Source organism: Lactuca sativa, chromosome 4, assembly GCF_002870075.4.
Source record: "Lactuca sativa cultivar Salinas chromosome 4, Lsat_Salinas_v11, whole genome shotgun sequence".
Taxonomy (NCBI): Eukaryota; Viridiplantae; Streptophyta; class Magnoliopsida; order Asterales; family Asteraceae; genus Lactuca; species Lactuca sativa.
The window spans coordinates 270,792,484-270,864,572 of NC_056626.2; the positions used below are offsets into that span (position 1 = coordinate 270,792,484).

At 39.0% G+C, this 72,089-nt stretch overlaps 1 protein-coding gene across 2 annotated transcripts; it reads right to left on the reverse strand.

Moving 5' to 3' along the window:
* Positions 1 to 34,779: 34,779 nt before the first annotated feature.
* LOC111907753 (uncharacterized) lies at positions 34,780 to 39,902 on the reverse strand. 2 transcript variants are annotated; one of them, XM_023903565.2, is made up of 11 exons: positions 39,747 to 39,902; positions 38,627 to 38,857; positions 38,154 to 38,358; positions 37,918 to 38,008; positions 37,689 to 37,834; positions 37,328 to 37,571; positions 36,554 to 36,658; positions 36,272 to 36,454; positions 35,715 to 35,919; positions 35,144 to 35,627; positions 34,780 to 35,069 (listed from the first exon to the last, which is right to left on the reverse strand). In XM_023903565.2, exons 1-11 carry the CDS (start codon positions 39,748 to 39,750, stop codon positions 34,973 to 34,975), a joined length of 1,995 nt encoding a protein of 664 aa, XP_023759333.2. In that variant the 5' UTR covers positions 39,751 to 39,902; the 3' UTR covers positions 34,780 to 34,972. The 2 variants fall into 2 exon arrangements, with proteins under 2 accessions (XP_023759333.2, XP_023759334.2); XM_023903566.3 differs by lacking the exon at positions 39,747 to 39,902 and adding an exon at positions 39,319 to 39,434.
* Positions 39,903 to 72,089: the final 32,187 nt, after the last annotated feature.

A 72,089-nucleotide genomic window follows, 5' to 3' on the forward strand; every position in this document is an offset into this window, starting at 1 on the left:
CAATTGTTCAGTTAACATCTTCTCCTCGGCTAGATGTTTCCCTTGGAACTCTATCTATACATGTCCTTATCAATGATCTAATCGTGAATGCTTTAAAATTTTATCTATCTAACCTAATGGAGCTGCTAACTATTACTCCAGTACTGGGCAAACTATCAAGTAAATGATAACAATAACAATTACAAGACTACATCTTCTCAACCAATGTCAACACAGGCTTGGCTTGAGGTAATTAAGTTATGCTTATTCACAAGAAACATCACAAAGCTACCCTTTCACATTCATTGTCACAGCTAGCAAATTAGGGTTAAGAGGTTGCTCCTTGTACAAGATAATTTGCTCCATGTAACCTTTCAACATTACATTTAGTGAATTTTAAACTTCAATGCTATTAAGTTCCATGTTCATGCAATGTGATTCAAGCCGAAACAACCTTATGCAAATCCAAAACTCGATCCAAGAAGCCAAGCCAGATCAATTTTGGGCCTAAGCCTAAGGATTCTCGGCCCAAATCCCTTATTGGACCAAGACTTCTTTATTGGGCCCTATTAGGCCGATAACCTCTTCAATTGGTCTTTTTGGGCCGAAAAACCATATGTGAGCCCTAATGGGCCAAAAATTTCTATTGGGCCAAAAACCATTTACTAAGCATTAGTGGGCCCGAAACCCCTATTGGACCTCCCATTGGGTCGAAAGCTCTTAATTGGTTTTTCTTGTGGCCGAAAACTCATACTTGGGTCCAATTTTGGCCGAAGACCTCTTTATTGGACCAAGAACCCTTCATAGAATATTAGTGGGCCGAGAACTATTTTGGGCCAAGCCAAGATCGAAGCCCACTATCCTTTTTGGGCCACCTTTGGGGCCGAACCCCCCTTGCTCGGTTATGGCCATGAACAAAAAAGAAAAAGAAATAAGATGGACAATAGCTTGCCACCACATCATTGTCCAACATGTCTCTAAGCTCTTTAACCTCCATACACCAAGGCACTTCACATCACTTTAGAAGAAGTCAACTTCTACTCATTCCCCCTCCTCTCTCTTGAATCGGCCGACCCCCCTCTCTCCACACCCATTTCAAACTTCCCCTCAAATCATTTCCTCTCAAACACTCAAAATTCCTCTCATCTCCTTTCTTCCCAAAAATTTTGTGGGTGGGTGTGTATGTGTGTGTGTGTTAGCTTCAAGGAGTCTTCTTCAAAGGTTCATAAACTTGGTAAGTTCTAGGCTAAACTCAAGTGTTTTGGTTTCATATTTATACTAAGATCATTCCTCTTACACCTTCATTTTCGTGGATATAGCCCTTTGAACACCCATATTTCGAGAATCTCACCAAGAACACAAGCTAGGCTCAAGGTTTCTCCTTCATCTTCTTCTACATCTCGAAAATCCCCAAGGTGAGATTCATACCCCACTATTTTCGATTTTTCATCCTTTTTTTTGGTTTTTTTTTTTGGGGGGGGGGGGGATACAAGTCAATTCTTGTTTAAATCCTTGGATATTTGCATGCACTTGTATGTGACTATGTGTGTTGAAATGTTGATTGTCTCATGTTAACACCCCACAAAATCGAGATTTTTCCAACCTCATGTTGATAGAACAAAGTTATCTTTGTGTAGTTTTACATATTTTGGTATTATGTCGAAGATAGAACAAGTTACAAAGTAAAAATGTATTTTATTTAGGGTGTGTTAAAAATCACAAATAATGTACAAGAGAATATTATAACATCTTTGGTTATAAAATCTTGATGGATGGTGAAAACATGAGAGTTACACTAAAAAATGGTAACTTGTTAATCACATATATTTTTAACACTAACACTTGTACAAATATTGAAATATTATAAATTTCAAGTATTTTGGGTAATTTTGTGGAAATTGTGAGATGTTGTAGCCTCAACAAAAATAGAATATGTTTGTGTTACAAAACACTTAAATATATTTTGGTGTGTTAAAATCCACCATAAAATTTGTATATTTTACAAAAATAAAAATATAAATTTTATTAGTAAAATAATCGCAGTATGTTGTTACTATTTCAAGGGTTTAAAACCTAGAGTATTTCGTTATTTTTACAACACATATTACAATTTGACAAGCTCATTAGTAAATATTTATAAATATTGTTATAAATAATTTAATAAAATTGGTATGCAAAACAGAGTTTTACGACAGAAATATACATATGTCATAATCTCTCCATCATAAAACTTTTAAAATTACAAGTGTTAAGTTGTATGTCATAAAGCTGTAAAACGCGTGTCATAAAACTGCAGTCATAAATTTCACTAGAAACGTCATGTGCATTATTCGATAAATTCGCGCAAATTTTGTTTAAGGCTCTTGTGAGACTCTCCATCAGCGTACCTACCTAGCATACACCGTAAGTCTTGTAGTTATAAGCAGAGTCTCCTGGAGGGAGAACGGGGTAATTGTGTATAGATCTATACGGGGTTGACACCCCACACCTGAGATGTTCGCTGCAGCTAAACGGGCATGTCTAGAGTGACAAATTTCGTACTGAAACGGATGTCTGAAGAACGTCATGACAGGCATTCAGTCACACCAAGTATGATTATAACGACTCACATAACATTATTATTTTGAATTTACGAAGAATATACACTCTACTTGTTTTCATAAAAATACAAACTACGTTTCATTGATTTTGTACCCTAAATTCACCACTCTAGCCTTAGGGTTTTAAGACTACAACTATTCGTATAACAGAAAAATATAGGATTTTCTGGGGACACTCCCTTTACCATTACAAAAAAGGAACATGCACCATATTATACACGATTTTAAACGAGACTTACAAACTACATTTTATAGAAAATATTGGATTTTCTGGAGTTTTGGCAAATTATTACAAACAGAGATATCAAAAAGTTTTCTTACAAATTTTCTTATGAACTCACCAACATTCCATGTTGATGCTTTTCGAAACGACTTTTATTCTCAGGGACTCAGTGAGCAGGTACCCGGGCTATGAATTTTGGATATTCACTACATTTTTGGGAACATTATATTTATTGTCACTTTTGTGTAATGTTGTGAACCAATAAAATTTTGTAAACAATGTGTGTTGATATATTTAATGTATTATGTTAGTTGCTATATTTTCAATTATATTCAATTATTATGATATTACAAGATGAAGTGATCCGTCCCTGGACATTTCCGTCGTCCCGGTTCGGGGTGTGACATTCATGTTTCACAGCCAACAAATCAAGTGCACCTTGTTTATAGTAGAGGATATTCCATGCATTTTGGAAAATGCTCATATCAAATTATGGATAGTCTCCACACTGGCAAGGATGTATGCACATCCGTCACCATTAATAATTTTGGCACTCCAAGTGCTTGATGTCCCGATGCTTTCGATACTCTTGCGATATATATAAGGTATTCAAACCACCAAGTCGTATCTACAATTTATTTTATTAGATATTTACAGTGACTGCTAAAGTGCATGATCCGATTTGGGTAGAGGCGGATCTATTGACATAATATGCACACTTCCTTCCCATTCGGTAAGATTACTGAATGGAAAATCCTGCCAAGATTTACGTAGACGACATCGTAATAAATTATGGAGTACCTTATGACATCCCCATTTTCACGGCCAGAAAAGACCGATTTGTTTATGCTTTGTTTTATAAAATCAGAGTAATCTTTTAAAGAAAACGGTTGCGGAATTTGTTCCCGAAACAAGATATGATAATAACTTATCAAAACATTTCTCAACGAGAATGTATTTTCATTTAATAATAAAACCTCGGGATGTCATGTTCCGATACAAACATATAAGCATAAACAGAACTTACATTCAATTACACTAATGATTTATATCTCCTTTAAATCTCTCTGTGAAATATGTTTTCGTATCGATACCTGTGATACAAAGAAAACTGAGTGGGTCAGGCTTGGGAGCCTGGTGAGCATATAGGTTTTTCAACCCACAATAATATAGTTATTATATTTAATTATTAAACAATCAATCAAATTACCCACCTCCATTATCTCCATTTATTTCTTAAAGATTTATCCTAAGAAGCAATTACCCTTCTCCCATTCATTCCTAAGGATTGCCCTAAGGAACTGGCACAGTGTCTAGTGCTGCCAAGGTTCTTAGATTACCTCTGGTGAACACGTAATTCACAATAATTAATGAACACCTACTTCAAGAACACATAATGAACACTTAGTTCCAATATTACCCAATGAACACCTAGTTCACAAACACTTAATGAAAACTTAGTTCAAATATTCCTGATGACCACTAAGTTCAAATATCTAACGAACACTTAGTTCGAATATCCGTGGTGAACCCAATCACCTAAGGAACACAGAGTATGAAAGCTCTTAGTTCAAACAACGTGATAATAAACTATATCTCGATCCTGCAAAATCACTAATATTATAAACACATATAAATTATATTTCTAAAACAATATATCCCATCCCGTCGACCCCCACATACTGAACCTATACTATGATCTTACGAGATCTAGCCTAAGGAATCGATATGAACAACAAACTGATGAAGTTGCTTCGGAAATTCCCTGGCAACAAACGAGGATCAATAAAGACATCAAATGAGGGGAATAGAATAAGTTTGACCACGAACCTTCGTTCATAAAATAAAGAACCACAAGACATTTTAAGTCAGGGGTAGTTATCTAGATAACAATGCCTAGGTGTGGTCTGACTATCATGAGGTATTATACCCCCAGACTCTACCTATCCCAGCATCAAACTTTGCTTAGCAGTGGCCTGAATACATGAGGTATTTCACCTCAAGACGCACCCTATCCAGCAATATAACACCAGACATACCTAGCAGTGGTCTATTCCCGACACACTTTACTAGGCAGTCTACGAAGTTCCCTTAATTACTTCGTGAAAGAAAACGCTGACATATGAAACTCGGTCGATCACTTCATAAAAGAAACGCTGACTCCAAAGCTCTCTCAAAATAAAAGTATGGGAAAATACTACTAGAGTACTCCCGTATGCTCCTGTAGCCGACACACAAAATTGTCAAAAGACTTTGTACATGATAGTACTTCTGGCACCTTATAGTACTCTGGTATGCGAAAGAATCGTACCCGAGAACATAATAGTACTCTGGCACAAGCAGCACCCAAGACACAGAGATTTGAAAAATACTTCATACATAAAATGTACTTATGTACGTAGGACGTACTCCACCGATCATCAATCTCACCCCACACGTACTCTTAATAAGAGACTACCCAAATTCCAATCTTAATTGAACTAAACATCCCTATTTAAGCCTTAACCCATCACTAGGCAAGTCTACAATGCTTATAATCAATTTTTGATATTAACTCCGTTTAGGCAATGCTAACTAGTGTATACTTAACACAGAGTTTTAGATAATAATATCATATATTCACATCTGAACACATATTGAACCATAACTGATTCACACGTTGTATATCATCAAATATATCTAACTCGTATTTCGGACAATAACAAATACTTTACATACATATGTATAGTTCATACTTTAATCAATACACGTATAAAAATCACGTTCCTAAAAGGGACTATACGCATGATACCTTATCGTATGAACACATAATTCAAAAATACATAATCCGTACTCCCGGATCTAAAATTTACCTCCTTACCTAATCCATATTCCCAGATCTAAAACTAACCTCTTGACCTGATCCATACTCTCGGATCTAAAACTAACCTCCTGACCTGATCCATACATCCAGATCTAAAACAAGTTTATATCTTTATCCTTTTATCTCCTGGTCCAACCCACCTTTTATCACCTACTAAAAACTTCATCTACTCATGTTCTACCCAACATATTTTTAGATACAAAATACGTATATAGTTTAACTCATTAAAACTTATATAATTCATCCATTCCACCATCATCTCAAATAAACAACAAAATATTATACACGTAGCACGTATTTCATAGCAAATACTTAATATTTATGTGTTAGAAGAAAGTGACCACACACTCACTTGATTAGAAGATGATTGGACAGCACTACGACTTGTGGAAGTAGTATTCTTCGGTAGATCTGGAAGATCTTCACAAAACTTGGCTTCTCGCGGGCAGAGCTTCAGCTCGAGAATCGCACTTCTCGGGATCTTCGGGGCTTTGCGACTTGCTTCGAGGCTTGGGAATGATATCGGGGCTTCGGGGTATAAGTTGCACGCAAAACGAGGTAAAAACGCGAGAGGAAGGAAGAATGGAGCAATAGAACTCGGTTGCACTCGACTTCCTTTTATAGGGGGCTGGACCAACGAATTATGCTGGGCGTAATTCTATGTTACGCTGGGCGTAATGTAGATAAGGCCGGTGACTCCCCCCCTTCCGGATAATATCGAATTTATATTTAAATTAAATACTTTAATTATTTAATAAATTACAAAAATTCATATCTTCCTCATACGAGCTCCGTTTTCGACAATCTTTCTATGCCCGCGTAGGTGAGACTACGATCTACAACTTTCGTTTAGACTCTATCGGCTAATTTTGAATTTATTTTTATTATTTATTTTTAGTAGGCCGGGACAAGAAAACTCCGTTATAAATTCATAACTTCTTCATCCGATTTCCGTTTTCGCCTGTATTTTTATCGTTTTACTACAATTAATGAGATCTTCGATTCTCGTTTAGATTGTTTCGGCTAAAAACCACTCGGTCTCAAATCGAGTATATGGGCTGCATACCGCTAAGTCGAAACTTCGAAAATTCATAACTTCCTCATACGAAGTCAGATTTTGGCGTTCTTTTTATGCACGCTCACAGTTTGACGAACTCTACAAATTTCGTTTAGATCGCTAAGGCTAAATATCGCTCTAACATAAATTCACCTTTTTACGTCGCGCTATGCCGTGCCGGTTCTGTCGCGAAACTTCGACAGGTCATAACTTCTTCGTTATAACTCGGATTTCGGCGTTCTTTATATGTACGGAATCCTTGTAACATATAATACAACTTTGTTAAGATTATTCATCCTAAATAATCTTCTATCAAAAAGTTATTTTTTTGACGCTTATCGTCTGTAAATTGACTAGCCCTGATCTATGGGTGTTACAACCTAGTTCCATTATTTTTTATATTGAGTCTCTGTGTGTTGGTAGTCACTTTAGAAAGCCTCGGTACATGATTAAACATAAGTACTACCTACCATCCTCAGATATGTGGAATAGCGAATGAACTCTCCACACATTGGAAGACATACTCCGAGCCCATATGATCAGTTTAGGAGGTATTTGGAACACCCATTTACGTATAGTTAAGTTTTCCTATAACAACAACTATCACGCTAGAGTTAAATGTGTTTCCCTACGAAGCACTATACGGGCTTAAGTGTGTATCACCACTTTTTTGGTTGGAAATTGGCGACACCAATTAATGAGGTTTGATATAGTTCAAGAAACCACCAATAAAATCATGATAATACATGATAGACTGGAAGATGTTTGTGATCGTAAGAAGAGCTATGATGATAAGCATAGGAAACCCTTGGAATTTCAAGTAGGAGATAAAGTAATTTTAAAAGTATCGCCATGGAAAAGAATTGTACGCTTTGGGAAAAGATGAAAAATAACTCCTCGCTATGCAGGACCCTTCGATATTATTGAAATGATCGATCCAATGACATATAAGCTCAATATACCAGAAGAACCTAGTGCGATACACGGCATATTCCATGTATCGAGCCTCAAAAAGTGCTTGGCGGAGGAATCCTTGAACATACCTCTCAAGGACCTCCAAATTAATAATCGAATGAAATTTGTGTTAGGACATAAGAAAAGAAAGCTATAAACCAAGGGGGGATTATGAGGTCATAATTTATGGTTTACAATTTGCTTTTCTAGGCCTTTATGGGTTTCGGTTTAGGGCTGAATTTCCCATGAGTTCCTTTGTTATTGGACCAAAATCACATGTGATTTCGGTTAGACTTTTGGGTATTGGGCTTGGGCTTTGTATTTAGGTCTAGGTATATATATATATATATATATATATATATATATATATATATATATATATATATAGTGTTATTTAGGTGTGAAAAAGAGTTAGATGTGAGAATGGGACGTTTTGGTGGCTGCCATATTGAACTTGATTTTGGAGAGAAACAAAAGAGAACCAAGTGTAATCAAGAATCTTATGTACCCGACTATTCATCAAAATGGTGTGCACTGAAGATTAATCTTTGTGTTCTTATTCCATATTTGATCTTGCATCATTCACTTGATTGAGATTCTGCACCATCAAGTGAATCTGATTGATACATCAAAGCATTTTGGGTTTTATAACGTTCTAGTGCACTTAAAATTGAATAACTAAAGGTTTTCTGTAGATCTCACTGTTGAATTTAAGTTGACAACAATATCATTGGTCGTCGTTAGCTAATCGGTCTATTTAGGAATATAGGTGCAATGTCTTGTCACTTATAATCTGTCCAATTTACAAATATCCTTTGTGTTTTAGTGGACCACAACATTGGTGATTAACTAAAGTTAAACATGAAGGTGTGTGCTAATAAATGATATTGAATTGCTTGACAACTTTGATCCCAAAAAGTTTTAAATTTACTTATTACTTTTGTTTTTGTTAAATTTTTTTCGTATTTTTCCTCTATGCACAAATTTAGGGGGAGAATTAAAAAAATCAAAAGCAAAAAAAAATCATAAAATTTAAAAATTCAAAAATATGTTTATTTCTGTTTTTATTTCCTTTTTAGAAAAATCCAAAATCCGAAAGTATTTTATTTTTACTTTTGAGTGTATTTTAATTTTATTTTTATTTCTTAGTGATTTCTATTGTGTGTTAAGTTTATTTTTACTTTTATTTTTATTATCTCAAAGTTTTATTTGTTCTAAAAAGTGAATTAAAAAAGAAGAAGAGACTCATGGAGACTGTATCGGAATTTTCTGAGCAAGGAGAAGAAACTTGGAAAAGATTTTGATGGTTATTAATCTTCACTCTATTTTCACATGGAATTGGAGGATTAAAATTGTACAAATTTGTCAGTTAGGCATTATCTTTCTAAGAACTGTCGTATTTAAGGAATTAAAAGTCTGAAACTATATAGATGTCATAGCACCAGGGCGATGCATCTCGCAAGGCACGGTTATCGTTGAATGTCTCGCCAAGGGCCAAGTTAACTTGTTTAACTTGAAAATTTCCATTGAGATCTTTGATCTAGGATATATAGGGGCTGACATAAAAAAGGCCATGAGTAGTTCTCTGATACTCATCAAATCGTAGTGCGTTCCTCCGTGTTCACACAGATACTGCGAGTAGTCTCTTTCTAAGCCAAGGTTGGGTCCTTGAACAACTGTGGTGAGAAGGGTCTTTATGATTCTATGATCCACAGGGATTTTTTAGTCATGGTTACTTTTCAAGTCGCAACGATGATCATTAAAGAATTCTCATTTGAAGGAACAAGAAGTGAAGATTATTTTTCAACACTCAATCTTTCAACCCGAGAAGCAAGGTGAAGCTGTATTTGAAGATTATGTGATAAGTTGCATTGAAGCATCCTCAATCAATTTGCTGCTATATATGAACCTGCTGAAGTGATCCAAAAGAATCGGTCTCTCTGTTATTATCTCTAAAGTTTCTCAAATATGAAAGTGTTGATTTTCAAGAATCATTACAAGAAGCCTCGATACCCAATGTGCGTTCAAAGTCAAATTTTTAAAGGAAGTCCAACTACTAAAGATAAAGTTATTCATGAAAAAAAATTATCATTTGTTCATCTTCGAGTTGTGAAGAAATTGAAGATAAAAGTTGAAGCTAAGAACAAAGTGAAGATTGAAAAGAAAAGAAAGCTACAAACCCAAAGGAGATTGTTAGGACATAAGAAAAGAAAGCTATTAACCAAAGGTCAGATTGTTAGGTCATAATTTATGGTTTATACTTTGCTTTTATAGGCCTTTATGTTTTTCGGTTTAGGGCCGAAATCTCAATGAGTTCCTTTGTAATTGGACCGAAATCACATGTGATTTCGGTTAGGATTTTAGGTTTTGGGCTTGGGCTTTGTATCTAGGTTCAGGTATATATATATATATATATATATATATATATATATATATATATATATATATATATATATATATATATATATATAGTATTATTTAGGTGTGAAAAAGAGGTAGATGTGAGAGTGGGACATTTTGGGGGCTGCCATATTGCTTAGAACGTGATTTTGGAGAGAAACAAGAGAGAACCAAGTGTAATCAAGAATCCTATGTACCCGACTATTCATCAAAATAGTGTGCATTGAAGATTAATCTTTGTGTTCTTATTCCATATTTGATCTTGCATCATTCACTTGATTGGGATTCCTCACCATCAAGTGAATCCGAATGATACTTCAAAGCATTTTGGGTTTTACGATTTTTGGATGAACCCATAGAAATCATTAATTGGGAAGTTTAGCAGCTTTAAAAAAAAAGCAAAATCCCAATTGTGAAAGTTCGTTGGAATTCTAAGTACGAACCTGAGTTACATGGGAAAGGGAGGATTTCATAAAGAAGAAATATCCTCAACTATTTTCTACGTATGAACTAGTGGTACTGCCAGTTGAATTTAGGGAGGAAATTCCCATAACTGGGGGAGATTGTGACATCTGTCAAAACTCAGGATAGTACTCAACTCGAACATCACCATCTTTATGTGTGAACATAACATGGTTCTAGATGCCATAAAATAGGTCGTGACTTAATAGATCCCTCGGACGAATTAGTGTAACTTAACTTTTGAAAAGCAGTCACATTGATATGTGAATACACCAACTAGGTTATAAAGTTCCAAAGCTTAATGTTAAAACTAAACACAAAATCATGTTCAAAAGATCAAAGCTCTTGGGTAAGTAAAATACCCTAACTTCTTAATCAGAACTTATGAAGTGTTTAACTAGTTTAAGTACTTATCAAATCAAATTAATTAAATCATAATATGATTTAATTACAAGTGGGAAATAATATCCACATATCATAATTTGAATTATGAACCAAAAATATAATCCAAGGATTGTCTAATCATACATTCAATGTGAACCCTTGTTTCATTTATTTGAAATATAAAATTTGATTTTATAAAAATCAAACCATAAGTTATTATTTTTATAATTTAATTCAAGAGAATACAAGTTTATGAAATTATTTCTAAAAACCAAATACTTGAATAAAAAAATCCAAGAAATAAACTCTTGGAAGTTTATAAAAATACATGGAATATTTATAAAAACTAAACATGATTTTTATAAAATTGATTAAGAGGCCATATTTATTCAAAACTAGACTTTCAAAGCCTCTTTAATCCCTTCTCTTCTCCCACAATTCGTTCATAGGTTCTCTCTCTCACTCTTTATACCTTGCTCCCATGATGCAAAATCCCGAGTTCATACTTTGCATGTCCCTTTGAGAGAGTAAACCCGTTCTTAGAAGCTACTTATTTGGGAGAGCTTTTTACATTTCATTTTTCACATGTTAACTCACATATCTGAAGACTTGTGGCAGATTTTGGTGGAGTAGAGCCCCAAAGAGATGACGTGAGAGATGGTCTGTCCAGAGAGACAGAAATTCACTTTATCACTTACTTTTCTCTAAAAACACTATCTACTTCTCCCAACTCTTTTCACCAAAAATCATCCTTCAACACACGAAAATAATAAGATATTTGGGTGTTTTTTATGCCTCAAAATCGATGTCAAGGTAAGAGACTTCACTCTCTCCATCAATATCTTCATTTTGATGGAAGTTCTAACATGTTTTCTCATATTTTCAGATTATATGCCCCTCCCATGGCTAGAATCTTTTCTTCCCACTTAGTTTTTGTATATCTTCACCAATACAAATTGCATGTGTTAAATATGGTGAAAATTCAGGATCAAACCAAAGCTAAGATCAAAGGGAAGCATGCATGTTCTCAAAACTTCAAAAAAAATCAGATTCTACTCCTTCATCTTCTTTTACTTTGAGTTTTTCTTATTTCAAAACCATTTCTAGTGCCTCTTGGATGTGTTTTCACTCCATGCTTGTGATAGAAATCAGATTTGTGATGCAAATCCTAGTACAAAATTCGGTTCCAAGGAGTTCTTTAAAACAAGAACGAAACACCCATTTTTGGGGTCTTGGATAAACCTCAATCTATAGATTGAATTTTTGCACATAAAAGTCATTGTTTTTCTGTAAACTCTACTTTATGGTTATTCATTTTCGACCATAAAGGGTTATGCATGTTGTCCTTGTGAAAATATGACCCTAAGGGGCATTCTAATCAAACCAAAGGTAACATGCATTCTGCCAGAATTATTTATTCGACTTTGAACATACCTATCTGTAACATCCCGGAATATCAAGAGTAAAGTTGAAGGGAAAAAAGAGTTAATTGGGAAGGGGAACTCGGCGAGTCCATGGGTGGACTCGGCGAGTAGGTCGCGACTTTGGTCGCGTGTTAAGTGGCCGACTCGGCGAGTCAGCGGATGGACTCGGCGAGTAGGCGCTTAGCGGAGAAAAACCTAAACCCGGAGGATGAGCCCTATTTAAAGGACATTATACCCTCTCCCCAGCCTCTTTACCCCCTGTAGAAGTCCAGAAAGCCCTAAGACGTGATTGTGAGGGATTAGAGTGCAATTGGAGCTTGGAGAAGTGGTTGTTGAAGAAATCTTGAAGGAGAAGAGACTTGGATCAAAGGGCTTTGCAAGGATCCGGATTAATCTTCTCTTGGAGCTTCCTTTTGAGGTATTATTTCATTGTTTGAGCTGCTATTATCTAGATTCATCATTTTTGGAGGTGTTAGAGATCATATCCTTTGGTGTATTGGAGTTTAGAGGTTAGATCTGAGGTTGCTACCTCAGATCTGGAATGGAGAAGGGTTGGAATGCATAAAAGTCCCTGTTTTTGAGTGATTGAAGGAGCTATCTTGTCCCAAACCCAAACCCTAGAGTGAAAATGCCTAGATCTCCTTGGATTCACGTAAAGTTTGCCACTTTACGTGATAGATGGCCTTAGGAAGGGTAGATCTATAGTTTGGATCATCTGCATGGCTGGAAAGCCTCGGTATGGATTCAGACCCGGTGGTACTCGGCGAGTCACATGGGTAGACTTGGCGAGTTGTTTGAAGATAAGCTGGAACTCGACGAGTTGGAAGAACAACTCGGCGAGTTGGATGAAGATAGCCTGGAACTCGGCGAGTTGGAAGAACAACTCGGCGATTAAGTTGAAGATAGCCTTAGACTCGACGAGTCTGTTCTTGGACTCGACGAGTCTTGTCGAAGAGTCCCAATCTTTTCTGGCTAAGCCGAGAATCGGTGAGTCAAGGGATGACTCGGTGAGTTGTGTATGAGTGGACTCAGAGTTGTTGGACTCGGAGAGTTGAGTCGCGGATTGGGAAATTATGAGCATGGGGACTCGATGAGTCATCGGGTTGACTCGGCGAGTAGAGTCAGTCAGGGGTTGACTTTGACTTTGACCAAGGATTGACCAGTGATTTCCAGAGGCATTTTGGTAATTGTTGGATATTGTTTTGAGTTCAGTGCCTTGGTGGTTGTCCAGTGGTGGAGATTGTATCAGTGATCGGAGCAGCTTGGGTTATCTGTTCAGTCGGCAGTTTCGAGGTGAGTTATCCTCATTATATCAACAGGGTCTAAGGCACCAAGGCCGGCGCTTTATCGGATTGAGATCCGGGTACTGTTCTATGTTATTGCTTTGATATGTTACATCCTGGTAGCTAGGATGGTATATGTTAGAAACCTGGTTGAGATCGGCATCCTGAGATGTAGGGTGATGCTATGCTAGTGGCCGGTTAGGTCGGTATCCTGGTTAGGATGATGCTATGTTATGTGATCTGTTTGATCGGTTTGTTGACTGTGAATTGGTATATGATTGTATGTTTATGTGCACATGGTTGTTTGGACTGGAGTTGGGTTGAGGCGGGTCCTGCTTTGTGCTGTAGGCCAAGATACCCAGGGCGGACCGGTTGTTCCGAAGGCCCAACGAGCGGTCCGGATAGGTTGTAGGCCCCAATAGGGAAGACCAAATGTGCCAAGGCTCGGAGAGTGGACCAGGTCGACTGAAGGCCCGACACGGGCGGACCAGTCATACTGTAGACTCAGAGAGTGGACCGGGTGGATTGAAGGCCCGGTGCGGGCGGACCAATCACACTGTAGACTCGATGTATATGGCTAGACTCGGAGGGTGGACCAGGTGGACTGTGGGTTGGTGCGGCGGACCAGTCACACAGTAGACCCGAAGTGCATGGCTGTTCTGTGATCGGATATGTTATGGCATGTTATGCGTGTATGGTATATGTCGTTGGTATTTTGGGGATATTTCACTAAGCTTTCGGGCTTACAGTTGAGGTTTAATGTTTTTCAGGTTCTTCAGGAGACCGTGGCAAGGCGAAGGCGTGATCGTACCGCTCCTCATGTTTTTGTCGTGATGTGATTCTGGGAATACTTTAAATAAATTGTATTCAAAACCTTTTTGTAATAACTTTAATGGAATCGGGTTGTTTTTGAAAATTTTAAATTGGTTGGAATTTTTCGGTCGTTACAAGTTGGTATCAGAGCCTTGGTTTGAGTGAACTGGAGGAACACTCGTGTGACTCCAGTCTCAAATCGAGGAGAGTTTTCAAAAGAGAATTTAAAATGGTTTTCAAAATGAGTAAAGGAGGATGCGGAGGTACAATCAGCCGGAGCCAGTAAGTAACCCCAAAATACCATACATGATAATTGTTTTGAGCATTGTTAGAACAGCATGCTAGTGCTAGGCTAGGGATCTTCAGGATTTCATGATAATGCTGCCTGATTTGTGATGCCTGTAGCCTAGGGTTTCCTTGTAGGAGATTTCCAGTGTTCCTCTAGTGGTGAGGGTTGAGCGCTTGTTTGTATGTTTTCTCTAGGGTGTTGTGGTAGTACTTCATACAAATATGGGTAGGTGTGGAAGGTAGTATGGGCCCGTACTACTAAAAGCACATGACCCATACGCATATCAGGGAAACCATGACCTCTAGGGTTGGGTTGAGAGTTGGTTCCCGGGTTGGTGGGAAGTGTCTGAGATTTTGTGGTGTTTTCCAGTATGGAGATTCCGAGGCATGCTGGGAGTGGATCCGGGTCAGGATCGGGAGCAGGAGAGGGAGTTCCGGACGGGTCAGTGCCGCCCGAGGTTATTGGCCAGATGAGCACATGCGAGTTGGATGCGAGGATTCGTGAGATCCTGCGTGATGAGATTGTTGCATTGTTCCGGGCTGAGTTACTGGAACAGTTTGGGTCGATTAAGACCGATATGGTTGAGTATTTTTGATGAGCGCTATGCAGCTCTCACAAAGACGGCTGCCGCGGCGGCTATAGCGGCTGTAGCAGCGGCAGGGGGAGGAGCTGTTCGGGGGTTTTCAGTATCGGGACTTCGATAATACGAAGCCTCCCACCTTTGAAGGAGTTCAGGACCCGATTGTTGCTATGAGATGGTTATCGGACGTGGAGGGGTGTTTCTTCACGTGTTCATGCCCTGCTGATCAGAGGGTGAGGTGTGCTCTGAACCTGTTGAGGCTCGGGGCGAAGGATTGGTGGAGATTGACCACAGGGTCATATTCAGATGCGCAGAGGGTTGCGGTTTCATGGGATCAGTTCAGAGAGATGTTCAGCACTCGTTATGTTCCGCAGGTTGAGAGAGAAAGATTGGCTCAGGAGTTCCTTGAGCTGAAGCAGGGTTCGGAGTCGGTGACGGAGATCACCAGGATGTTCACCGAGAGGGCGATGTTTTGCCCTGAGTTCGCTTCGGAGCAGGCTCAGATGTCCCGATATCTGAGTATGCTCAAGAGAGATATCAGACAATTTGTGTCTACGCAGAGGTGCAAGACTTTGTTGGAGTTGCAGGAGGCCATCAGGCGGCGTGAGTTAGAGATTGAGTTGCAGATGCGAGAGTTGAGGCAGGCTCCGGTGCAGTCGCAGCCGGCGCCGAAACGGTCCAAGACTGTTGATTCTAGGATGGGAGATCTGAGTAGCCACACTTGTGGGAAGTGTAGGAGGAGTCACACCGGAGTTTGTAGGTCCGATGGCGCATGCCGCAAGTGCGGAAAGGAGGGGCACTATGCGAGGGATTGTCGGCAGTCAGCGCAGGTTTGGGATTTGAGGATTTGCTATCATTGTCATCAGGTTGGGCACTTAAGGGTCAACTGTCCACAGATTGTTGCAGGACCGGTGCAGGCTCCAGCACCGGCCACTTTGAGGATCACGGGTGGAGGTCAGGGTGGAGCGGAGCCCCCAAGGGCTCAGGGTCGTGCTTTTCAGCTTATAGCAGAGGAGGTCCGAGCAGTGCCAGATACAGCTGCGGGTATGTTTCTTTCTTGATGTCTTCATTATCTTGTGATTATTATGGAGTATTGTTTATCTGCTTGTCTCTTTGTGTGGCTTTCGGTGTGGTATTCGTTGTTCTTTGAGGGTTATGGTATGATTATGGGTTTAGTATTGGGAATTTCGTTGGTTATCATTCATGAGGGTTATTAGTGGAAATTGGCTTTTGGTCTGAATGTCGGGTGACATCTGCATTCTGAGGAGTGGTTAGCTGAAGATCGAATTTATGTAGAGATCGGGATGGTCAGTGTTGATATGAGTGTTGTGAAGGTTGCTCGTGCTAGTAAGAATCAGTTCGCGTGCAAGTATTGGTCTTGTACAGGGTTATTTTGGGAGGTCCTTGATAGCGACCGGTGGTTGTTAGTCAGTGCCCTAAGTAGGGGAGAATTGGAAAATTCTCCTGAAGATCGATGAGCATGGAAGGATGTTTGGCTGCTTGGGATTCAGCAGTGGTTCTGTCAGTCGAGAGTATAGGCCGGTATGAGTAAGTGACAGGCGTGCGGGGCGAGATGCAGACCAAGGGTATTTGATCGTGGAGGGACTAGGATCAGGCCGGGACCGAGTTTGTATGATGGAGATAGAGTTCGGAATCCCTAGAGGGCTAGAACAGTATGCATGGGAGGATTTCCCAGAGAGATAACTCGGAATGAGGAATGCTGGTTGAGCGGTCTGGATAGACTGAAGGCCGGTCGGCGTACCAGTCAGGCCGAAGGCTCAGAGAACGGTCCAGCCAGACTGAAGGCACTGGAGGGCGGTCCAGATTGGCTGAAGGTTCTGAGAGTGGTCCAGATTGGCTGAAGGCCTGGTGAGGCGGTCCAGTCATGCTGAAGACTCTGCAGGTATTGTTAGATCGGTTCGAGGATATGGATTGTGTATGTTGCGGTGTGATAGCATTAGAAGGTCTGGCCTCGGGTATTGATCTTGATTAGTGGAGATAGTGCATGGGCTTGAGAGTCCCTGCGAACAGAGTCAGAGCATGTGTGTTGGATGGATAGCGGTTATGCTATGAAGGAGTGGTGTAGCATTGGGCGAGCGTCGTGGCACTTGTGGTAGTGTCAAGGCAGCCAAGTGGTTTTCCTTGGTAAGGAAAGGGAATAATGTAGCTCCGAGAGGGAGTGTAAGTTCATGGAAGTGAAAGCAGTAGTGCAGAGTTATGATTGGAGTAATCCAAGTATGGTCATTGAGCAGCGTGTTTGCGGCAGTGGAATGGAATCACATCCGGATTGGATGTCTGCTGAGGTCACGGAAGGAATTCTGAGGGTGTAGAGCCAAGAGGCTTGGAAGGGATGCAGGGATGGAGTCTTGGATTCCCAGTTTGATTTTGATCAAGGAATGGAGTATGAAATGGTGGTTCACCGTGGGGGATGTTGAAGGTGTCGTCAGTGCGACGAGTTTTCCCTAACCCGAGAGTGCTAGAGCTGGTGCAGCTGGTGCATGCGATTGCGAGAAGAGGACTCATGGGAGTTGCTCTGAGACTGAAGAATGTGTCATTTTGTCGTCATGGGATGAATAGAGTCGGACTCGGATCGGGAATCCGGTGGTTCGTGGTTATTTCTAGCTCATATGGGTCGAGCAATTGTTGTAATTTGGAGCAGTGATGCATCATGGGTAGTACTTAGTTGTTAAGTGTGGTTATAAGAGAGTAAAGCCGGTGGCCGGCTTGAGGCGGTGGTCAGTACACCGCAAGAAAGGAGAAAGTGAGTTCGAGTTTTGATGGTGGTTCCTTGAGGAACCTGGTCTGGTTAATGCTAGGTGGTGCGTTGCGGGAGTGGCTCAAAAGTCGAGTTGCTGCAGGCTTCGAGGACGAAGCCTAATTTAAGTGGGGGAGAATTGTAACATCCCGGAATATCAAGAGTAAAGTTGAAGGGCAAAAAGAGTAAATTGGGAAGGGGAATTCGGCGAGTCCATGGGTGGACTCGACGAGTAGGTCGCGACTTTGGTCGCGTGTTAAGTGGCCGACTCGGCGAGTCAGCGGATGGACTCGGCGAGTAGGCGCTTAGCGGAGAAAAACCTAAACCTGGAGGATGAGCCCTATTTAAAGGACATTATACCCTCTCCCCAGCCTCTTTACCCCCTGTAGAAGTCCAGAAAGCCCTAAGACGTGATTGTGAGGGATTAGAGTGCAATTGGAGCTTGGAGAAGTGGTTGTTGAAGAAATCTTGAAGGAGAAGAGACTTGGATCAAAGGGCTTTGCAAGGATCCGGATTAATCTTCTCTTGGAGCTTCCTTTTGAGGTATTATTTCATTGTTTGAGCTGCTATTATCTAGATTCATCATTTTTGGAGGTGTTAGAGATCATATCCTTTGGTGTATTGGAGTTTAGAGGTTAGATCTGAGGTTGCTACCTCAGATCTGGAATGGAGAAGGGTTGGAATGCATAAAAGTCCCTGTTTTTGAGTGATTGAAGGAGCTATCTTGTCCCAAACCCAAACCCTAGAGTGAAAATGCCTAGATCTCCTTGGATTCACGTAAAGTTTGCCACTTTACGTGATGGATGGCCTTAGGAAGGGTAGATCTATGGTTTGGATCATCTGCATGGCTTGGAAAGCCTCGGTATGGATTCAGACCCGGTGGTACTCGGCGAGTCACATGGGTAGACTCGGCGAGTTGTTTGAATATAAGCTGGAACTCGGCGAGTTGGAAGAACAACTCTGCGAGTTGGATGAAGATGGCCTGGAACTTGGCGAGTTGGAAGAACAACTCGGCGAGTAAGTTGAAGATAGCCTTAGACTCGACGAGTCTGTTCTTGGACTCGGCGAGTCTTGTCGAAGAGTCCCAATCTTTTCTGGCTAAGCCGAGAATCGGTGAGTCAAGGGATGACTCGGTGAGTTGTGTGTGAGTGGACTCAGAGTTGTTGGACTCGGCGAGTCTCGGGGTGACTCGACGAGTTGAGTCGCAGATTAGGAAATTCTGAGCATGGGGACTCGGCGAGTCATTGGGTTGACTCGGCGAGTAGAGTCAGTCAGGGGTTGACTTTGACTTTGACCAAGCGTTGACCAGTGATTTCCAGGTGCATTTTGGTAATTGTTGGATATTGTTTTGAGTTCAGTGCCTTGGTGGTTGTCCAGTGGTGGAGATCGTATCAGTGATCGGAGCATCTTGGGTTATCTGTTCAGTCAGCAGTTTCGAGGTGAGTTATCCTCATTATATCAACAGGGTCTAAGGCACCAAGGCCGGCCCTTTATCGGATTGAGATCCGGGTATTGTTGTATGTTATTGCTTTGATATGTTGCATCCTGGTAGCTAGGATGGTATATGTTAGAGACCTGGTTGAGATCGGTATCCTGAGATGTAGGGTGATGCTATGCTAGTGGTCGGTTAGGTCGGTATCCTGGTTAGGATGATAATATGTTATGTGATCTGTTTGATCGGTTTGTTGACTGTGAACTGTTATATGATTGTATGTTTATGTGCACATGGTTGTTTGGACTGGAATTGGGTTGAGGCGGGTCCTGCTTTGTGCTATAGGCCAAGATACCCAGGGCGGACCGGTTGTCCCGAAGGCCCAGCGAGCGGTTCGGATAGGCTGTAGGCCCCATGAGGTCGGACCAGACGTGCCGAGGCTCAGAGAGTGGACCAGGCCGACTGAAGGCCCGGTGCGGGCGGACCAGTCATACTGTAGACTCAGAGAGTGGACCGGGTGGATTGAAGGCCCGTTGCGGGCGGACCAATCACACTGTAGACTCAATGTATATGGCTAGACTCAGAGGGTGGAGCAGGTGGACTGTGGGTCGGTTCGGCGGACCAGTCACACAGTAGACCCGAAGTGCATGGCTGTTATGTGATCGGATATGTTATGGCATGTTATGCGTGTATGGTATATGTGGTTGGTATTTTGGGGATATCTCACTAAGCTTTCGGGCTTACAGTTGTGGTTTAATGTTTTTCAGGTTCTTCAGGAGACCGTGGCAAGGCGAAGGCGTGATCGTACCGCTCCTCATGTTTTTGTCGTGATGTGATTCTGGGAATACTTTAAATAAATTGTATTGAAAACCTTTTTGTAATAACTTTAATGGAATCGGGTTGTTTTTGTAAAATTTAAATTGGTTGGAATTTTTCTGTTGTTACACTATCTCACTCATCAGACAACCAAATCATGATATTATTTCTCTAAGATAGGGATGTCAAAAAGTCCCGTGGGGGCCCCGTCCCGTTTGGGGGAAATTCTTAAAAAATATCGGGGGTGGGGACGGGGGCATGGGCAAGGTTAACCCCCATTTTAATTTCGGGGGCAGCGCGGGGGTAAACAATCCCGTCCCAAAACCCCCATGGGGACCTCGTTAATAAATTACACATATATTTACATATATTAATTATATAAATATAATAAGCAATAGTATGACTTCGAGCTTCCAAAATTAATCAAAAACATGTTTTTAAGTTGTTAGTATAATGTTTTTAAGATGTCATAACTTTTTTTATTTTTAACATATATATTTTTCTATAAATAATTATTTGTTACTTAAAAAATAGCTTCTTTTAGCCTAAATAACAACTTCTTTTAGCAAAAAAAAAAAGGCAACCCAAAATCAATCGGGGACGGGGGAACGGGGGCGGGGGTGGGGGTAATAAAGGGGATTCGGGGGCGGGGACGGGGGTAGGAAGGATGAACATTTCGGGGGCGGGGGCGGGGGATGCACTCCCCGTCCCGTTTGCTCCCGTTGACATCCCTACTCTAAGACGTATTTCTCTAAGTTAACTTTCGAACCAAGTGGTCTCATTGTAAAACATTAAGAATTCGATTTTTTGACGATTTTTACAAAACAGTTGCTCAAACAGCACTTTTCTATGACCACTAGTTTTGCATTACAATATCAAGGCCCTTAAACCACACAATAAATATGGAGAAAATTATTTTAGGAACTTGACACATCTATCTCATAAGGCCTAAAATTTCATGAACTAAAACGTTAAAGAGGTTTCTACACAACTTATTGAACTTTCAGCTGCATTTGGAACTCATGCATTTGCTACTGCTACATTTCATAACTTGTTGGGGTTAAATACCCTCATTTAGCTCCAAAATAATTTTGATCCATATTGTTTTATGTTAGCTCATGTTTTCATGGGATGTTCTATAAAACCCCAAGCGCTAAAGCATGAATTTTCAAACAATTTGGTCACTATTTGTTATTTCATTCAAAATTTTCATTGATTTAGAGCATGAGTTTACAAAATCAGGTCTTAGTACTCAAATGCACAAACTAATATTTTTCCCATCTTTGGGAACATTATTAGAACCTGTACAAATTAATTTGGGAATTTTTACAACTGCTTACTATTTATTTCTAACTTTTCATATTATTTAGGCTTAAATTACAAATAAATATCAAATGACCTTCAAAAATTACTATAAATTTTATGAACAATCATACCCACTGTTAGAACCAAAAAATATATTTTTGTAGTTTTTGGAGTTCATCTTCATGCCTTTGTGGATTTTTGAACACAAGGCACCGCGAATCCAATATTTACCGATAATGAACTAAACGAACTTTGTGCACTTTGTAACAACACTAGTTGGATAAGTAGTTACTAGATGGTGGTTGTCAAGGCCAATAAAATTAATAACCCTAAATATTTTACACTAAAATAGTGTATAGTGGTAGAGGGGTCGAATCCGTGGAGATTGGTTCAATTTAATAACTCTATGAAAAATCTCTTTGCAAAAGTATTTGTAAAATGACAATAAAAATAAAAATGGGGGTTTTGGTCTTTTTAAATACTTGAAATAAAACTAGGATTAAACTAAGATTTAAATGGAAAATTCAACAAAAATAAGAGTTTGATGTAAAATCAATAAGAGAAAGATGGTTGACTTAAGGTTTCCTCACTTTGACTTTTTGATGAACATATCATTATAATCCAATAGTGCAATACTTGTTTTAAATCCTTAATTTGGTTATAATAATCCAAGAAGCTTGAGATTACCTAGACTTTTCTTAGTTACTAAAATGGTTAGAGAAGCTTATAACAATTTCTTTAGTCAAAGTCACAATTTCCATTAAGCATGTAATTAGTAAAAATCAACTAGTATTAAGAACCAAAAAGTCACCAAATCCAAGAGGAGTCAAATGCTTTCACTACCATATTGGAGAAAATGTTTTTATGATTTTGTGAAGCAAAACTAACACAAAAATCATTTGTTGCTTGCTAATTTAAGTATCTTTTACTTAATCAAGAAATTAGCCAACTAATCACCACAAACACATTTAAACTCGTGAATAAAAACATATAAGTAGTGATAATATGTCAAAACACAAAATATTCCCATAAAAATTCAAGAACAAGTTTATGGAGTCTTCAACATTCAACAACTAGTAAAAGGATTTCACCAAAGTCAACCAAAGTTGGTTTAGCCTAACATGGCTAAACACAAGAAAACAAAGTTAGAAGAGATTGTACCAAACATTCAACAAGATTAAGAGTAAAAATGATGAAGTTCTTGAGGGTTCTTGGCCTTTGAAGTGCTCCAAAATCTCTGGAGGATTGTTGTATTTTCGGATGTGCAAGAGTGTGCAAAAGATTCACACCAACCTTCCCTGTATAGCCTTCTAACTGAAATTCCAAAACTATCCCTGTTGTGTCGTGCGCGGCCGCGGAGCCTTGCGTGGGTGGTACCAGATTGTGGCTTCTTTGAGTATTGGGCCTCCACAGCTTAGCCCAGTTCAAGTCCAATCAGCTCCTAGCTCATTTTTCTTCAAATTTTCTTTCTTTTAAGCCCAATTAGCCTTTTCTAAACGCTCCATAACTTCCGCAATCGCCCGATCATCAATCTCCGCACACTCGAAAATTCTCCCACATCTTGAAAATTAAAATTTAATTCTTCCAAGCCTTCAGGTAGTTGACAAGACCACTCCATGCATCATCTTCATAGCCATCAAGCCCAAAATACTCGTTGTCCTCCAAGTCCAATTGCATCCGAAATATCCCGCTCCACTAGTCTCCTTAAAATCTGCAATTATACTCACGAAACTAGAAAGTACCCGAAAGTGGTCATAAAATAACAAAAAGGAAAATATGCATGGAAATTAACAAAAATGTAAATGAAATGTGCTAAAATAAACTATAACAAAAAGTAAATAAAATTAAACTATCACTAGATTATGGCTGGTGATCAATGATACTAGAAATTATTGTTCCGGAGGATGCTAGTAGGGATCGAACCTGACGACCTCAACCCGCTACACACGAACCACGAACTTTCTCTTGTGAGTATTCATAGCCCCCTTTTACTGTTTTCATATTTTGGGGTGGAAAGCATGTTACTATTTTATGAGCTATCCATATTATTTTATGAACTTGTGGAACTTTGTTTTATGAACTTGCTAAACTCTATTTTGTGAACTTGATGAGCCTTGTTTTATGAACTTAATGAACTTGGCACGATATTGTTATATGAAATTGATGAATTTGGAATGATACGCTTTTATGAACTTGTGATATGAGCTTTATGCTATGAACTCTTGATATGAACTTTGTATGTTAAGTCCTTGAGAACCGAACTACAACCTATTAACTCGTATTCGAGCCGACACTTTTATGGATAGCCTTATTTGGGGTAGACAGCCCCTACTCACCCAGAACCGTGAGTGCATATTTTTGTGAACTGACATCATGGGAACCATGGACAAGATGGAATGGGGCAAGAATGGTCGTTAATCTTGGTTGTGAATGGAGTGCTTTGGCATTCAACACTCACTTGAGTTGGAACTTTTGTTGAACAAATCTATCTTTTCTTACTGAAATGATGTAGCTTTATAAACCTATAAACTCACCAACTATTTTATAGTTGACCCTCATTTTTGCATGTTTTTCAAAAAAACGGTTAGTGAGCCTATTTAAGATGCCATAATGATTTACGTTTATTGCTCTTGTTATGTACTAGAATATGTAGTATGGAACTAAATGTAATATTGTTTTGAATACGATGTAAATATAAAAATGCTCAATGATTATGGTTGGTATCCTATATACCTTGTGTTATGAGACCTTAGCATGTCACCCTTCGTGTTTTCGCTTTAATAAGGTGTGACAATTACTTTCCATTTCTTGTCATTACTTATCATGATGTACATATTTCATACATTAGTATTAAAGTACTCATTTGAAAGCATCTATGTAACATTCGATTCCAGGTATGTTCTTGGTTGGTCCTTTAAGTTTGAAAATCTTATGAAAATGGTCCTTTGTACCCTGGCATATGTTTGGTACGCTTAGCATACATGCACGTTTGGAGTTGGGAAACTTAACCACGTACGTTGAGCATACGTGGTGTACACGGGGCGTACGACAGCCAATACCAAACCCTAAATTTAGTACATGAGGTTAGGGCGTACGACGGCCAATACCAAACCCTAACCTCATGGCCTTTGGATACCTACCCTCATCATCCCCCATTGTTCATTTCGTCCCATTGAAACCCTAGTTCATCCTTTCAAGTGATTTTGTGGCATTTTTGTGTGTATTCAAGAAAAAGGAACTTAGAGACCAAGCATTTGTTGAGGTTGAGCGTATGGATCCAGAGTCTTCATCAACTTTGGAAGCTTTTGAAGGTATAAAGTTCTTACCTTAATGATTCAATTTGATAGTTAGAATTTAGGGCTAGTTTATGAGCTTTATTTGGTCCCATGGGTTTTCTTTGTGAGTTTGGGCAACTCCAGGAGTTAAAGGTGTTAGATCTCAGTCCCTTTGATGTTATATATGCATAAAATGTCATCTTGATGATTGTTATTGGCCCATGCAAGAGTTTGAGTCCTTATTATGAGTATTGTTGTACAAAAATGGATGTTGGGTTACATTAAGACACACTAAGGTATAAAAGTTGCCAAATTTATGTATTAGAACCCAAAAATAGACGAGATCTGAAAGTTGGACGTAATGGCTGAAAGAATTAAGCACTAAATGACTTAGGGTGGTAAGCATCCCAGTATGTTGGGCGTACCAAGGGGTACGTTGCATGTACTGGTGGGTGGTCGAGTACGCCAAGCGTACAATGCGTACACCGAGCGTAGGCCTCGTAGAGGCTTTCCTTGGGCTTTAGGTCTTCGGTTGGGCTTTAGACTTTTGGGCCTTAGTTAGGTTTTGGTCCTTGGACTGTTTGATGCATGAGTGGGACTTGGGAATTCGTTAGTGGGCCTTAAGTTGCATGAGTTGTCCTTTTTGGGCCTTGGGGTCCATTATTGTGTTATTGGGCCAAGTTTGGTTAGGCCCATTATGGAAAGGGCAAAATGGGCTTTTATCTTTGGGGTCTGTATTTGGGATTTAGACCCATAATTATGGTTTATAACCTATTTCTAATTAGGGTGATTTGTTTGTGTTCAGTGTGGGATCTTCCTGTTCGGTAGCTGAGAATTTAGTTATTTATCAGCGGACTGAGGTGAGTTTTATCACTATATCAATGGGTCGAAGGCACCAAGGTCGGCCCATTATCTGTGATATAGGTTGCTAGCTATATTTTTTATATGTGTATGAAAGACTAGGATATGGCCCATGGCATTTGTATGAAAGACCAGGATCTAGCCAGTGGCAGTTGTATGGAAGATCGAGATTTGGCCCTCAATAGGAAATTAATTGTAAGACTATGGTTTGGCCAATAGCACTAACTTATTTATGTTTGGTATATGGTACTTGTGGAAACTCACTAAGCTTTTGCTTACAGTTTATATTTGTGGTTTTAGGTACTTCATGTACTAAGGGAAAGGGTCCGGCGTGATGGCACAACATTCTCTTCTCACTAATTTCTGTACTTTTTAATATTGTACTCTGATGATTTGACCTTTTTAACATGTTTTGGTTTTGGAACAATGTGATTATTGTAACTCTTGGTTTAAAATGAAAAAATTGATCGTGGTTTTTGGGCTATTACAAGTTAGTATCAGAGTCTTGGTTTGATGGATTTGGGCACACTCTTGGGTGTGTCTGAACTCAAACTGAGGAAATGATAATCTTTTCAAAATAAAAAGAAATTAAATTTTTGAAAAATATTATTTTGAAGTAAAAAGGGGAGTGTAATATGTGCAATCAGTCGAGCTCAAGTAAGTGTTTCCCAAGTTACCCATACTTATGTATTGTGATTAGTATGCTTGATATGTGAACTGCATGATAGATTAGGGCTAAGGATACCTTCAGGAACCATATGATAGAATTGCCTAATTTGTGTGATGCCTTATAGCTCAATAGAACTTGATTTCATGTATTACTTAGAATTGATATAGGCTTAGTTATTTGATAAGTGTATGCTTTCAAAGTTGTATATGATTAGGATTGTATGGCCCTAGAAAGATTGATATAGCCTCATTTTATGTTCCTTGTTTGGTAGTGGGATTAGGGTAGAATCTTCATTCGACGGTCTATGTGATCCTATTTTGTGTACAACTTGCATGCATAAGGCAACCAGCAGGGTGGATTGAGGTTCTTGGTACTGTGAGGGGTGAGAGTTGATAGTTCTTGGAAGAGTCTAGGATATGTAAGTTGTGTATCATAAGTTTTGTTTATGATTATAGTATGGTAACTTAGAGGAATCAGGATTGTCCTTGGGGAAGGTATGGATAAGAGTGGAAGGTAGTATGGGGCTCGTACTTCTGGAATCACAGTACCTGTACCTGAGACAAGAACAAACCTAGGGACTCTAAGGGTACATGTGTGTTGAGATTTTCCCTCGAGTGTTTGCTGATTGTTTATATCTTGTGTTTCAGTTTGAGGATGGTGGTTACTCATTTGGGATCGGGAGGTACTGGTTCTGGCTCTGGATCGGGTTCAGTTCTGGCTCTGGCTCAGAACTGATTAATGAGAGGTTGCATGAGCTTATTTCAGTCGAGGTTACTCACGGTATTCTTGATGCTACCACCGTATTTTTGGTACTGTCAAGGAGGGGATTTTGGAGCTCATGGAGGAGCGGCTCAGGTCTTTTCGAGCCGAGATTGTTATGGGTCAGATTGGGGCTCGAGCTCCCTCATTCCGGTGTTTCAAGGTGTGTGGAGCGCATGAGTTCTTTGGGTATAAGGACCACATCACTAGTCGTTGTTGGATCACTGGCAAGGAGAATGCTCAGTGTACGAGCTTTTTCCCAGAGGGGGAAAATGTGGGATTCACGTCCTGCTTGTTGAGGGACAAAGCATGGGAATGGTGGAAGGAGGTTACCCAAGTGGTAAGGATGTCGGCAGTGACTGTGATGACATGGGAGGACTTTGTTTAAAGGTTTCAAAGGGAGTTTGCACCAGCTATAGAGGTGCAGTTGTTGGCAAGGGAGTTCCAGGACCTTCTCCAGACTATAGAGATTGTGGCGAAGATTACCGCCAAATTCAAGGATAGCGCATTGTTGGTCCCGTAGTACGTTGCGGATGAGGAGATGAGGAAGACGAGATATCATGATATGTTGAGAGATGATATTAGGGAGTTCGTAAGCTTCTCAGGGTGCAAGACCCTGAATGATATGGTCGAGAAGGCCCGCGAGCGGGAGATTGAGTTGGAGCTCCGGACGAAGTGAGAGTCAGAACATGTTCAGATAGTTGTGGGTCAGACTAAGAGACCAAAGACCTATAATACCCACTCTAGAAGCCAGCAGGGTTGGGGCCGTTGTGCCAAGTGCAGCAAGCCGCACAGTGGACCTTGATGATTAGCAGGTTCAAGATGTTTTAGTTGTTGCTAGTCGGGTCACGTGAGCAGGGATTGCCCCACGACGGCTCTGATTTGCTTTCATTGCAATCAGATCGACTGCATAAAGGCCGATTGTTCGAGATTGTCTGGGGCAGCAATGGTGGCACTTGTTCCGGCCACCTTGAGGATTACCGATGGCCTCTAGGGCAAGGAGTAGGCTCCTGTGGTGAAGAGCAAGGTTTTTCAGCAGACTATTGATGAGGTCCATGCAGCGTCGGATGTAGTTAATGGTATGTGTTCTAACCCTATCTTTTATTTCTTTCCTTGTTTATTCTTATGTTTATTATGATCTAGTATAGGGACCTTTTTGGTCAACGGTTTGTTTGCTCATGTTCTATTTGATTCGGGGGCTACCAGATCCTTCGTATCTCTTGCGCTCAACAAGAATTTTCGTGACGCTCTAGGGACTTTGGATTCCCCTCTAGAGTTGGAGATTGCAGATGATCGTACCGTGAGTGCTTCGAGGGTTTTCTGTGGTGTGTCCTGAACATTTTTAACAAGAGGTTCTCTATTTATTTGGTGTCGATTCCATTGAGAGGATCAAAGGTTATCATTAGGATGGATTGGTTGGGCCTCAATGGGGCCGTGATTGACTGTGAGTAGTATCTAGTGAGATTTCGAACCCTAATTGGGGGAGAACTGGTTATTACCAGTGAGAGAGATTCGTATGGGCCAGCTCTCTATTCAGCTGTGAGGGCCAGGAGATATCTGTTATAGGGTTGTTCTGGGTTTTTAGCTTATGTTTCTGATATGTGGGTTGAGGGCACGACGGAGTTGAGTGGGGTATCCATTATGCTGTATTTTCTTGATGTTTTTCCCTAGGAGTTGCTCGAAGTGCCTCCCGAGAGAGAGGTCGAGTTTCGGATTGATTTGGTACCTGGTGCGGCTCCAATAGCCAAGGTGTCGTATCCTATTTGTGAAGAAGAAGGACAGTTCGCACTTTTTCCACACTTTTTGATATTGTACTGATGATTTGACATTGTTATTATGTGATGGTTTTGGAACAATGTGATGATTGTACCTCTTGTTTTAAAACGAAAAATTTTATCGTGGTTTTTGGTCTGTTACTATCTATATTTCAAAACCTTTCAAATATGTGATCTAAACATTCGTTCTTCCAAAATATTATTTGCTTTCAAAAAAATTCTTGCCTTCAAGGCATTCTTACAAAAAATTCTTATAAAAAACATTTAACAGTTTCTTTCCAAAACATTTCATATATCAAAGCATTTTCATTATAATAAAAGTCATTTTCCATATACCCAAAGTGGGAAAATGCCATCACGTACTCACCTCAATCACACGAAGGTTATCTAGTCCTCTTTTAGTTCCTTTCTGGAACGACCCAAAATCCATGAGTAAAAATTCCATTTTTCAATTCATCAATTCAAACATTACATGTCTCAAAAAACATCCAAAATACAAACTATCACGAAATATCATAGTAACAAAGATCATAAAATGCGGAAATCGTGAGGGGGAGGATGATGTGTCATCACGTCGGGCCCTTCCCTTTTATATCGGAAGTATCTGAAACAAAAACATATATGCAAACACAAATCTTAGTGAGCTTCCCCGAAATACCATATACATCATACGCATAAATATAACAACACATGGTTGTTTCATGTTCGTAACAACCCTCAGGTTTGTATCAGCCATATGCAACAGCAAATGAATGTGTCGGTCCGTATCAACCCCCGGGTCCACATCAAGCCCGAGTACATAATGGCTCCAAGACAAAATTAGATCCATGCATATATCATACAACCACATAAGTAATAGTCACATGATCGAATACACCCTACACATACATATCAGTGGTCCGACCTTGGTGCCTTCGACCTACTAGTGTAGTAAGAAGACTCACCTCTAACTGAAGATAACTAAATCGTACACTCGAGCTATGGCTAACATGGATCCTCACACAAAATATAAACGAATAACAATCCTAATTAATAATCGATATTAATCCATAAACGAAGGTCTAATTCATCGTTTCTCAATCTAAGGGCAAAATATCATTTTGCCCTTCCCCTTCATGACCCGACTAGACAAGGCCCACAACCTCTAATGGCCAAAGGCCCAAAAATGGCCAAAAAGTGTTTCCTGGTAGTACGACCAACGTACTACCCATTACGCCATGTGTACAACATTTGATGCGAAAAGGTTACGCCGAAAAGATCCAGTACGTGCAACGTACCCATGGTTATGCCCAACGTACGCATCAGAGGTCTTGACATTATATTAAGGTCTTAATGCTTTAAGAACTAACATCCAAACTTCATATCTAACTCCAATAAACGTCTAAAATCATAAATTTGTAACCTTTATACCTTTTCATGGAAAAATGAGGCTCAAAACCAAAACCCCAACTTACATTATCTTCTAAAACTCCATAACTCTTGCATGGAGGAAAATTAATGACTAGGCTAGCATTTTTATGATAATAAACACTCTAAAATGCTTGAAATGGAAGCTCAAAAGTTCTAGAATGAACAATAATCAAGAGATCAAATTTTTTGGGAGAAAAAGGCCAATACTTGCACCCTAACTAGATATAGCAAGGCAAGCATCAAGATTTGAACTTTATACCTTCTGGAGATGCACAAGGGTGAGAAGGATCTGGATCCAAAAGCTTAAGTATTGGGACTTTTTTTGACAATTTCCCTATGGAATAATCGGGACTTTTATGTCCAAAAAAAACTTGGGACTAAAGTGTAATTTTCCTAAAAATATTAGGACTTTTTTGACAATTTCCCTATGGAAAAATATAAAAGTAGGCGAAAACCGCGCATACATCCAAGTGTGTGTGCAAAAGTTATGAGCAAAACAACATTTCCCGAACAGGAGGTTTCATACTAAGTATGTGGAATTTCACACAGGTCGTGTGGAATAGTATGAATGCCCAGAAAGTGTAATTTTTCTCATAATAACATCCCACTCTACACCACTTGTATGGGTCATCACATATGATTAGGAGGTGTTTTATCAATTTAAAACACCTCACTTAATTTATTAAGTGCTCATTGAAACCCATTTAAGAATATATCAGTTCTCAAATTCCATAAAAAGGGTTTACTAGTCTATTGTTCACTTGAACATTCTAATGCGCAGGATGTTTGTTCCCAAGTTATTGAATACTCATATAAATATGGTCAAGCACATAAAACTATAATAAATCCCATTGTGAGTGTTTAAGTTAACCATGGAATCCTCAATTCCATCATTACACTCCAATGCTTATAAACACTTTAAAAGGGTTAAGAGCTCAAATTGTCCAATAACATTCTTCAACCTATATGACTTAATCCCAAATCATTTATTACATCATTGAGTCTTGTCTAATGCATAAAACTTGTTATAACAGAATCTAATCATATACTAAGCTCTTAACAACAAAGGGATTGTTCAATTCCATAGTAAATTCCCAAAATGCCCTTATTGCCAAATATTCCATAAATTCAACTAGATATCATTCAAGTCTTCATTTTTTGCATTCAAATCATGTTATTAGTGTCGACTCATGTTTATATGTATCATACACTCATCAAATGCTCACATACAAGGGATTCCATTGTTGTCATCACACGTTCTCCCAATATCAATACAAATCCATGTTTATACTTGAGTATACCATCATGGATGAATTTGAGCATTTCAATTGGACTTTTTGCTATCAAATATCATCTAGGTCTTATAATTCAATCTCATTTCATCATCAATTGCAATATCCATAATTTTGGGTTTTCTAGGGTTTTTGGTTGACTTTTTACCCAAATCACCAAAACAATCCATGGAATGATTGATTTGAGATTAGAACCATTGAAATCACCCAATGGAGGTTATAAATCAAAACCCTAATCATTAATTCAAGCCAAATTCGACATTAGGGTTCAACACCAATCATGAACTCAGAAATAGAGTTAGAAGAGGAGAAATTATACCTAAAAAGTCTTTTGCTTGGATGCTCAAATTCTCACTTGAATCAAACTCTTGATGTAGAAACATGAAGAACTCGCCATTAGAGCTCCTCCATTTCTTGCCAAACACGATCTTGTGAAAGGGGAGGAGAATGCATCTTATTTCCAAAAGGTTACCATTTGGTCCCTCAAGTTTGCTCATTTTGCCAATTTCTACCTTAAACTCATATTTATGATTTTTAACTTAAACTTTGACATAACAAGACCTCCTCCATCCATTATGTAACCTGTTTTTTATCCATCCCATTACTTGAGTCAACCCCTCTGGTCAACTCACTTTGCCAACTAGGCACTTTTGGTCCTTTAACTTTTAGAATGTTATTATTATCACTTCTAACTTTCTAGACTTCATATCAACTAATGATATGTTTATTCCTCGATGATTTAACTATATAAATCATCTTTCATTTATTTTCTTTATTAATTTAAGAACTCGATCATAAAATTTTAGGATGTTACAATGATGATGATGATGGTGATGATGATGGTGATGATGACGATGATGATGATGGTGATGATGATGATGATGATGATGATGATGATGATCTTCATGTGCTTCAAACACTACCTCTTTTTCTATAGAACAAATTCTATAACAAAAGCCAAATGAATGAACAACTTCATTATCATAATGGTGATAATGGTGATGATGGTGAAGTTCAATCAAATTTTATATCCTTCGAACACCACCATAACCAAACCACATCACATATTTAACTTCAACCAATCAACACTAGTTCCCAGTACCGACACCCTCGAACATAGTATACGATACCATATTGCTTAGTGCTCTGAACATAGTACAACTCTTTCATGAAGCATTAGGGACATACATCATAATGATACATTTACTGCCCAAATTGACACCATGGATTATAGGTTGAACAATTTTTTTGTAAAAACTGATCAAGATCTTAATCTTCGGAAACACCATTGAGGGTGAAATCAAGAAACCCGCTTTTAGTTCTGACTCTAACATAATGACCATTAGAGTTAACCTTCAAAGCCAAAAGGTGCTTTATCTTTTAGTTCACGATAGTCACTAATCTAGTCAATGGGGTTCTTTGACGCCATAATTAGGGTTCAAGATGTTTTTTTTAGTTGAAACGGAGACGGTGTGCACAAAATCAAGAAGGCATGGGAGCCATAAGAGACGAGTGTGCACAAAATCAAACCTCACGATTGAATACGGAGAAAATGAAAGAAGATTAATGAGGTAGCTGAGAGAGGAAAGTATGTTGCAGGGATAGGGTTGGGTGGAGGTTTATTTAGTGTTTTTTTAGAATTATTAAATATATAATAAATTTTAAAGAAAATATTTTAAATTAAATGATAAGGATAAAAAAAAAAGTGTTTTTAGTTTTAGCAGGATCAAATCTATGACACCAGTTAAAAAAATATGAAATTTTCAATTTTGAAACAATAGAACCCCTGGTCATGTAGAATAACAAACCACATAACCATTTTCCTAATTTTGTCATCAATGAATTATGATGCCTATGTCATAAAAAGATCATCAATGTATACAAGTTTATGTATCATGGCCAGAAACCACCAAACGTCTCAGCATCTGACGTGAGAGTTGCACCGAAGGTGTTCTAGCCCAAACTAGTGCTTGTCTGTTTGTGGATGATGACCTCGGCCCTCGCTTCCTTCTAGCAACCTTTCTGGTTATCAAGAAAAGCAAGCAGACATCGGCGTTTTATATTTGAATAATGTAATTGTAAATGCAATAAACACAACAAACAAACAAACAAGAAGCAAATCAGTCTAGATAAGCCCATTGAGATCCCAAGAAGAAGAAACTAGATCATGAAAACGGGTCGGGTCTCTAATTCAAAATGAATAACCCATAAAATCTTTAATTGCGCTGCCGCTAGGACCAATAAATGAGTTTTTTGGTTTGGGGAGCTCCGGTCGAGATAAAATATACCAAGTAGGCTTAGACAGCCCAAGTCTCAACACCACCCATTCAGATTTTCTGACGAGGTGAAGTGGAAGTGCTTTAACGATGAAGGCTCCCTCTCACTCCGACCATCTCTTGACCTTCACCTTGGATGAACTCATATTTTTTGTTTCCTCGATGCTTGAGCCTGTTATCATTACAATCAACACACAAAAGATCCATTATCGGAAAACAACCCACAAACAAACATTCCAACTCTCGGATCGGATGTTGTAATACTATTCTTTTCATTTAAATGTTCTTGAGACTTAACGAGTGGCAAAGTCTAACCGCCGGTGGGTGGGTTGATATTTGGTAAGGGGATATTGTTGAAACTTGACATTTCAGTAACAATAAAAATAATAATAATAATTTATGAGACATTATTGTCGACATGTTATTTAGCAAAATTTCACATGGCTTTCATTTGAATTTGTATATTTAATGTTTTATCGAAAAATGTAAATATTTAAGATAATATTAAATTATAAAATTATAGTCAATTTATAAATTATACATAAACTTCGTATAAGTAATATTAATTTATGAATGGTAGATCTTACTTTTATATATATTATGCTTAAAACCATTTAATTATAAACAGGCGTAGTGCATAAATAAATAAAGTAGGAAATGGATCGTTTTTTTTACAAGATCCGTCCAAAAGTATATGAGATTGTAACTCAAGTCAACATCCAAAACACCGTTCAACTTGTACACATTTTTGTTGACGTGGATTTTATCTTATCAATACTTATTTTCTACGTACACACATGAGAATTATATTATATATCTTGAAATGAAATGAGATGTCATCATGATGAAAAATAATATAACAATAACCTTGCATCGAATCGTCTCATCTCTAAAACTCAAATTATTCAACCCAACGGACTACAATCACATAACTAAAAGTCTAAAAATCCAGAACACCTCTTACAATAATAATTCCCCTAAAGTCTACAAAATGATACAGTACATAGCATATCATCTAAACTAGAAGCCGAGGAGTTAGGCAATGTACCTTTGCGATAAACAAAAACCGATAACCACCAAACCCAAAACCACAACTACAGATGGTGTTCCAATGGCCCCACCAGATATTGACCTGCCCAAACACGGTATAGAGCCTGTTATGTCAATACTCAATATGAAGAAACACATGAAATTAATGAACGTTACCTGTCGATTACTGATTTTGTTGTGAGTCCAAATCCAAAGGGGAAGAGGGGATCATAATGCGGATCTCCTATGTTCATCGGGAGTTGGTCTACAGTTTTAAACCAAGTTCTGGGAAGTTTTCCGGTGAACTCATGGTCACCGAAAAGAACATCCGCCACACCTTGGCCTTCGGTGCCAGGTAACCAGGCGGCAACCAAAGCATCGATTGCAGACATATACGGTTCGATCACAACCGGGCGACCGGATATGATGACGACAACGCACTTTATTTGGCTGCAAACGTTTGTGATGACACTTGGACCGGGATCCGCGATTGTCAGGTTTGAACTATCTCCAAACATTTCGGTGTAAGGATGTTCACCAACGATGACTATGGCGTAAGAGAAGTTATTTGATTTAATGAATTCAGTGTTGGGATTCTCATTGTAAGTGACATCGGAGGTGGGGTCAATAGCGGATTTGATTCCGTTTAGGATAGTTGTTCCTGCATTTTTTTTTATCAATATATTATAAAAACAACCCAAAATAATTGTGAATTTGGACTTGGTGGGTGGGATATTTCTAAAGTAACCTGTGGTGTTTTGATTCCCGCTAAATCCTTGCCAACCGATTGTCCAACCACCACATTGGTAGCCCAGATTATCTGCATGACTTCCAGCAACCAAAACCTTTGATGACATCTTGGGGAGTGGTAGCATTGGTTCATCTGTCCTTTTCCCATTCTTCAAAAGCACTAGCGATTTCCTTACTGCCTCTCTTGCTATGTCTCTGTGTGCCTATATTTCTCAAAACCAAATAAATAAGACAGAAATTAAGACCCTGCGACAGAACAATTTGTACTACTGCCTTTGACATGCATTGGACCAAGACCAGAACAGATGTCAATGGGACAAAAATTTCAATTTTTCTTTTTTTTTTGTCCCACTCCCACCCAAGAAGCTTGTAGATGAGGATGTGGAGGGCATTCACGTCTTTTTGCATTGACGAGAGATGAATTGCAGGCTTTTGGGTGGGAGTGGGACAAAAAAGTTGAAATTGTTGTCCCATTGACATCGGTTCCTGTCTTAGTCCAATGCAAGTATATCAAAAACCATGGAGCATTGGGAGTTGGATAATTGACTCACTGACCTGGCTTCCAACCTCGTTAACTAGACTGAAATCTGCAAGAGGGTTCTCAAACAGTCCCATTGTAAATTTGACTCGTAAAATTCTGCTCACGGCATCATCAATACGTTCCATTGGGATGAAGTTGTTCTTCACCAGATATGTGAGATCATTAATGAACTCCTTGTAGTTATTAGGGACCATCACCTGATCAAGAATATCAAATTGTTGTTTTGTTACTTACAAGAATCTACACCATTTACCTCTGAGAGAGACTGAGAGAGAGAGAGAGAGAGAGCTACTAACCATGTCAATGCCAGCTAAGACGCTAGCCAGGACAGAGTAAGTATAGTTGGAATGAGGAGGGGAAGTAATTCGGTCGATTCCTTCCCAATCTGAGATAACAAAACCCTGATAATATTTCACCCTCATTAAACAGTAAAAATCAATCAAATTTAAAATTACTCCTCTTTCAAAAAAAGGGTCTCCCTTTATGGTTTTTCTTTTTCAAAAAGCCCATTTCTAGAGATTAAGGGGGGGTGTTTGGTTAGCTGGATTTCGTGAGATTTACCCCTCCGTAATTTGGTTGAAAATAAGTATAGAGTTGTCTAGCACAACTATTGATTGAATTCAGAAAATCCCATCAATTTCTTTTCATGGAATTCAATTCCAATCCTCCCTTCATTTGTGTAAGTGACTAAAATAACCTTCCTAAACCCCAATACTTTATACCTAAATGTCTACTGCTTAAAGCTTGTGGAGCATAAAAAACAAAAAATAATCCAGGGCAATCCCGTCATTTATCATTATTTGCATTCCAAATCATTTGACAAACTTATAAACCAAAAGACACATACAAAGGAATGGAATTGAACAGCCAACCAAACACATGACAGATTCCTGAAACACCAATTCCTTCAAAATTTCCTTCCAAAATTTTGTTTTTAAAGACCCTTTGTCAACGTATTTATTCAATGGATAACTGTTAAGCTTACAAACTCCAAAAAAAAATGGAGGGGAATTGTTTGAGTAGCAGCAACCTGAAAAGTTGATATTTTAGTAGGAGAACATAAAATATACCTTGAAATTAAGCTTGTTCTTGAGGTATCCAGTAATAAGATCACCATTGGCATGCATCCTTTTACCATTCCAGCTGGAATAGGAGACCATGACTGTTGATACACCCTTGATGATTGAGTCATAGTAAGGGGGCATGTGGATACTTAGCAAGTCATGTTGGTTGGCCACTGTGTTGTTTTCATCAATTCCATGAGTTGTCCCACCATCAGCCACAAAGTGCTTTGCACAAGCAGCAACCTTGTCCCTAACACACACACAAACACAAACAATATGGTTGGAGGGCTAATTTTCATAATGAAGATGAGGAGGGCATTCATGTCTTTTGCACTGAAAATATCTATGAAAGGTTACAATTACATACTTTCCAGCAACATATGGGACACCCAACCGAGATCCCTTTGGAATTTCACCTTGCAACCCTAATATAATGTCAGTCATACTTTGAACAACTTTGGTATCCTCACTGTAACTCTCGTAACATCGTCCCCATCTTGGATCTCTGCATACCTATAAATAAAAACACAACACATTAATAAAACCTTGCCTTTATTTATTAATGGCAAGAAAAAAAGATATATACTTATACTTACAGCAATACAAGGAGCAAATGCATATGGAATGCCAGTGGCTCTAACTTCAGCAGCAGTGGCAGCACCAATTCTCTTCACAAGATCAGTGTCCCTGGTGTGTGCATCAAAGATTGTAACAAGTTTAATAATGTCTTGGATAAATTATGTTTCATTCATCAAAATATCTTGACTTGATCAATATTAGTCTTGAAACATAAATAAGAAAAACAACCAGAGTATTAGAAGTTCAAACTTGCCTGGTGGCTCCAAGGCCAACATTATGTGGAAATATGGTAGCATTAATGACATTGTTGTGCCCATGAACAGCATCAATTCCATAAATCATTGGGATCCCTAAACGGGTTGAAAGTGACCCATTTTGGAACCCATTCACCATATTAATCCAATCAACGACAGTTGCTTGTGGATTCGGAACACTCCCTCCACCACTTAGCATGCTTCCTGCATTGATGATCATATAGGTTTACAAAATGATTCTTTTTGCTTCCTAAACTTTTATCTACCTATTGTCACTCAAAGCATTTCATCTTCTAGTTAATAAGAAATCTTTTCAACACTAAAGTTACTCTAACTTGTTCTACTGAGTTTCAAGGCTTTAAGCAAAACAAAAAAAAGAAAAGGAAATGATCTTATTAAGCCTGCTGTCTGTTTAATATTTCTAATTGCAGGGTGAATAACTGACTGTATGCATATAGTGCACATTATTTACCAATGAAGTACTGCTTCATGATATCAGGAGTAGCTGAAATCCTTTCAATCTGAACCATCTGACCAATTTTCTCTTCCATTGTCATTTTTTCCAAGAGATCTTTTACTCTAGCAGCAACAGGCTGTTTTGGATCTTTGTACTTAACATCTTCTGCCACCACTGCCACAGCCAACCACCATAATAATACCATCATCCCCAAGTATGACATTGACATTGATTTAACCATATTCACTGCAACATGTCAAACATTCATACAGCCTGTTAGCTTGCTAACTCATATAAAAGCTTAAAGCAGAAGATAGAAGGCTGAAGAATGCGTCTACTTTCAAACTCTCCCTCAACATACAAGCGAAATCAAGTGTTCTTTGAATTATTAACATAACAAGGAGCAAATACAAGCAACAGACATGAATCCGATATCAACCTCTGAACCATATCAAGATAGCCACTCGTTTATAAATAGGTATGTGTATTTTACATCTATTTGTGCAAATCAAACAAAGTGCTATATACTCTGTTAACAAAATGGTGACAATAAGAGCGGGTACCCAGACTTAAAGCCAAGACCTAAGTTTCCAACTTATCTAAAACCTTAAGCCTCAAGCAGGAGGAGCCAACTGTTCTATTAACTTCAACAGAAATAAACTTATTATTGAGAAGGTAAATGTAAACAAAAAAAAAAATCCACACACCCTATTAGTCTCCCTTGAACTCACAGACACCAATCAGTTGAATACGGTGGTCACAAATAAATTAGCTTTGAGTTGATTTCAATTCAAACACTTTCCAGTGGTCTCACCACCTAAATCACCAATCAGAGTATCAGGCTTTCTGTCATTTCAAAAGAAAAAATAACCTTATTTAAACAATGCTCTGCCATTTTAAGATTCCTATATGAGCGCTACTCTCTATTTCTCCTATACACAACATCATAGCATTCGAAAACTTGAATTGATTGATGCATCAAGAGGTAAACCCTAGAACGAGTTTAATCGCAAGAACATTGTGCGAGAACAAAAAAAATAACAAAGTCGAAATGCCTGAATCAGTAGGGTGCTAAACTCTAGGAATCAAAGAACATCGAAATGAAGCATAAGATCCAGCGATTAAGAATGCGTACCCATAGATAGAGAGTATCGAGAAATGCCGTGTTACTTGGCAACTCGAGAAACTTTAACGAGAGCTAAACAGTAGTTACTGCAGCTGGAAAACATATGTGGAGAGACTAGAGAGTAGAGACGACTGAAATACAACGACGGTCTTTTCCTTTAGTTGCATTACATACCCCTTAACTTTGAGTTCTTCTCACTTCATGGCCTCATGAATAATACAATGTTTTTAATTAGTTTACCAAAAATATTCTTTCGTATAAATAATGCCAATACTTTTTTTGTATCCTATAACAAGATTTTAGAAATTGAAATCATTGGTGAAAATCTATTCTGATCTGTATTTTTTATAAAATCTATAATATGGCTGCATAAATAAGTTATTAAGCTTTAAAAAAATTTGTAACAACTGAATTAGAATTTTTATTATTTATTAGATAATAATAATAAATAGTAAATAAATAAATTTTGTGACTGAAATAAAATACAATTTGTACAAAATTTAATAGTGTAATTATTCAAGTCTCGAAATAGAAATATTGTAGAAAAATACAAAATGCTCATGAATATTTCATAATTGTTACAACACCATAATAATACCAAAGAATTTTTGTTTTTCCTATAAAGTTGATATGATAGGCGGGACCAATATGGAAAAGAAACAACACGATGAGATAGCATGAGTTTGGTTTGACCAATTTAGTATTTTGGTAATTAAAGTTGGAACAAAATTCTTAGAGTGGAGGGTACATTTTCTCTAAATTATTTAATTCACATCGTTTCATATTAGTTTTTTCTCATTTTTCTTTTCCCTTTCCTTCTTTTCCAACTTATTTTTTCTAACTGGTTTAATCAATTTGATTATTTTTAATTTAATTAAATTAAAAAAAATACTAAATGAAACATATTATTTTTTAATTAATAAAAATAATAATACATGATTAGTAAAATACACGATAATTAATAAAAAAACACAATTAAAAAAGACAACACAATTAAAATCCTAAAATAACAATATAAAATAAGTAGTTATTTGGAGATGAAATGTAGGCATGCTTAATGAAATCATAAAGATCGGATTGAAGTTGGCTGTGGGTTCAGCGTTGCGCAATTCATATAGTATTTCTAGGTGAATGGCTCCGTCTTTATAGATAATAGGCTGATGTATAGACCCTTTATTTTTGTAATGTCCCAACATGACCCTTATTGAAGTCTCGCAGAATCAACTACATGAACCACCTAAACCAACTAGAGGCCAAACCTTAGTATATAACTTAAATCTGAAGAAGTTTGACCAAAAGTCAAATTGGTCAAAATTCAACGGTCAATGTCAATGGCCATGGTCAACGGTCAAGGTTAACAACCACCACGCTATGACTAACTCTTGTTCGTGTCATGACCATAAGGCTACAAAATAGTCGCGATATACCCCAAAGCTCGCGCCATGAGGCTGGCTTAACAGCCAACTTCTTAAGGACTTAATCCTTTAAGTCCATAAGTCCAAATATTCATATCTGAAACTCCTAATGGTCCTAATAGATAAAGTTTCCAGGGTTTTTATTAAAAAATAGTTTCTAAAACTCAAAGATAGCAACACAAACATTTTATAATTCGAATAACATAAACTATTTTTATTCCCACCAAAGAATCATCTTGCAAAGAGTTGAAAGAAAACACAACCATGGAGGGAAAAAGAGTAACAACCGTTGTTGACTTTGAATCCTAAACGGGAGGCTTGGATGTTGATGAAGAATGTAGAGTGCAAAGTAGAACTCCTCCAAAGTAGAACACCAACAATTTGCCAACTTGAAAAGATGCTAGTCTTGAACTGTTAAGTTTTAAGACAAAACTAAATAGAGTGAGAGCATACATATAAGATGCAGTTTTGGGCAAGGAGAAAAGGAAGAGAGTTCAAGTCTTCATAAAGACAAATCTTTACCTAATATTTCTTTACACTTTAAGCTCTCCATACCTCTAAGCCTATAGTTTATTATTATCACAAGACATGCTTCTAAAGCATGTCTACTATGACAACCCGAAATTTCCATTTTGAACAAACCACACCAAGCCAATAGAAGTAGAGCAGTTACAGTGAAAACTCAAATTTCGAGTATAAGTTTGGCAGTTTTCAGGATTGTACATCTAAGGAGATATTAGGAGAGTGGATGCACTAGGGTTTTATGCCACACTGTAATTCCAATACTCTAGGACATTAGAATTCATTCCGAGAATAGAAATATTTTCTGCCAAAAATCTCAGGACTATAAATAGAATTCTGAACCAAATTGGTTCATTAGTTGAATTCCAATTAGAGAAAAGCCAAATTCTCTCTCACGGATCTTCGGGTTTTTATCCCAAAACGTGAGTATACTTCTCTAGTTGTCTTATAATACTGGTTATAAGCTTAATAACATAGATTACATGCCAAATATGTTAGATCCGGGAGTTTACCGCCCAAGAACGTTCTTGGGGAGTAAACTCCATTTTAAGGTCCTAAAGGGTTCCAATGACCCTCAAAGCTTTAGAACTCGAACTAGGGGCCTCCAGATCATGCCTTATACCACAAAACAATTAGGAATCATGGCTAGAAGGGAGTTTACGGCCAAGGAGCTTCTTAGGCCGTAAACTCCAAGTTTTAAGTGCCAAAATGCTTTGAAACACTTCCTAAGGCTTAGATTAAATTAGGACAAGTACCCTAAAGTGTTTATAGCCTAGCAAACATAAGAAATCACAAGGAAAAAGGAGTTTACGGCCAAGACAAACTCTTGGGCCGTAAACACCTAAAAAGGGGTCAAATGACACCCTAACACCTTCCTTAAGCCAAGAGACAATTTGGGCATGTACCTAAATGAGTTTTGGACTAGTTAAACCACTTAGAACACCAAGAGTGAGGGAGTTTACGGCCCAAAAGGTTCTAAGGCCGTAAACTCCATAAAATGGTGCCAAATGGTGCCATAAACTCTTCTAAAGCCAAGTACAAAAGCCTAGTTTAGTTCCTAGAAATGTTTGGGACTTGAAAACACCATAAAAACCCTCCCAAGGGAGTTTACGACCGTAAACTCCAAGGGAATGTGGTCTCTGGGCTGTAAACTCCCCAAAGGAGTCAATATGGTGCCCAAACACTTGTATAAGCCTTGAAACAATTCACCACTAGAGTTGTAATAATTCTAAGCACCATTTCAAGCCTTGGTTGAGAGTTTACGGCCAGGAGTTTACTCCCCTGGGCCATAAACTCCAATGAATATGGTCATTAGACCTTAAACTCCCATTAGGGGCATTGCACTCCTTTGTTGCAACCCATTAGCCTCCTAGCACTTGACCAAAAGTGTTTTCCTCGCGCTTAAATGTTTATACTTGTATAATTGGTGTTTTAATCACTAATTATTTATATACATATGTTTTCATATGTAATTAGGATCATTGTGTGTGTCTAAGTCTTCACTTGACACCAAGCACTTGTCCGATCCTTCCGTACGATAACAGTCCGTTCAATTCCAGTCACTTACTGCAGGTGAGTTCATACCCCTTAACTAATGTTTTAAACTACTTTAAATGTTTTATGGGGGGATACAAGTAGACTTATGCTAGTTTTTATATCAATTACATGCGATTAATAAGTAGAATTACGCTAGTTATTATATCAATCAGATGTGATTAATATACAGCATTCAAAAGATTTGGCTACTCATTAGCCATTTTACCAAACAGTTTCCTTCAAATGATCTTTATAAACATTTTATATGTTTTAAACTACTTATTACACTGTACATCTTACTCTATACATTACCTTTCAAACTTATTTACAACTGTGTTTCAAACAAATGTTTCCTTATACTCAAAACTGTTTTATCAAACTTATGCCTTCAAATTGTTTTATAGATTGACATCAAGTCGATCTTTTCTTAAAATAATATTTATGTTACAAATATCTTACAAAACTTAGTTATGCTTTTATATTATTATAAATTGCATGCCTCTATATGTATAGTTATATAAGAAATGTTTAAAAGACTTAGGAAGGCTATCCACCCTATTTCCTTGTCGCGCTTGAGATGTGGTCTGGTGGGATATCGGGTACTCGTCCGAAGGTCGTTTAAATATTAGTTAAATATCATATGTACATATATAGTCATAAAAGGTCCTTCCAGTTCATCCCATGCCCTTGGGTAGCAAGGGTATACATCCATGACCATACGTACCAGATAGATTACTAGTAAACTACCATATGGGTAGTTTAGGAAGATACTAGAACAATTACTAGAACGCGATATCATACAATGAGTCGGTTCATTCATGAGTCAATACTTTCTAGAACATTACTGTACATTACATATACAACTATACTAGGAAGAGAACATATACAACGATACTAGAACGATTACATTACTATACTTGCTAGGTAGAGAGCACGTACATTACAGCTAGAACAGTTCATTACATTACATATACTACAATACGTTAATTACTGTGATTTAAATCGAAGCATGACTTAAATGTCATGGCCCGAGTTGTAGCCAGAGTCTCTTGAAGGGAGAGCGTGAGTTTGCTTATAGTTCTATAATGGATTGACTATCCTACACCTTGCTGCTAGCTACAGCGGGACCTGCAGGTCTGCGGGTGCCAAACGTCATACATTATTTTCGACCATTCTTATGTCGTTGTAACCAGTCTATAGTATGAGTTTGTGTATAGATCTATACTGGATTGACAATCCTACACCTTGCTGCTAGCTACAGCCGGACCTGCAGGTCTGCGGGTGCCAAACGTCATTCCTTATTACGACCATTCGTATGTCGTTGTTACTAGTCGATAGTATGGTACAATTTATCACATAATGCCTTAGCCTAAAATCCGGTTTAAGGTAGTTAGTACGGTAGTAGTCCTTTTAGAGCTACGTTTTAGTACTACAATGATTTACCCATTACATATTTTTAGTGATAACCTCACTTAAACATTAATGTACAAACTATATTTGTTAAATGATAGTTACATTTGGGAAATTACACACTTTTACAACAAGCGAGCATACAAAACAGTTAAGCCTTGGTAAAAGGCTACTTTAATAGAAAATATAGGTTTTTCTGAGAGATTCAAACTTTTACAAACATATTACATTTACAGTTCATATACATTTTCAATACTTACAAATTCTTACATACAAATACTTACATACAAATTAAGACACTAAATACTTATGATCTCACCAGCTTCAAAGCTGATACTCGCTTTCAAAATTACTTGTATCCTCAGGTCATCATAGACAGGTATCGATGCACGGAGAAAGGAAGATGGAGCTTGTTCAAGACTTATCTTTCATTTTGATTTATGCTTTAGTGTTTATCAAAATTTGACAGAACACATTTGTATAATAATTATATTATTAATGCAATGGATGATGTTGTTGCTTGTTTACTACTTTACATTGTTGTTGATATTATACATGACGTCCTCCAGAACGTTTCCGCCGTTCTTGGTTTTGGGGTGTGACAGATTGGTATCAGAGCATTGTTTATAGTGAATTAAGTATATCAACCCATAAAAGATATACTAACTATAAATACATAAGGGATTAAAAATACTCTGACCAAGAGTTTATACTTTAAATAGTAAAATATTTAAGTAAGTATACGTGCTGCATTCATACTAAAATCAGTGTCACTAGGACAGTACAAAAGAATTACGATTGTTGGACAACACAAGTGGGCTTAGAGACATATGGTCAAAACTGGGAAGATTTAGCCTGATCGCCTATATTATCCGAGGGTTGACTAGCATGTGCCTAAGTTTAATTGTGTGGTTGCAACAATGCTAAAATCTTAACAACCCTACCACAATGAGAAAAATAGAACATAACATTAAAATTAAAATACTATAGGAGTATTTGTTGTTACTATAAGTACTTTATACTTGAGAATTAAAACGGGATCTTCATTAATAAGTTGATAGTTGCTAAGTGGATACACTAAAGCCACATGTAATTAGGATGTTATAGACTTAGAATTTGTGGAAATTTTGCCTTACCCCTATTCTGTGTGAATTTGGAACTAAGGTCACTTATTCGAAGGTGTATCCTGTTTAGATTACACATAGCTGGTATGCACTTCACAAATAGCGATGTAACTAATGAAGGTTTTCTAAATAATTATCTAGATGGTTCGTCTAATAATTATTCTCTTACCCTGAATTCTCGCATAGAAAACATAGTTGGACTCCATCCCCTCGGCAACCAGTATCTTCCGAACGAAGTCATAGCTGGTTGGTTTGGAGAAGAACCAGAGAATGATCATCCTATCCCCTTGAATGATCACCATGATGAAGACCTTTCGTATGATGCTAACTCCGAACCAGAGGTTGAGAACCTACCCCGAGCAGCTCCTTTTCCAAATTCCTAACCCTCGTCCGGCTTTTCATGGCCCGACCCCCTGAGTGAGTGGAATGCTTGGAAACATGGAGCCAAGGACAAGATCAGTCTATGCCATTTGATGGCGACCGAAGCTTTTACGACTTGAGCAATGGGGGGCTCAGCAGATTGAGTCTTGCCAAATCTTGGTCCGCAGAGTGAACCGAAATGAGGTTCAAGGCAGGACAGCCCTACATCAGATTACAGAAATAGTCGCCTATGATAGAATGCATACCCTCCACACCATTCATCTAGAAGATGCTCACGCGAGATCAAAGAGAAACCATGAAACCCTGCTGCAAGCACTGGCTGAATCACAAGCCGAAGTCATAGAACTTCGAGTATGCCAGATGGTGTGCGAAAGACACCTACTTGACATGGAACCTCAATTGGCTGAACTAAGAGTTCACCAGAGGGATGACCGTCGCTAGTAGTAGACGCTTTACTTTATTTCTTTATTAAAAAGGAATCGTGTTTTCTGTCTATGCCCGATGTGGCATTTTCTATGAAATTATCTTGTTCCGTAAGTAATTTAGTTAGGTCTTATGCTGTCAGGAACTATCTTCTGTGGATATGATGTAAGACCTTTACAAGGTCATTTTCCAGAATCCTTACATCGTGAATATCAAAGATATTGACAGCCGGCTAACTTATGTGTCATTCTTCATTCAAGTACTTTTATCTTACTCATGCTTTAGTCAAGTCATTGGACTATAGCAAGTTAGATCCGGAGACATTTCCAAGTCTCTTTCAGTGGTTGGATCTTGTTATTCACCAACCCACGATACCTTGGCTTGCACAACAAACGTTTTGAGACCATTCTACGAACTTACTTCTACTCATTACTAGGACTGCATCATAGGGATGTAGGTCAAACCTTCGCGAACATACTTCAATTCTGTACTAGGACTGTATCATAGGGATGTAGGTCAAACTTTCGAGAACATAGTCGTACTCTTTACATGAACAATCTAAGTACATCAGGGTCAACCAGAATCGCTCACAAAATCTTTATCTTTCGTGTTACAAAATCATGTCGTCATCCGGAAGCAACCAGTCGAACAGGGAAACCTCCGCTTTTCCTATGGACGCCGCTACCTTTCAAACAGCAGTTACAGCTGCCGTGGTGGCTGCCGTAACCGTAGTCCTTGCGCACCGTAGCGCTAACAGCACAGTCAATGCTGCTGATGGGAATGAAGTTTCCAATCGTGGTATCCATCCAGGAGGTCATCAAATAGTAACAGCCACAGGCTCGCAAAGCCGAAAAACAGAGAACAAGAAACGAAAGCGTCAAGCCCAGAAAGAACGCAAGAAATTCCAAAGGCTGGCTATGCAACAGCAGCAAGTGGAAACCCCTGCCGTTCCCGTACCAAGCAAACCATACAAAGGAACACTCCCGAAGTGCGACCGGTGCAACTACCACCACGAGGGAATGTGCCGATTCTTGAAATGCGATAATTGCAACAAGATAGGGAACATTGCTCGTTTCTATAGAACTACCTCCACCACTGGGGCAAGCCTAGTTTGCTTTAATTGTGGTGAGTTTGGGCATTATAAGAGGGATTGCCCGAAGAAGGAAATCAAGGAAAGAACCCGTGTCCCCATAACTCCTACTCGACACTTCACTTCCACCACCAATATTGGTGATGTCCAGATATGTCACCAATGCGGTGAAATTGGGCACTTCAAGAAAGATTGCCCGATAACAAAGAACTCGGGTGCTGATGGGAAGATTCTCAGGATCACAGCTGCAGGAGAGCCTACTCCGGAAACCACGTTAATATAATTAAGGCGTTTCGTTGTAATAGACTTATAAACTATATAGAACTAGTGCAACTAGAGTCTTACCTTTTGCGAGATCCTGTCTGTATAGGAATTCTCGTGCTGCATATACTTATCTTTTGTAGTATATCTTATTCGCAGTAATAGTCTTGTGGTAAATCTAAAGTACTGTAACTCTGTTCATGGTTGCACGGTTGTGTTTTGTCTGTAATCGTCTTATGTTTAAATCTAATGTCTTTAAGTTTCAGTATGATTCCGACATTATCATACGAATCGATTAAATTTGATCCTCACAAAAACAGCTTCATACGTACATCTCTTTCTTCTAGATCACTTTTCCAGCGAAGCCGTCATATCAGAACACCGAAGTACTCATGCCGGGAGTACCACTTAGTTATTTTCTTTCCGAAGAAATCCCCGAAGTACCACTCGTGCAGTACGTCAAGTTTAATCCAAGGATTCATGCGATTGATCTATCAGTGAGGAATGGTATACAGAAGAGTGATATATAATCAAGCTTCTACAGGTTTAGAATTGATGATTCCACTTTAACTTCTTTTTCCCCGATGGGATGTGAGCTTAAAAAAGAATCAGTTATTCGACTACCTTTTCAACCTTAATTATATGCAACTCGTATACCCGAAATTGTGATTGTGAAACCATGTATGAATTCTAATATGAACTTCAGGACGGAGAACTGCTTAAGCCTACGAGTAATCACATCGTCATGTGAACAAACTTAGAACCCAGTACGACTCCCGTAAACAGATCGCCCTATATTTTAAACACCTACGGAGATACAAGAACAGTCCGGACAACTTAACGAACTACACAGAAATAGAATTAGAGGACTAGGTTTCTCACCCTAGAGAACCCCGGTCATATTCTCCCAGAGATCGACGGATTGCAACGTATGTGCCTCGGATATCGAGGAATCCGTCAAGATTTTCATAGAAATCGTTATATCTGCCTCGCATAGATGAAATGGTTGAGCAAACCCAAGGAAAGAATTACTTTCAGGAATGGACCTGAGATCCGAATATCACCAGTCCGAGTGTTAGGGAAAGATGTCCGGAAGACTATCTCCTGAACTCGATGCGGACACTTCGAGTCCGTAGTGATACCCTTCGGATAGGACCAATACGCCCATAGTTTTCATGAGCTAAATGAATAGGGTGCGTTTTTCTTACTTGGATCAATTCGTCATTTCTCCATGTAATGACTTACTTATCTACCCTCGTAGTAAGAAGAAAACCCAGGGAAACATTTCCTACAGAGGAACTTTAGCGAAGTTCTCTAGAAACGAGTTTTGAAATTGAAGAGTCAAATTTCTATGACACACTGTTAGTAATGTGGGAAATTTTTGAGTACTCTTTCAATTTGTCAAAACCATTGAGCATTTATCGACACTAGAGACGCCGACAGTCTTTCGCCAAATTCTAGGTCTTACTGACCTACCGTCTTAGTTCATTCAGAACTCCTCGCAAGCTACAGAAACCGTACGACTTTGACCCAATAAGGGGTGGCCTTTGACTGGGAGGTTAAGCAAGAAGAGGAACCTTTGGAATTCCAAGTGAGTGACCAAGCTCTTTAGGTTAACTCACTCTGAGAATGGCTTAATACGCTTCGTATCGCGTGGAAAGCTAAATCCAATATAGTTAGGACCTCCGAGATTCTTATCAGAATCGGTCCTGTGCCTCGCACAAACTAGACCTACTCCGCGAACTCAGTAACATACATACTACTCTTCGCGTCTCGATCGTGGAACCATACCTTTCCGTTAGGACTCTAATAAGTCCACTCATCGAGATCCTCGCCTTCGTACTAGAACCGTAGTGACCCTCGACCGAGAGGTCAAGCGGACGAAGCAGCGCCATCGCCCGATAGTGAAGGTTCATTGGAATGCCAACCGAGAACCCGATTTCATTAGGTGCGCTAGAACAAATCGATTAGGAAGTTTCCTCCTCACGACTCGATCATTCGTGCGTACTTCCTTGACTAAATTCTAATTTCGGGACGAAATTCCCTTCAACAGGGGGATGATGTGAGAACCCGAAATTTCCATTTTAAACAAACCACACCAAGCCAATAGAAGTAGAGCAGTTACAGTGAAAACTCAAATTTCGAGTATAAGTTTGGCAGTTTTCAGGATTGTATATCTAAGGAGATATTAGGAGAGTGGATGCACTAGGGGTTTGTGCAGCACTGTAATTCCAATACTCTAGGACATTAGAATTCATTCCGAGAATAGAAATATTTTCTGCCAAAAATCTTAGGACTATAAATAGAATTCTGAACCAAATTGGTTCATTAGTTGAATTCCAATTAGAGAAAAGCCAAATTCTCTCTCACGGATCTTCGGGTTTTTATCCCAAAACGTGAGTATACTTCTCTAGTTGTCTTATAATACTGGTTATAAGCTTAATAACATAGATTACATGCCAAATATGTTAGATCCGGGAGTTTACCGCCCAAGAACGTTCTTGGGGAGTAAACTCCATTTTAAGGTCCTAAAGGGTTCCAATGACCCTCAAAGCTTTAGAACTCGAACTAGGGGCCTCCAATTCATGCCTTATACCACAAAACAATTAGGAATCATGGCTAGAAGGGAGTTTACGGCCAAGGAGCTTCTTAGGCCGTAAACTCCAAGTTTTAAGTGCCAAAATGCTTTGAAACACTTCCTAAGGCTTAGATTAAATTAGGACAAGTACCCTAAAGTGTTTATAGCCTAGCAAACATAAGAAATCACAAGGAAAAAGGAGTTTACGGCCAAGACAAACTCTTGGGCCGTAAACACCTAAAAAGGGGTCAAATGACACCCTAACACCTTCCTTAAGCCAAGAGACAATTTGGGCATGTACCTAAATGAGTTTTGGACTAGTTAAACCACTTAGAACACCAAGAGTGAGGGGGTTTACAGCCCAAAAGGTTCTAAGGCCATAAACTCCATAAAATGGTGCCAAATGGTGCCATAAACTCTTCTAAAGCCAAGTACAAAAGCCTAGTTTAGTTCCTAGAAATGTTTGAGACTTGAAAACACCATAAAAACCCTCCCAAGGGAGATTACGGCCGTAAACTCCAAGGGAATGTGGTCCCTGGGCCGTAAACTCCCCAAAGGAGTCAATATGGTGCCCAAACACTTGTATAAGCCTTGAAACAATTCACCACTAGAGTTGTAATAATTCTAAGCACCATTTCAAGCCTTGGTTGAGAGTTTACGGCCAGGAGTTTACTCCCCTGGGCCGTAAACTCCAATGAATATGGTCATTAGTCCTTAAACTCCCATTAGGGGCATTGCACTCCTTTGTTGCTACCCATTAGCCTCTTAGCACTTGACCAAAAGTGTTTTCCTCGCGCTTAAATGTTTATACTTGTATAATTGGTGTTTTAATCACTAATTATTTATATACATATGTTTTCATATGTAATTAGGATCATTGTGTGTGTCTAAGTCTTCACTTGACACCAAGCACTTGTCCGATCCTTCCGTACGATAACAGTCCGTTCAATTCCAGTCACTTACCGCAGGTGAGTTCATACCCCTTAACTAATGTTTTAAACTACTTTAAATGTTTTATGGGGGGGATACAAGTAGACTTATGCTAGTTATTATATCAATCACATGCGATTAATAAGTAGAATTACGCTAGTTATTATATCAATCACATGTGATTAATATATAGCATTCAAAAGATTTGGCTACTCATTAGCCATTTTACCAAACAGTTTCCTTCAAATGATCTTTATAAACATTTTATATGTTTTAAACTACTTATTACACTGTACATCTTACTCTGTACATTACCTTTCAAACTTATTTACAACTTTGTTTCAAACAAATGTTTCCTTATACTCAAAACTGTTTTATCAAACTTATGCCTTCAAATTGTTTTATAGATTGACATCAAGTCGATCTTTTCTTAAAATAATATTTATGTTACAAATGTCTTACAAAACTTAGTTATGCTTTTATATTATTATAAATTGCATGCCTCTATATGTATAGTTATATAAGAAATGTTTAAAAGACTTAGGAAGGCTATCCACCCTATTTCCTTTTCGCGCTTGAGATGTGGTCTGGTGGGATATCGGGTACTCGTCCGAAGGTCGTTTAAATATTAGTTAAATATCATATGTACATATATAGTCATAAAAGGTCCTTCCAGTTCATCCCATGCCCTTGGGTAGCAAGGGTATACATCCATGACCATACGTACCAGATAGATTACTAGTAAACTACCATATGGGTAGTTTAGGAAGATACTAGAACAATTACTAGAACGCGATATCATACAATGAGTCAGTTCATTCATGAGTCAATACTTTCTAGAACATTACTGTACATTACATATACAACTATACTAGGAAGAGAACATATACAACGATACTAGAACGATTACATTACTATACTTGCTAGGTAGAGAGCACGTACATTACAGCTAGAACAGTTCATTACATTACATATACTAGAATACGTTAATTACTTTGATTTAAATCGGAGCATGACTTAAATGTCATGGCCCGAGTTATAGCCAGAGTCTCTTGAAGGGAGAGCGTGAGTTTGCTTATAGTTCTATAATGGATTGACTATCCTACACCTTGCTGCTAGCTTCAGCGGGACCTGCAAGTCTGCGGGTGCCAAACGTCATACATTATTTTCGACCATTCTTATGTCGTTGTAACCAGTCTATAGTATGAGTTTGTGTATAGATCTATACTGGATTGACAATCCTACACCTTGCTGCTAGCTACAGCCGGACCTGCAGGTCTGCGTGTGCCAAACGTCATTCCTTATTACGACCATTCGTATGTCGTTGTTACTAGTCGATAGTATGGTACAATTTATTACATAATGCCTTAGCCTAAAATCCGGTTTAAGGTTGTTAGTACGGTAGTAGTCCTTTTAGAGCTACGTTTTAGTACTACAATGATTTACCCATTACATATTTTTAGTGATAACCTCACTTAAACATTAATGTACAAACTATATTTGTTAAATGATAGTTACATTTGGGAAATTACACACTTTTACAACAAGCGAGCATACAAAACAGTTAAGCCTTGGTAAAAGGCTACTTTAATAGAAAATATAGGTTTTTCTGAGAGATTCAAACTTTTACAAACATATTACATTTACAGTTCATATACATTTTCAATACTTACAAATTCTTACATACAAATACTTACATACAAATTAAGACACTAAATACTTATGATCTCACCAGCTTCAAAGCTGATACTCGCTTTCAAAATTACTTGTATCCTCAGGTCATCATAGACAGGTATCGATGCACGGAGAAAGGAAGATGGAGCTTGTTCAAGACTTATCTTTCATTTTGATTTATGCTTTAGTGTTTATCAAAATTTGACAGAACACATTTGTATAATAATTATATTATTAATGCAATGGATGATGTTGTTGCTTGTTTACTACTTTACATTGTTGTTGATATTATACATGACGTCCTCCAGAACGTTTCCGCCGTTCTTGGTTTTGGGGTGTGACAGATTGGTATCAGAGCATTGTTTATAGTGAATTAAGTATATCAACCCATAAAAGATATACTAACTATAAATACATAAGGGATTAAAAATACTCTGACCAAGAGTTTATACTTTAAATAGTAAAATATTTAAGTAAGTATACGTGCTGCATTCATACTAAAATCAGTGTCACTAGGACAGTACAAAAGAATTACGATTGTTGGACAACACAAGTGGGCTTAGAGACATATGGTCAAAACTGGGAAGATTTAGCCTGATCGCCTATATTATCCGAGGGTTGACTAGCATGTGCCTAAGTTTAATTGTGTGGTTGCAACAATGCTAAAATCTTAACAACCCTACCACAATGAGAAAAATAGAACATAACATTAAAATTAAAATACTATAGGAGTATTTGTTGTTACTATAAGTACTTTATACTTGAGAATTAAAACGGGATCTTCATTAATAAGTTGATAGTTGCTAAGTGGATACACTAAAGCCACATGTAATTAGGATGTTATAGACTTAGAATTTGTGGAAATTTTGCCTTACCCCTATTCTGTGTGAATTTGGAACTAAGGTCACTTATTCGAAGGTGTATCCTGTTTAGATTACACATAGCTGGTATGCACTTCACAAATAGCGATGTAACTAATGAAGGTTTTCTAAATAATTATCTAGATGGTTCGTCTAATAATTATTCTCTTACCCTGAATTCTCGCATAGAAAACATAGTTGGACTCCATCCCCTCGGCAACCAGTATCTTCCGAACGAAGTCATAGCTGGTTGGTTTGGAGAAGAACCAGAGAATGATCATCCTATCCCCTTGAATGATCACCGTGATGAAGACCTTTCGTATGATGCTAACTCCGAACCAGAGGTTGAGAACCTACCCCGAGCAGCTCCTTTTCCAAATTCCTAACCCTCGTCCGGCTTTTCATGGCCCGACCCCCTGAGTGAGTGGAATGCTTGGAAACATGGAGCCAAGGACAAGATCAGTCTATGCCATTTGATGGCGACCGAAGCTTTTACGACTTGAGCAATGGGGGGCTCAGCAGATTGAGTCTTGCTAAATCTTGGTCCGCAGAGTGAACCGAAATGAGGTTCAAGGCAGGACAACCCTACATCAGATTACAGAAATAGTCGCCTATGATAGAATGCATACCCTCCACACCATTCATCTAGAAGATGCTCACGCGAGATCAGAGAGAAACCATGAAACCCTGCTGCAAGCACTGGCTGAATCACAAGCCGAAGTCATAGAACTTCGAGTATGCCAGATGGTGTGCGAAAGACACCTACTTGACATGGAACCTCAATTGGCTGAACTAAGAGTTCACCAGAAGGATGACCGTCGCTAGTAGTAGACGCTTTACTTTATTTCTTTATTAAAAAGGAATCGTGTTTTCTGTCTATGCCCGATGTGGCATTTTCTATGAAATTATCTTGTTCCGTAAGTAATTTAGTTAGGTCTTATGCTGTCAGGAACTATCTTCTGTGGATATGATGTAAGACCTTTACAAGGTCATTTTCCAGAATCCTTACATCGTGAATATCAAAGATATTGACAGCCGGCTAACTTCTGTGTCATTCTTCATTCAAGTACTTTTATCTTACTCATGCTTTAGTCAAGTCATTGGACTATAGCAAGTTAGATCCGGAGACATTTCCAAGTCTCTTTCAGTGGTTGGATCTTGTTATTCACCAACCCACGATACCTTGGCTTGCACAACAAACGTTTTGAGACCATTCTACGAACTTACTTCTACTCATTACTAGGACTGCATCATAGGGATGTAGGTCAAACCTTCGCGAACATACTTCAATTCCGTACTAGGACTGCATCATAGGGATGTAGGTCAAACTTTCGAGAACATAGTCGTACTCTTTACATGAACAATCTAAGTACATCAGGGTCAACCAGAATCGCTCACAAAATCTTTATCTTTCGTGTTACAGAATCATGTCGTCATCCGGAAGCAACCAGTCGAACAGGGAAACCTCCGCTTTTCCTATGGACGCCGCTACCTTTCAAACAGCAGTTACAGCTGCCGTGGTGGCTGCCGTAACCGTAGTCCTTGCACACCGTAGCGCTAACAGCACAGTCAATGCTGCTGATGGGAATGAAGTTTCCAATCGTGGTATCCATCCAGGAGGTCCTCAAACAGTAACAGCCACAGGCTCGCAAAGCCGAAAAGCAGAGAACAAGAAACGAAAGCGTCAAGCCCAGAAAGAACGCAAGAAATTCCAAAGGCTGGCTATGCAACAGCAGCAAGTGGAAACCCCTGCCGTTCCCGTACCAAGCAGACCATACAAAGGAACATTCCCGAAGTGCGACCGGTGCAACTACCACCACGAGGGAATGTGCCGATTCTTGCAATGCGATAATTGCAACAAGATAGGGAACATTGCTCGTTTATGTAGAACTACCTCCACCATTGGGGCAAGCCTAGTTTGCTTTAATTGTGGTGAGTTTGGGCATTATAAGAGGGATTGCCCGAAGAAGGAAATCAAGGAAAGAACCCGTGTCCCCATAACTCCTACTCGACACTTCACTTCCACCACCAATATTGGTGCTGTCCAGATATGTCACCAATGCGGTGAAATTGGGCACTTCAAGAAAGATTGCCCGATAACAAAGAACTCAGGTGCTGATGGGAAGATTCTCAGGATCACAGCTGCAGGAGAGCCTACTCCGGAAACCACGTTAATATAATTAAGGCGTTTCGTTGTAACAGACTTATAAACTATATAGAACTAGTGCAACTAGAGTCTTACCTTTTGCGAGATCTTGTCTGTATAGGAATTCTCGTGCTGCATATACTTATCTTTTGTAGTATATCTTATTCGCAGTAATAGTCTTGTGGTAAATCTAAAGTACTGTAACTCTGTTCATGGTTGCACGGTTGTGTTTTGTCTGTAATCGTCTTATGTTCAAATCTAATGTCTTTAAGTTTCAGTATGATTCCGACATTATCATACGAATCGATTAAATTTGATCCTCACAAAAACAGCTTCATACGTACATCTCTTTCTTCTAGATCACTTTTCCAGCGAAGCCGTCATATCAGAACACCGAAGTACTCATGCCGGGAGTACCACTTAGTTATTTTCTTTCCGAAGAAATCCCCGAAGTACCACTCGTGCAGTATGTCAAGTTTAATCCAAGGATTCATGCGATTGATCTATCACTGAGGAATGGTATACAGAAGAGTGATATATAATCAAGCTTCTACAGGTTTAGAATTGATGATTCCACTTTAACTTCTTTTTCCCCGATGGGATGTGAGCTTAAAGAAGAATCAGTTATTCGACTACCTTTTCAACCTTAATATGCGACTCGTATACCCGAAATTGTGATTGTGAAACCATGTATGAATTCTAATATGAACTTCAGGACGGAGAACTGCTTAAGCCTACGAGTAATCACATCGTCAAGTGAACAAACTTAGAACCCAGTACGATTCCCGTAAACAGATCGCCCTATAGAAGTAGAGCAGTTACAGTGCCCAAACACTTGTATAAGCCTTGAAACAATTCACCACTAGAGTTGTAATAATTCTAAGCACCATTTCAAGCCTTGGTTGAGAGTTTACGGCCAGGAGTTTACTCCCCTGGGCCGTAAACTCCAATGAATATGGTCATTAGACCTTAAACTCCCATTAGGGGCATTGCACTCCTTTGTTGCTACCCATTAGCCTCTTAGCACTTGACCAAAAGTGTTTTCCTCGCGCTTAAATGTTTATACTTGTATAATTGGTGTTTTAATCACTAATTATTTATATACATATGTTTTCATATGTAATTAGGATCATTGTGTGTGTCTAAGTCTTCACTTGACACCAAGCACGTGTCCGATCCTTCCGTACGATAACAGTCCGTTCAATTCCAGTCACTTACTGCAGGTGAGTTCATACCCCTTAACTAATGTTTTAAACTACTTTAAATGTTTTATGGGGGGGGGGGATACAAGTAGACTTATGCTAGTTATTATATCAATCACATGCGATTAATAAGTAGAATTACGCTAGTTATTATATCAATCACATGTGATTAATATATAGCATTCAAAAGATTTGGCTACTCATTAGCCATTTTACCAAACAGTTTCCTTCAAATGATCTTTATAAACATTTTATATGTTTTAAACTACTTATTACACTGTACATCTTACTCTGTACATTACCTTTCAAACTTATTTACAACTTTGTTTCAAACAAATGTTTCCTTATACTCAAAACTGTTTTATCAAACTTATGCCTTCAAATTGTTTTATAGATTGACATCAAGTCGATCTTTTCTTAAAATAATAATTATGTTACAAATGTCTTACAAAACTTAGTTATGCTTTTATATTATTATAAATTGCATGCCTCTATATGTATAGTTATATAAGAAATGTTTAAAAGACTTAGGAAGGCTATCCACCCTATTTCCTTTTCGCGCTTGAGATGTGGTCTGGTGGGATATCGGGTACTCGTCCGAAGGTCGTTTAAATATTAGTTAAATATCATATGTACATATATAGTCATAAAAGGTCCTTCCAGTTCATCCCATGCCCTTGGGTAGCAAGGGTATACATCCATGACCATACGTACCAGATAGATTACTAGTAAACTACCATATGGGTAGTTTAGGAAGATACTAGAACAATTACTAGAACGCAATATCATACAATGAGTCAGTTCATTCATGAGTCAATACTTTCTAGAACATTACTGTACATTACATATACAACTATACTAGGAAGAGAACATATACAACGATACTAGAACGATTACATTACTATACTTGCTAGGTAGAGAGCACGTATATTACAGCTAGAACAGTTCATTACATTACATATACTAGAATACGTTAATTACTGTGATTTAAATCAGAGCATGACTTAAATGTCATGGCCCGAGTTGTAGCCAGAGTCTCTTGAAGCGAGAGCGTGAGTTTGCGTATAGTTCTATAATGGATTGACTATCCTACACCTTGCTGCTAGCTACAGCGGGACCTGCAGGTCTGCGGGTGCCAAACGTTATACATTATTTTCGACCATTCTTATGTCGTTGTAACCAGTCTATAGTATGAGTTTGTGTATAGATCTATATTGGATTGACAATCCTACACCTTGCTGCTAGCTACAGCCGGACCTGCAGGTCTGCAGGTGCCAAACGTCATTCCTTATTACAACCATTCGTATGTCGTTGTTACTAGTCGATAGTATGGTACAATTTATCACATAATGCCTTAGCCTAAAATCCGGTTTAAGGTAGTTAGTACTGTAGTTGTCCTTTTAGAGCTACGTTTTAGTACTACAATGATTTACCCATTACATATTTTTAGTGATAACCTCACTTAAACATTAATGTACAAACTATATTTGTTAAATGATAGTTACATTTGGGAAATTACACACTTTTACAACAAGCGAGCATACAAAACAGTTAAGCCTTGGTAAAAGGCTACTTTAATAGAAAATATAGGTTTTTCTGAGAGATTCAAACTTTTACAAACATATTACATTTACAGTTCATATACATTTTCAATACTTACAAATTCTTACATACAAATTAAGACACTAAATACTTATGATCTCACCAGCTTCAAAGCTGATACTCGCTTTCAAAATTACTTGTATCCTCAGGTCATCATAGACAGGTACCGATGCACGGAGAAAGGAAGATGGAGCTTGTTCAAGACATATCTTTCATTTTGATTTATGCTTTAGTGTTTATCAAAATTTGACAGAACACATTTGTATAATAATTATATTATTAATGCAATGGATGATGTTGTTGCTTGTTTACTACTTTACATTGTTGTTGATATTATACATGACGTCCTCCGCCCCAGAACGTTTCCGCCGTTCTTGGTTTTGGGGTGTGACATCTACTATAATAAACAAATGAAAAGAAATATATTTTTGTGTCCCTTAAATCCACGACAATAGGATATGGAAGAAGACATATACATATATACACACACACACCCACACACACACACACACACACATATATATATATATATATATATATATATATAAATTATTTCAAGCTTTTATAAGATATAAAACTTTATCCATATAGTTAAAAGACAAATGTATTTCTAGTCCAAAAAGATGTACATGACTTACTAAATCATACTTTATGATATATTATGATATTTTCCATTGAAAATTATTATTTCCATAAAATAAATAATTCCAATTAATTATAAAAGTTACGAATATTTATAAAAGAATCAATTTCTTATAAATAATATGTTTATCAAGTAACTGTTAGTGTGGCTCTTTAGGATCATACATTATTATTAATATCATTCTAATATGATTCTTGGCATAAAGATCTTTCAATCTCCCATTTGGTCAAGACTCATAATAGAATGATATAGATAGTGGTGAACGTTAGCAACATTTCACTGCCCCCATAATAACACATGAAGAAGTGTCATTATATAAACAACCAATTTTCCAAAAGCTCAAAGCTATATTTGATGTATAAAGTAAGTTAGCAGTTATCCCTTTGTTACATACATCATGTTGAACATGAGATACAGATCACATTCAATCTTATTTAGTATTTAACTTTTGATAAAGTGCCTTAGATGTCTAACACTCAACATATAAGAGGAACAAGTCACATCTTGACTACATACACCTCTTGTATGGTTCATATTATACCTAATAATAGTCTCATCTCGACTACAATATTCCCCACACTTAAGTCCTAAATATATATCTCATGTATTAAGGATAAAAAGATATTACCTTTATCAAGTATCATTCATGATATCGATCCATGAAGTGATCTTGAATAGGTCATATCCAATACTTGTTCTCTAGTAGTTACCCATGAACCTGGTTACAACGATTTGTGAACCAATCCAAATCATATTAGTCTTACTTCATTGTTGTTCCCACAATAATGATAGACTATGGATCTTAGAATGACTAATTACCCAAGCATTAAACATGTTAACAAAGAAACACAACATGTATTTAATGAAAATATCATATTCTCTCTCTCTCTCTCTCTCTGTGGGTGTGTGTGTAACGTCTGGTTCCTGGTACACATTAATTTTATAATTTATTCATGTTACAGAGCAACTCGATGATTTGGAAGCCCCAAACTCGTCAAGTATAGATTGCCAGGACCGTGTGATTTAAGTAACCAACTCGACGAGTTAAGAGGCCTCAACTTGACGAGTAGATCGGTTGGGAGGAAACCCTAATTTTCGGGGCTTGCACCCTATTTAAACATTTTAAACCCTTCATGTTAGCCTCATTTCCAGCCTCCAAGTCGCAGACCCTAAATCTCAAAAACCCTAAAGCCATTTGAGTGTTTGTGAGTTATTTTTTGAGAGTTTTGGTGTGTATTTGAAGCTATTGGAAGAAGAAGAGCTTAGAGACACAAGATGGAGCATATAGATCCAGAATCCTTGCCTCATCCATGACATTTTGCTGGTATAACGCTTAAACCTTTCCTCGTAGTTGCTTAGATCTCCTTTATGGGTTTATTTTGCTAGTGTTGGTGAAAATGACATGATCCTTGGGATTTGGACGTCCCAAGTGGGGAATACTTCAGATCTAGGACCTTGAAGGGTTTTCATGGCATAAAGGTGCTAACTTTATGGCCATGGAAGCCCCATTCAACCTTTGGACCATTACTTTGGTCGTTTGAAGCTCCTATGGCCATGCATGTGGATAAAGTTTCAGACTTTACGTGATTATCTTGTCCCTTGAGTTCGGATCTAGGATCTCAAAGTTTATCTTGAAGTTTTGATGGCGTTAGGAGTAGGATATAAGCCATTTTGAGTTAGGGTTTGAGTCTTATGCATTTGGAGAAGGACTTAACGGGAAAAGATGGAAACTTTATCCTTCTAGGCATATTTCCAGTTTGGATCCGAAGTTTAGGGGTAGATCAGAAGAATAAGGACTTAATGCATTAAGAAGAGTTGACAGACTAATAAACTCAACGAGCCCATAGGGGAACTCGGCGAGTTGGTCTGAAAGGTCCCCGATCCTATTAATGGAACTTGGCGAGTCCACAAGGGAACTTGACGAGTTGTAGGGAGAGTCCCATTTCTATTGAGAAGGAGGAACTCGGCGAGTTGGAGGAAAACTCGACGAGTTAGATCGTAATTTCACGATTTTGTGGTTCATGAGAACTCGACGAGAGGTTACAGCTATCATCCGACAGTGAGGTGAGTTTCCTCCTGGTTTGAACGGGTCGAAGGCACCAAGGCCAGCCCGTATATGTTATTTGTATTGATTAGTAGCTGAGCGTGGGCGAGGCTCGTATCTCATAGATAACGAAGTGTGGTCGAGGCCCGTATCTCATATCCTTATTTGGGTATGGATATAGAACTGATTGATATATATGTTTTATACTTTTTGTATGTATGATACTTGTATGTGTGCTTAGTAGCTGAGTGTGGGCGAGGCCCATATCTCATAGATAGCTGAGTGTGGGCAAGGACCGTATCTTATAGTTAGTTGAGTGTGGGTGCGTCTCGTATCTCATAGTAGCGGAGAGTGGGTGAGGCTCATATCTCCTAGTTAGCTGAGAGTGGGTGTGGCACGTATCTCCTTGAGTGTGGGCGGGGCTCATATCTCTTAGTAGTATGATTACGTGTATGGTATGTGGTAGTTTGGGGGAAATTCACTATGTTTCGTGCTTACAGTTTTCAGTTTTGGTTTCAGGTACTTCTGGTAGCAAAGGGAAGAGCTCGGGGTGACTGTAGTACACACACCGTTATGTTTAGCCTGGGATGTTTTACTCTGATATATATATATATATATATATATATATATATATATATATATATATATATATATATATATATATATATATATATATTGACATGTGTTTTGATATGATACTCTGATTTGATACTATGACTCATTTTTTTGGATGGAATGATTTTGATAACTATGGTTTATTTAATAATTAAAAATGAAATTTTTGGTCATGATTTTTGGGATGTTACAAGTTGGTATCAGAGCCTTGGTTTGAGGGATCTGGGCATACTCTCGGGTATGTCTGAACTCAAACAGAGGACTTCGTATATAAAATTTCAAAATAAAACCATTTTTATAAAAAGGATTTTGAAAAGAGAAATGGGTGTGATGCATGCAATCAGCTGAGCTCAAGTAATTTCTCCCAAATTACCCATACATGTTTGTTATGATATGATATGATTATGAGAACTGCATGCTAGTTTAGGGTTAAGGATCTAGGAAGGATGCCTTGTATGCATGTTATATGTGTATGAGAACTGGATGCTAGATTAGGGCTAAGGATCTAGGAAGGATGCCTTGTATGCCTACTATATGTGCTTATTGAACAGTGTGCTAGCACTGATTAGTCAGTGATATGATGTCCTGATTAGGATTTGCTTGGTTTTGTGTACTCAATGCTCGATGTTTCTTGCTTTATGCTTTTATGAGTCCTAGTTATCTTTAATTAACTAGTAAATGAATACGTTAAGTTACATATTACGAGGACTAAATAATTTTAGAAGGTTAGGTTTAGCTCTATTTCGAAGCTCTTGTTTGAGTCTAACCGTTGTAGGGTAGGACCTCTCGTTCGAAGATTATTTGGTCTTAGTGATATGTAATGGTATTCGCGAGCTAGTTAGGGGGAGATAGCAGGGACTTCTTATGGAGCTGATGGCGGAGAGTGGATCGTAGATTACCCTAGGGCAAGCCTAGGATGAGATTAGCAGAGAGACATAGTGGTGAAAGGGACTTGGTAGAGTCAACTCAGTTCTTGAGGAAAGTACGGATAGATGTGGAAGGTAGTATGGGCCTGTACTACTAAAAGTAGAGGATCCGTACTCGAATCAAGGAAGGCTAAGATGAACCCAGGAAACTTGTAGTATGTGAGATCCCTCGCGTTATGATGAGTATTATGATGTTTGATATGGTGTATTTTCAGTATGGTGACACTACGCACTAGACCAGTTGGCAGCTCTGGTGCTGGTGAGGGATCAGGCTCGGGCTCTGGAGCCAGGCAGCTTGATGATCAGATGAGGGAGTTCATATCATTTGAGATTACGCGTAGTATCATTGATCAGACTCCTCAGATCTTCGACATGGTCAAGGAGGGCATTCTAGAGATTCTTGACGAGAGGTTGGGTGCATTCTGCACCAAGATGGCGACCATGATAGGGGCACGCACGATGACATTCAAGGAGTTTCGAGCTTGAGGAGCTCCAGAATATCATGGGGCTCAGGACCCCATTGCTAGCAGCAGGTGGTTAGCTGATGTCACCAACGCCTTTCGCACCAGCCGTTGTCCCGAGGGGGACAAGGTTCGACTTGCTTCCTGCCTTCTGAAGGACAGGGCGCGTGATTGGTGGGAGGAGGTTGGACATGCTATTGGAGATGATGTTGCTCTTGATGCGATGACCTGTAGTGATTTTCGGCCAGGTTTAGGCCGTGTTTGGGATGGGTTTTAGTATACTACAACATCCTATGGTGCACATACAACCCTAAATGCTTTAGATCTAGGTTTTCTCTAATTATACATGCAATATTGTTTCCAAAGGATTAAGCCTACAACTGGCATGGAAATGACATAATCAACATAAAAGAGAGTCATAGAATTACCTCTTTGTTGTATCTTATAGAACTTCTTGAGTTTGGCCTTTAAGAACTTAGCACCAATAGTATGAATGCCTCAAATGGAATCACAACACACCTTTGGACAAAGGGTGACTTTTGAGATAATATACTTGCACCAAAATCGGCTCCATGCTCTCCAAGAACACTAGTGTACGTAGTAACCAACTTTGGATGCTAAGGGGCTTTTTATATAGTGTTGCAAGATTAAGGTTACACCATGTAAACCCTAATGTGCATGACCTTCCATATTCCTTAGGCTCCATGGGTTTAAAAGCCCTCATGGATCATCCATGGTTTGTAACATTGATTTAGCCCAGCCTAAATTATCATGGATCATTGCCCCACAGCATAAGAATCAATGATTTAGCAAATCAATCCTCATATATTTAATAAGTCTCTTTTGATCACAAAATTAATTCCAAATTAATTCTTGATCAATACTAATTAAATAATATGATTTCCTATTAATATATTAGAACTTATAATATATTAACAAATATAAATAACTTCTTTTCAAAACTCAATCCTATCAAATTGTCCTGGTGATATGCAACCCAAATGGACCATGCTACTCTCGGGTCAAGTACATACCAACTATAGTTATTGGCTTAGACACCTAATCCAACATTTTGCACCTATGATTGAGGTGCAACAACTTGCGAGGGAGTTCCACGATCTCTGACAGACGACTGAGACGGTGACGGAGATCACCGCTATGTTCAGGGGGAGGGCCCTTCTTGTTCCGCGGTATGTAGTGGACGCAGAGATGAAAAAGGCCCGGTATCATGAGATGTTGAGGAGCGATATTCAACAGTTTGTGAGCTGATCCAACTGCAAGACGTTGGAAGATATGATTGTGAGGGCTCAAGAGAGAGAGAGAGAGAGAGAGAGAGAGATAGGGGGAGAGAGAGAGAGATTAATTTAGAGATGGAGAGGAAGTGGAAATCAGATGGGACATCTGGGGTGGAGGGTTCTGGTATGAAGCCCAAGGTAGATTCTCGAGCGAAGGGCCAGCAGGGCCGAGGCCGCTACGACAAGTGTGGTAGGATGCACGAGGGGACGTGCAGGGCGGGTAGTTCGGGCTGCTTTAAGTGTGGCAACACTGGTCATGTCAATAGGGATTGTACTGCTACCACCACCACCACTACAATATCAGATCTGATTTCCTTCCAGTGCAATGAGAGGGGACAAAAGCGGTCCCAGTGCTCGAGTTTAGCAGCAGCAGGACAGGTGGCGGAACCCGCTCCTGCTACATTGAGGATTACTGATGGCCGTCAGGGCCGGGTAGAGGCGCTAGTGACGAAGAACAGAGTCTTTCAGTTGACCACAGAGGAGGCACATGCAGCACCCAAGGTCGTGATGGGTATGTATCTTCTCCTTATCTCTTAATTTATACTGATTATTGATCATGTTTATGTGTTTTATTATAGGATCGTTCCTTGTAAACGATATATCAGCTCTGGTATTGTTTGACTTGGGGGCTACCCGATCTTTTGTATCGCTCGCGCTTAGCAAGAGATTTGTTGGAGCTCCAGGGGAGATGAACTGTCCTCTTGACGTAGAGATTGTGGATGATAAGACGGTACGAGTTGCGAGGGTTCATCGGGGATGTACACTGCAGTTGTTTGATGAGCAGTTTTCTGTGGATTTAGTCCCTCTTCCCCTACGATGGAAAAAGGTTATCATGGGTATGGAATGGTTGAGCCCCAATGGGGCAGTGATAGACTGCGAGCAACAACTTGTATGAGTTCGGACCCCAAGTAGGGGAGGTTTAGTGCTTTAGGGCGAGAGGTCATAGGATGGACCGACGTTATGCTCAGCAGCGAGAGCTAGGCGCTACCTTCAGCAAGGTTGCGCAGGTTACGTCGCCTATGTTATGGATACCCGGGATAAGGGTAAGACAACCGTGGATGATGTATCGATCGTACGGGAGTACTTGGACATGTTCCCATAGGATTTGCCTGGGATACCTCCGGAGAGGCAGGTAGAGTTCAGGATTAACCTAGTTCCTGGTGCGACTCTAATAGCCAAAGCACCATATCGGTTGGCTCTTCCAGAGATGCAAGAGTTGTCTACACAGCTATAAGACTGGTTAGACAAGGGATTTATTAGGCCGAGCAGTTAGCCATGGGGAGCCCCGATCTTGTTTGTAAAGAAGAAGGACGGGTCACATCAGATGTGTATAGATTACCGGGAGCTAAAAAAGTTAACGGTGAAGAACCGTTATCCCCTCTCGAGCATTGATGACTTATTTGACTAGTTTCAGGGTGCATCTTGGTTTTCCAAGATTGATCTGCGATCGGGTTATCACCAGATGCGAGTCAGGGACAACGATGTGCAGAAGACAGTCTTTCAGACTCGCTATGGTCACTATGAGTTCGTGGTGATGCTGTTTGGGCTCACTAATGCTCCTGACACGTTCATGGACCTCATGAACCGTGTGTGCAGGCCGATGTTGGATCAGTTTTTGGTAGTTTTTATCGATGACATCTTGGCTTATTCCAAGACTCAGGAGCAGCATGAGGAGCACCTGAGGGAGGTGTTGAAGACACTGAGGAGGGAGAGAATTTTTGCAAAGTTCTCCAGATGTGAGTTCTGGTTGTGTGAGGTGCAGTTTCTAGGGCACCTTATCAACCAGAAGGGTATTCTGGTCGATCCGGCCAAGATAGAGGCTGTGATGCAGTGGGAGGTTTCGAGGTCTCTATCATAGATTCAGAGTTTTCTTGGTCTGGCGGGTTATTATCGGAGATTCATCTATGATTTCTCCAAGATTGTTGTTCCCTTGACCCGACTGACCAAGAAGTCGGTGACATTCTACTGGGGGCCTGGATAGCAGGCAGCCTTCGAAACTCTTAGACAGTGGCTGTGCAACACACCGATTCTGACTTTGTCGGAGGCCGACGATTTTTGTGGTTTACTGTGACGCTTTGATCATAGGTATGGGTACAGTGGTGATGGAATGGGATCACGTGATAGCGTGCACTTTGAGGCAGCTGAAGCCTCATGAGGCGAACTACCCGACGCACGATTTGGAGATGGGGGTTGTGCTTTTCTCCCTCAATATTTGGCGACACTACCTTTATGGGGTTCATTATACCATTTACACAAACCACAAGAGCCTGAGGTATTTGATGGACCATCCTAAGATGAACATGAGGCAGCGTCGGTGGTTCAATGTGGTGAAGGACTACGATTGTGAGATCCTCTACCACCCGGGGAAGGCCAATATGGTGGCTGATGCGCTCAGCCATAAGGCGATTGTAGCATCGCTATGGGCCATATGTTTTTGGATGACAGTGATTACTCCGTTGCCGGAGCGGATTCGGGAGGCACAAGTCGAGGGTATGAAGGAAGAGTGCCGAAAGTGTGAGCGGATCGTAGGCCAGGTGGCCTCATTTGATTATGATAGTCAGGGTTTGTTAACCCTGAATCGGAGGGTCTAGGTTCTTTACCAGGGCGGTGTATGGCAGGTTCTGATAAATGAGGCTCACAAGTCGAGATTCTCCATCCGTCTCGGGACGACGAAGCTGTATCGGGATCTTCGCCCTGATTATTGATGGCCCTACATGAAGTGGGACATAGCATGGTATTTGGAGTGGTGATTAACTTGCAGGAAAGTCAAGGCCGAGCACGAGCGACCTCATGACAAGAAGCAACCGTTGGATATTCCCGTGTGGAAATGGGAAGATATCACTATGGATTTCATCACGAAGCTTCCTAGGACCACACGTGGAGTAGATTCGATTTGGGTCATCGTGGATCGGTTGAACAATAGTGGTCATTTCATCCCGATCCAGGAGAGTATATTGGCTAAGAAGCTAGCCAAGATCTATGTACGCAAGGTGGTGGCACGTCATGGAGTGTCGGTGTCGGTTGTGTCAGACCGAGATGTTTGCTTCACTTCCAGGTTTTGGAAACGGTTTCATGACGAGATTGGTAATCGTCTTCACTTCAGCACATCCTTTCACCCTCAGAATGACGGGTAGGGTGAGAGGACGATGCAGATTATCGAGGATATGTTGCGCACATGTGTATTGGATTTCGGCGGTAGTTGGGATACGTATCTTCCGTTAGCGGAATTTTCGTATAAAAACAATTATCACGCTAGCATAGATCGACCTCCCTTTGAGATGCTCTACGGGAGGAACTGTAGGACCCCAATCTGTTGGGGTGAGGTCGGTCAGAGAGTCATGGGGAGTACTGAGGTGGTACTCAAGACCACAGAGAAGATCCAGCAGGTCCGGGGCAGGCTCCAGACTACTCGGAGTCGACAGAAAAGCTATGCCGACAAGCGCCATTCAGACCTAGAGTTCCAGGTGGGGGATATGGTCCTCCTGAAGGTGTCACCTTGGAGAGGTGTCATCCAGTTCAGGAAGAGGGGCAAGCTGGGCCCCAGGTACATCGATCCTTTTAGAGTTACGGATTGGGTGGGCCGTGTGGCCTATCGTTTGGATCTTCCAGTAGAGCTCATCCATATCAACAACACTTTTCATGTCTCCCAACTACGGAAATGTTTGGTGGATGATTCCACAGTTGTGCCTCTAGAGGATATCCAGGTGGATGATAGCATGAACTACATTGAGAGGCCAGTGGCGATTTTGGATCGCAAGACGAAAACCTTGAGAAACAAGGTTGTACAGTTAGTGAAGGTGCAGTGGATGCACCGCAAGGGATCAGAGTGGACTTGGGAGCCCGAGGAGGAGATGATAGAGCATTACCCAAAGTTATTTGAGGCAACAGACTTCGAGAACAAAGTCTAAGACAAGTGGGGGGGGGGGGGATTGTAACGTCTGGTTGCTGGTAAGCATTTAATTTATAATTTATTCATGTTTATAGAGTAACTTGATGAGTTAGAAACCCCAAACTTGTCGAGTAGAGATTGTCAGGACCGTGTGATTTAAGTAACCTACTCACCGAGTTGAGAGGCCTCAACTCGACGAGTAGACTGGTTGGGAGGAAACCTTAATTTCCGGTGCTTTCACCCTATTTAAACGTCTTAAACCCTTCATGTTAGCCTCATTTACATCCTCCAAGTCCCAAACCCTAAATCTTGAAAACCCTAAATCCATTTGAGTGCTTGTTAGCTACTTTTTGAGAGTTTTGGTGTGTATTTGAAGCTATAGGAAGAAGAAGAGCTTAGAGACACAAGATGGAGCATATAGATCTAGAATCCTTGCCTCATTCACGACATTTTACTGGTATAAATCTTAAACATTTCCTTGTAGTTGCTTAGATCTCCTTTATGGGTTTTTTTTTTTTGCAAATTTTGGTCCAAATGAGATGATCCTTGGGATTTGGATGTCCTAAGTGGGGAATACTTCAGATCTAGGACCTTGATGGGTTTTAATGGCATAAAGGTGCCAACTTTATGGCCATGGAAGCCCCATGCAACCTTTTGGATCATTATTTTGGTCTTTTGAAGCTCCTATGGCCATGCATGTGGATAAAGTTTCAGAATTTTTGTGATTATCTTGTCCCTTGAGTTCAGATCTAAGATCTCATAGTTTATCTTGAAGTTTTGATGGCCTTAGGAGTAGGATCTAAGCCATTTTGAGTTAGGGTTTGAGTTTTATGCGTTTGGAGAAGGCCTTAACGGGTAAAGATGGAACCTTTACCCTTCTAGGCGTATTTCCAGTTTGGATCCGAAGTTTACGGGGTAGAACTAAAGAATAAGGGCTTAATGCATTAAGAAGATTTGACAGACTGATAAACTCAACGAGTCCATAAGGGAACTCGGCGAGTTGGTTAGAAAGGTCCTCGATCCTGTTAATGGAACTCGGCGAGTCCACAACGACAAGTTAGATCACGATTTCAGGATTATGTGGTTCATGAGAACTCGGCGAGTTGAAGGGTAAACTCAACGAGTTGAGTCAACTCAGAGCATTGACTTTGACTTTGACTTGACTAGAATTGACCCTTAAGGGTTATGAGTATGGAATGACATCTAAGGGGTTCTTTTGGTTCAGGGAGTGAGTAGAGCAGATCCTAAGCAGAGGTGTTTCAGCTATCATCCGACAGTGAGGTGAGTTTCCTCCTGGTTTGAACGGGTCGAAGGCACCAATGCCAGCCCATATATGTTATTTGTATTGATTAGTAGTTGAGCGTGGGCAAGGCTCGTATCTCATAGATAGCGAAGTGTGGTCGAGGCCCATATCTCATAGCATTATTTGGGTATGGATATAGAACTAATTGATATATCTGGTTATACTTGTTGTCTGTGTGATACTTGTATGTGTGCTTAGTAGCTGAGTGTGGGCGAGGCCCATATCTCATAGATAGTTGAGTGTGGGCGAGGATTGTATCTCATAGTTAGTTGAGTGTGGGCGAGGCCCGTATCTCATTGTAGCGGAGCGTGGGCGAGGCCCATATCTCCTAGTTAGCCGAGTGTGGGCGGGGCCCGTATCTCCTAGTAACATGATTATGTGTATGGTATGTGGTAGTTAAGAGAAATTCACTAAGCATGTGCTTATAGTTTTCAGTTTTGGTTTCAGGTACTTCCAGTGCACACACCATTATGTTTAGCCTGCACACACCTAGTAACATGATTATATGTATGGTATGTGGTAGTTTGGGGGAAATTCACTAAGCATATGCTAACAGTTTTCATATTTGGTTTCAGGTACTTCTAGTGCACACACCACTAAGCATAGGCTTACAGTTTGGGGGAAAACTGTAAGCATGTGCTTACAATTTTTAGTAGCAAAGGGAAGAGCTCGGGATAACTGCAGTGCACACACCATTATGTTTAGCCTGAGATGTTTTACTCTGATATATATATATATATATATATATATATATATATATATTGACATGTGTTTTGATATGATACTCTGATTTGACACTATGACTCATGTTTTTGGATGAAATGATTTTGATAACTATGGTTTATTTAATAATTAAAAATGAAATTTTTTGTCATGATTTTTGGGATGTTACACACACACATACACACACACACACACACACACTCTCTCTCTCTCTCTCTATATATATATATATATCATAAACATTACAATAGTTGTTGTTTACAATGTTCCAATATTCAATACTAAAATAAAGATAAAATCCAATCACTAGAATAGTGAAGTTTCATCCCTCTGGGATGACTCTCATTTTTAGGTTGCAGAAAGGGCTTCGTAAGTTGATCCGCCAAGTTTCAATAAGTATGTACTCTGCGAATAAAAATTTCACCTCTTCCAACTTCATCTCAAATATATTTGAAGCTTTTATTAATTTGTCTTGTCTTTTGATGTGATATGGGTTCTTTGGATAAATAAATAGCACTCTAATTGTCACAAAAAATCTCTAAGTGATCTTGAATGGAAGGAACAACCCCTAGATCTCTAATGAATTTCTTCATCCGAGCAACTTCCGAAGCGACAATGTATTATGATTCTATAATGGCCTGCGCTACAATACTCTGCTTGGAACTCTTCCATTATACTACACACCCATTGATAATAAAGACATATCATGATTGTGACCTACAATCATCTCTATTTGTTTGTAAAAAAGCATTTGTGTAACATTTTACACTTAAATATTCTTCCATACAACTATATATGAGGAACATATATTTAGTTCTTTGTAAGTACTTCAAAATTTTCTTTACAACCATCCAATGACTCTCTTATTATTTTGTTGGTACCTACTTGGCATGCTTAAAGCATATGATACATCAGGTCTAGTACAATGTATGTCATACATGATGGATCCAACTATCAAAGCATATGGAATATCTTTCATCTTTTTATCTCAACCTTTGTGGTAGGACTTTTAGTTGAACTCGGGATTACGCCATGTGCCATTATCACGAACCCTCTCAGAGTGTTCCATATTTTACCGCTTCAATACTTTATCTATGTACGTACTTTGACTTAAACATATTAATCGTTTTAATATATATATATATATATATATATATATATATATATATATATATATATATATATATATATATATATATATATCTTTATACCAAGAATATATGTTGCATCTCCTAGTTCTTTAATTGAGAATCAGTTTCCAATCCAAGACTTTACACCTTACAAAGTTGGGATGTGATT

What these genes read in the sequence shown, in the direction of transcription:
- LOC111907753 (XM_023903565.2), bottom strand. An exon ending in TCTTAGCTGGCATTGACATG is followed by an intron (nt 36,455 to 36,553) that starts GTTAGTAGCTCT and finishes ATTCTTGATCAG; the next exon opens with GTGATGGTCCCTAATAACTA. An exon ending in CGGGAATCAAAACACCACAG is followed by an intron (nt 35,628 to 35,714) that starts GTTACTTTAGAA and finishes AAAAAAATGCAG; the next exon opens with GAACAACTATCCTAAACGGA.